Genomic DNA, 72,089 nt, shown 5'->3' on the forward strand with positions numbered 1-72,089 from the left:
CATAGGAGAGTCAGCTGGGAAAAACAATCCCTTAGAAGGCTTGGATTTGATGTACCTAAGAATATGTTGAATGGCCCGGTAGTGATAATCAGTAGGTGATTGAACAAATTGACTAAGTAAATTGACTGTAAAACATAAGTCAGGTCTTGTATTTGTAAGGTAAAGTAACTTCCCTATTAGCCTCCTGTAAGGACTTGGGTCATCCAGGTAGCTGTCCAATTTGTATAAGGTGCTTGTGTCACTCAGGAAGGGAGTGGACGAAGGCTTACACCCCAACATTCTCGTTTCTTCCAGTATATCTAAGGCATATTTTCTTTGACATAGGTGGATACCCTTTCTAGATCTGGCCACTTCCAGCCCTAGGAAGTATTTGAGTTCTCCTAGGTTCTTTATTCGAAACCTATTGTGGAGTAGTTCCTTTATGCAGTTGATCTCCATCATAGAGTCCCCTGTCAACACAATATCATCCACATACACAAGTAGAGCAGTAAAGCTTGTAGGTGTCCTCTTAATAAACAAAGAGTGATCAGATTTAGATTGGACAAAATTAGCAGTTATTAGAAAGGAAGAGAGCTTTTCAAACCACTGCCTACTAGCTTGTTTCAAGCCATACAAGGATTTTGTCAACTTGCAAACCTGTCCTTTATTACACGCATCTAGACTTGGGGGTGATTCCATGTAGACTTCTTCATTGAGGTCTCCGTGTAGAAAAGCATTGTCAACATCCAGTTGGTGTAAAAACCAGCTGTTAGAAGCAGCTAGGGCAATAAGTAATCTGATTGTGGTAAGTTTAGCCACAGGGGAAAAGGTGTCTAGATAGTTTATGCCCTCCTGCTATGTATAACCCTTTGCCACTAAACGGGCTTTGTACCTTTCAATGCTACCATCTGCCTTGTATTTGGTTTTATACACCCATTTACATCCTAGTGCAGTCTTCCCTAGAGGTAGTGGTGTCAAAACCCATGTGTTATTGTCTTGTAGAGCTTGGATTTCTCTCTGCATGGCCTCCACCCATTCAGTCATCCCTTTTGCCTCACTGTAAGATTTGGGTTCCTTGTTCCCAGTGACAGTCATAGTGTATTTTAAATGTCTTTCTGAAAGGTTATCATAGCATAACAAATCAGAAATGGGATAGGGAGTTTTCAGACCATTTTTAGTAGTTGAGGATTGATTCACCTGGTGGACATAATCTTTCAAGTATGTAGGAGTCCTTCTGGGTCTGTCAGACCTTCTGTGTCTCTGACTGTTTGGGCTATTGCTGGTGCCAGTGTTGTTCTCTTCATTATCTGAGGGCTGCTCTCCTGGCTGATCTACTGTTGTTTGCTCAGTATTGTCGAACTCATCATGGTTGTCATTACTAGGGTACTGATCTTGTAGGAGGTCAGTCAGGGTATCAGCTTTGTCCTTTTCAACATCACAGTTGGCTCTGCTATCCTGTGGTTCTTTGTAGGGGAAAATGTCCTCATGAAAAATGACATTTCTGCTGATAAACAGTTCCTTACTATTTATGTCAGGCACAATGTATCCTTTCACACCATATTTGTATCCTAGAAAAATTTCTTTCCTAGCTCTAGGGTCGAGCTTGCGTTTGTTATTCTCTAGAGTTGAGACAAAACATAAACAACCAAAGGTTTTGAGATCTAAAAAGGTGGGAGATAATTTGTAGAGAATTTCATGAGGTGTTTTGTGGTTAAGAATGGTAGTAGGCAATCTGTTTATCAGATAAACAGCATGGCCAACAGCATAAGACCAGTAGGCATTAGGAATACTGGCTTGACAGAGGAGGCCACGGGTCACATTTAAAATATGTTGGTGCTTCCTTTCAACAACAGAGTTTTGTTCCGGGGTTTCAACACAACTCCTTTGGTAGTTAATTCCATGCATATTATAAAAATCCGCACAATTAAATTCAGGGCCATTATCAGATCTTATAGTTTTAATTAGTTTGTTAAACTGGTTTTTGATTTTGGTAACAAAATTTTGCAACAATTCTCTAGTTTGACCCTTATTGTTCATAAGAAAAACCCATGTATGCCTACTGTAATCATCTACCATGGTTAGAAAGTACTTATGACCATGGATAGAAACAGTATTAAGAGGACCCCATATATCACAATGCACAATTTCAAAGCAATCAGTAGTAGCAGAAACACTTTTAGGGAAAGGTAACTTTTGTTGCTTAGCATAGTGGCAAGTGTCACAAACAGTATTAGTGTCAACCTTAACATAGGGAAAATTATCACATATATGTTTCATAACCTTGTCTCCTGGATGGCCCAATCTACAGTCCCACAGGTTTACATTAAGATTCTTAAAAGAAAAGACAGTCTTAGCAGTATATCTTTGATCAGATTTAGGAAAAGCTTGTAGGTAATAGAGGCCCTTCCAAGAATTAGCACATCCAATCATCTTCAATGTATGATTCTCCTTTATCTGACAAGTCTTAGAGGAAAAGGTTAGACTGCAGTCCAGGTCTTTAATGAGGCTTTGAACAGAGATTAAATTGAAACAAAATTCAGGGATATAGAGGACATTAAAAATGATAAAATCTTTGGAAAAATATACAGTTCCAGCATGTTCAGCAGTTAGAACAGTATTATTTGGCAGTTTCACAGAAATAGGTTTAATTTTATAAAAAATGACAAAATTTGTCCTATCATGTGTCACATGGTCTGTGGCACCAGTGTCTATTATCCATGAAAAATTACCTTGTTTATGTTCAGTGTCGCCTCTTTGGACTTTATTGACTTTGTGAGGGGGTTCATCAATCTTGTCCATCATCCTGAGGAGCTTTTACATCTGCTCGGCTGTGAAAGAGCTGAAAATGTTCCCATTATTAGTTTGTTGTGTGATCTGAACCCCTTCTGTCTCACTGCTGTTTTGGCAGGCGTTGGCAGTGCCCTAATCAGTCCTCTTGTCTTGATTGCTGTCACCTTTCTTATACCAATGAGGATATCTGTGCTTAGAGTAACACTCATCTACAGTGTGGTTCATCTTGTTGCAAAAGGAGCATTGCTATCCATAGTTAGGATTTCTACCCTTTCCTCTCCCTTGGGCACGAAAACCAGAGCCTCTTCCCTGGCCCTTCCATTGATTGTTCTTGTCACTAACATTTGCTAGAACCTTGACCTCAGGAGAGCTATGTTTCTCTTGTCTCTCTTGTTGCATAATGAGAGAAAAGACCCGATTGACATTAGGTAGGGGGTCCATCAAAAGAATTTGTGTCCTGACAGTGTTGTAGGAATCATTTAGCCCTTTCAAGAAGCATATCACATGCTCCATTTCCCTGTATTTTAAGGAGATTCTAGAGAGATCACAACTACATTGAATCTTACATTTGCAAGTAGGGATGGGTCTTAGAAATTCCAACTCCTCCCATAGAATTTTCAGATCAGTAAAGAACTGACTTACTCCTTTCTCTCTCTCCCTGTTTGATAGAGTGTATGTCCTGCAGCAAGTCTGAAATATTGAATAATCTCCTTTGGAGAATCGTTCTTTCAGTTCATCCCACAGTTCCTTGGCCTCTTTAATGTATATGACGCTTTCAGCAATCTGTGGGGAGAGAGTCTTGGTTATCCAAGAAAGTATCATCACATTACATCTTTCCCATGCATCAAACAGTGCATCTGTTTTATGGGGTTTCTTTATGGACCCATCAATGAACTTTGTTTTATTCTTGGAGAGCAAGGCTCTTCTCATACTTCTGCTCCATGAGGAGTAATTGTTCTCGTTTAGAGTTTGTGTAATGAGAGTGAGGCCCGGGTTCTCACCTGGATGTAGGTAATAGGGGCTGGATGGGTTATAAGATTGATCTGTTTGATCCATAGGACAGGAATCCAAGAAACTGTCCAAGAAGATACCAAGAAGTGAATTAGAGGCAACGGAAATAGAGCAAGCACTAGACCTGCTCTGATACCATTTTAAGACTGGCCCAGCACTGTACACATAAGTAAATGGCCCAGCCCATGATGGTTTATACGCAGTAAGCGTAAGGCTAATATTCTAGCCACGCCAGCACTGTGAGAAATGCGTGAGAGGAGAGAGGACAGAGCAAAAGAGAAGACTCTCCAGGCGATGAAGCTCCGGCGTCTTCAGTGCAGATCAGCAGCGGAGGAGACAGTGGTCGACGATGACGAAGAAGAGAAAAATGAAGAGCACAACTTGAGAGGTAAAAAAAACGTTCTCTTTTCTTATTTCATAATCTTGTAGAATATTGATACTGGAAAAATGTATTTTCATTCTTGCTTTAAACAAAGGAGAGCTCTATTTATAGAGCTCTGTTAACAAACTATTAAAAGCCTAAAAACTAATAACCGTAAATCATAATAGAAAGCATTAAATTACTGTCTTCTTTGACATTAAGGAATCAATCTTGATTCCTAATAGTTTGATTAATTTCAAGAGTAAACGAGTTAAGATTAAACGATCAAAGCAAGTAAAGTTTTCAAAGGACAAGATTTGCTTAAGTTAACTTTATCTTTTACGAGACAAAAATCTTAAGCAAGGAAGGTCACAAAAAAATTTTATACTTTTTACTCAAACAAGTAGAAACCATCTTTAACAAGGTAGGCTAATCATTTTGAATAATTTGAGTTTGGAATTATCGTTTTCCTCAAACTTTATCAAATTGATGTTGTTTAATTCTTTATTCAAAATTAATGAATTACACATTGGCTAAATATATATAAATCTCTTGGAAAATGATACTTCAACTTTCAAATTTTATTACATCTGTTGGCACTAGTACAATAAAGCATAAAGGCACCGGTTGTAATTGTGTATAGACCTCGGTTCTACAACCGAGGCATTCGAAGGCGAAGTAAAAAATTTAAGGTTTATGCTTCGGTTATTGACTGAGATAAATAGAAACAAAAATATGCCTCGGTTATGTAAGAACCGAGGCAATAGCGTATGTGGTTTTTTTTCCAGACTTTCCTCGTTCTCGTTCATTCATGCCAATCAAAGTCAATTTCCCATTCAGCTTCAGAATCTAACAAGAACAAGAAAATCATAGCAGAAATCATGAACTCCATCTAACTGAACCCAGTATTACAACAGATGCAGCAGAAAATCAATAACTCCATCTAACAGAAAATCATAACAGAAATCATCTAACTCAATTTCCCAGTATTACAACAACCAATAATCGTCAACAATCTGTCCAAATTACAACCCACAAATTACAATGAGAAAAAAATCAGATTCAGAAACTCAGATACAGAGATATGAAGCTTAAGCTGAAGAAACTCAGAAGCAGAGACGAAGAAACTCTGAAGATGACCTTCGCTGTGGCCTCCTTCCGCGAATCCTCCGTCCACCGCCACAGATCCGCCCTCCGCCCCTCCATGCGCGCAGATCTGCTCTCCGTCCACCGCCACAGATCGACGCGTCCTCGCCATCGCCGCGTCCTCGCCACCGCCGCGTCCTCGCCGCCGCTGCGTCCTCGCCATCGCCGCGTCCTCGCCACCGCCGCGTCCTCGCCGCCGCTGCGTCCTCGTCGCCGTTGCGTTCGCGATGTGACCTAGCCGCCACCTCGCCTCCACAAAAACCACCGCGATTCGTAGATCGATGAACCTCCCACCAAACACCTTAGATCGCGCATCCCCTCCGCTTTCGACGCCGGCCACCATCGCGACTCCCCTCCGATTTCGAAGTCGGCCACCATCGCGCCCCCTTCGCTTTCGACGCCGGCCACCATCGCGCCTCTCCTCCGCTTTCAACGCCCGCCACCGTCGCGTCTCGTCCTCGCACCGTGGCTGTCAAGTGGGAGAGGAGAAGAGAGATCAGAGTGGGAACGAGAGGGGAGATGAGAGTGGGAACGAGAGGGGAGACGAGAGTGAGATGAGAGTGAGACGAGAGTGGGAACGAGAGGGGAGATGAGAGTGAGATGAGAGTGGGAACGAGGAAGAACGAGAGTGAGACGAGGAAAGTGAGACGAGTGTCAGAGGAAAAAGTGAGAAAGTGGGTCAGGTGGTGATTTGACCGAGTAATAGGCCTCGGTTTTACCTTTAACCGAGTCAATAGAGAGGGATAGAAAGGGGTTTAGGCACCGGTTTCGTAGCAAACCGAGGCAGTAGTTACGTTATACGCACCGGTTTTGTGTTAAGCGAAGCAATATGACTTTTGGACTTCGGATTGGATGGAGACCGAGGTATATAACCTTATACGCTTCGGTTTTTCAATAACCGAAGCGTATGTAGAGCGTTAAAATCTGCTTTTTTTACTAGTGTGGTTGTAGTTTGATTGAACCATTTAATATGAATCAATATAATGACCAGTCTAATTTTTAAAACAATTAAATAGAAGATTCAAATAAATTTTCTATTTATTATATAATAAAATGATTTAACGTTTCATTAAGAATCTTACCTTGAGTGTGAGACGAACTAATTAAGAATAAGAAATCTCTCATTCATCACCATCAAGCTCCATTTTCCATTTCTTTTCCCCTTTTTGCGTTCGTTAGACCTGCGCAATGTAAAACTTCAAATTATATTTTGGTAACTTCATAATCTTTGTAAAAGCTACGACAGTTAAAAGATCCAAAAGTTGTACGCAATATCTTTCTTTGTATGAATCAAATTTCTTAAAATCTTAATAAAAAATGAGCCATATATTCATTGGTTGATTGAAATTTATATAAATACAAAACATACCTCTGTTATTGGAATTGGAAGAGAATATAGCGAGAACATATGAGAAAAATAGGGAAGTATGAACAAAAGTGTTAATACTCTTCTTTTATTATACGTCTGCCATTACAAAGAAAAAAACGGCGCATGTTAATTAATTATTAAATCAATACTTTAGATTATATGTTTTAAGATGAAAAAAGTATACAAAAAAAAATAGTTAATTATTTCAACTATATAACCACATGCTTTACCCAGATACTACGTTTTTCATGTTCCCTTCTTTACAATAAAAAATTAATAATTAGTGCAACTATTGTCACGTGCATGATTATAAAAAAATCGACGAACTAGTACTTCTTAACAATGTGTACAATAGAACTACTTTCTATTGTCACACAAGGCCACCTTCCATACTTAATAAAGTATAGGAAAATGTTTCTTGAACAACCATTTTTGACAACATTTAGACACGCGCACACGTGTCAAAATCTGAGTGGTCTAGTTGGAAAAATTAAATGAAAATGGACCACTCAGATTTTGACACGTGTGCGCGTGTCTAAATGTTGTCAAAAATGGTTGTTCAAGTATCATTTTCCTAAAGTATATTACTGATTAAACGTCTAATTCATTCCAAGATGGTTATTGTATCCATCTTCATTCATATACCTTATTTTACAGTGATCATGCTCAGTCAGACTGGAATCATTTGTGAATCGTCAATATATTATATTCAAATTCATCCATGGCTATAGGTCAACTCCTCTAGTTCATTTAAAATGATATACTATAGTACAAACAGTACACTGTTAAAATATTGACAAAATTCAAATATTATTTTTCAAAAGAGATTTGAGTTGATTGAGTGCAACTATTATTATTTACTAATTAAGATTGAAGAGTTTTGAAATAATGAAAATAAATAATTTTTAATAAGATAAATCTATATTCTAGAAAACAAACAAAAAAATATGAAACTAACAATGCGGTAATTTTTTTTTACTGAGGATGGATTTTATGATCCAGTTCAATATTAAAATACTAAAAAATATACTTTTAAGTTTATTCTTGCACTCACAACAAAAGCTAACTAGTCTTAATTTTTAAAGTAAGTTTAAACTTTAATAATAAAAACTCTAATATATTTCTAACAAAGATTCGCATTAAATTCATATGTTTTGAAAGATTAATCGATAAAACTTTATGTCTAGATGAAAAATTTATTAGTTGTTCTATCCTAGATTATGAATTATTTCCTAGCCAATAAATATTCAACCAATAATCATGAAATTAAGAATGAAATAAAATACTAAGAGTAATGGAAACGAAGTTGATTAGATGGTAAAAATCACAAAGAGTAAATGTATATTACACCTAACTTCAATCACTAAAAAAAAAATTATTTAGGGGACATTGTTTTTCTCCTTTGTAAAGGTTTTTACCCGCCACAAATTAATTTGGAGATGTTTTTCAAACCTCTACTATTAGAGTCGCCACAATTAATATGCATAAATTTTTTACAATTCTTGGTATTAGATTTATATTGGCAAGATTTTTTTTAAGAGTTTTAATCTCTTTTTTAGTAACTATTATTTTTTTTATTTATACCTACATTCATAATTTCTTAATTTAATAAAATCTCTTTTTTTATAATATAAAATTGTAAAATACATCAAATTAATTTTATTAACGATTTAAGATAAAATACATTAATTGACCGTTACATTCTTAATATAAAAAAAGTACATATGTTTAAGTAACATTATAAAATTGACTAACTATTAGTTTACCCAATAATTTTCTTCTTGTTCTCTCAATCCAATTCTTTTAGAGCTCTAGAAAGAGAGGACTTCGCATCTGAGAGATCTGGAGCTAATTTCCGGTGTATGCTCTATGACCGTTTGCTTAATTTCCTCTCATCCTCAAGTTCATACCAGCATGGAGTCGATTTTGTCCCTTACTCTTTCAAACCAATTTATCCTCTGCAATTTGCTTCATCAGGTCATTAACCTCATGTCGATCTGCGATCTCGAAGCACATCTTTGATCCTTATACGCGCATGATAGCTCTATTTTTAATGCTTTTATCAATGCAATGTTAGAAGCATGTTGTTCTTCCAAGTTATATATTATCTTTAGACCTTTCAGAAGCTCTGTAGATATTTTGAGAGTATAATGTGGCTCACCAATCCTTCCCTTGAATTCCAAGGACTAGAAGGAGTGGCTCCAGGATTATAGGGTCATATGCAACCCAAGAAAGGACAAGCAAATAGGTGAATTCGCTTTTGAATCTCCTTCCGGTTAAGCTGAATTCGCTTTTGAATCACCGAGCAGAATGTAGGAGTTCTATGAAAGCTCCCGCCACTTAGGTTTTAGGTGAGTTCGTTCTAGAATCACCGAATGTCACTTGAATTTTAAGTGAATTCGTTTTAGAATCATTGAGCGACATTCGTGACTAGAATTTTAAGTGAATTCATTTTAGAATCACTAAGCGGCATTCGTCACTAGAATTTTAAGTGAATTTGTTTTAGAATCATTGAGTGACATTTTTAGTTGGGCAAGTGGTTTGTGCGTAGTGTCTTGTCATCTTCATCTAAGAAAAAATAGCAATTCGAATTTGAATGGCCAAAACATGTAGCCAATCAAATTAATATCAAAATAGTTTAGGTTATGAAGTTGGATGGCTAAGCAGGCGAGTCGGTTTGATCTTCGGTCCAACATTTGAAGGCCAAAAATGAGGAGTCCGTATTAAGATGTGTTACAGATGAAGGTGCTTTACTTCCTTGAGACTTGCAAAATAGATGAGGACAAATGTGTCCAGTTGATGCTCGCACGAGAGCAAGGCCATTGGAACTTGACAAGATTGAATGTTGATGGTCTAACTGACCGAGCGGGAAACTGAACCTCCTCTGCAGGATATTTTTACTCACAAAAATATACGTTAAATAAAATAGAGTAAACGCTTCAATATTTTATAATTTATAAAAGCTAGTGGAACCTGATAAGGTTGAATGTTAGTGGTCCAACTGACTGAGCGATAAGGGGTTAAACCTTCTTGTGCAGGATATTTTTACTCACAAAAATATATATGGGTTAAATAAAATATTTAATATTTTATAATCTTCTTTTATAATGAAAAATCATTAGAACTTGACAAGGTTGAATGTTGGTGGTCCAACTGATCGAGCGGTAAGGGGTTGAACCTTCCTGTGCAGGTATTGATACGAAGTAGCAATGTCGAGGCCGAGTACATGTATGGTTCCTTATGGTTTCATGGGGATGTCACCCTATCCCACGGTCGGCGCCAAATGTTTCGATTGAATTTGTTCGAGGGTCGGCCGTCCCTCCTTACTCTGCTTTCTTTCGATCATCCAATCCTCTCCGAGAACGCAATCCACTCCGATGGGTTGTTGATCTACAGAAGACATTCTAACGCTCAAGTCAGTATGTTTCATAAAGAGATCTTTATTTTATTATGATAGATCAATGTTATTCTAACTGGACATCAATCTTATATTTATAGGACTTGTGACAACCAAACATATTGATTAACCATCAATGTTGTATATTTTTAGGCAATTAAACTCATTAATCAATTATTAATACCGTACATTTGTAAAGAGTAAGGCAATATGACTCATTAATGCATGCTCATAAATGACTATTAGTACAATTCTCAATTCAGCTAAACCAATTATCCAAGACAAAGATAAACTTGAAATTACAAATTAAATATTTTTATTTATAAATACTGTATTTTTCAATGTATGCTTCTTATTTCGGCTTTGCTGTTTTCAAAATGGGTTCAAAGTACTAAAAACAACCTGAAATTTGAAAGGAACCTGACAACCTTAGTTTTTATAGTTCACCAACTTCATAAAACTATTCGTTAAAAATGCATGTGGATGTTTTAAACATGAATTATAATCTATATTTAAATTGAAATTACTTTTTTAAGTAGTTTATTACTTCTGTCTTCCATCGACAAAAATCTTCATGCCTTCATCAACTTTCTTTTATAAACAAATACGCATGTACATTACCTATGTGACAACAGAAGACTCAAAAGTGAACCATGATAAAAAAAGTTGAGTACTAGCGAATCATTATGATCACATGAAGGTAAAATTAAGAGCAAATGAATACAAGCATACATTTTTTTTAATCAGCATAACCACATGCAAATACAGTCAATATTTAGTGACACAGTTCATCACTTCACCTTTAATGAATATTCATGACTGTTCATCATTTTTAATCTCACACATTACATAATACAAATAATAATGTATTTCATCTTCAACTGTTTTTTTTTTTTTTTTTTTTTTTCATTTTTGTAAACACAATCACACGTAATAAAATCGGGACACATTCATCTTCATCCATTCTTTATGTCTTCATCAATCTCCTCTTAATTTATGCAATATTGGAGACAGCAACAGGGGCTCAACCTATACGAATTATAAAAGCAATTATACTTTCATAAAAGCCATTTTAAAAAGTTATAAATTAAACTATAAAAGAAGTAAAAGTAGTATTGTAGCGAATATCATGCCGTACAATAGTCTCATAAATAAAAATTAACAAAGAAATATCCCCTTAAATAGATATCAATAAAACATAAAATGACACTGATACAAAATTACTTACCAAATCTTACGTAACCATATGTTATGCTGTGAAAAACTGCTTCTAATTAATCATCACCTGCACGTACATAGAGAAAATGATAGTATCACTCATCATAGAAAAAAAGTTACCAATTTTAGTAGCATTAGTTAATATTGACGTACCGTGGTCACTATCTCCATCGGCATCTGAATGAACTATTGAATAACTGAAATGATGGCACTAGAGGCATCGAGAGCCTATTTAAAACAAAAGAACGCATAGAAGTTAATCTTAAAAACGATGCAGGTCAAGAAAACATTACGCTAAAAATAATGCTATCAATTCAGAGCACGAATAACTAGCTTTGTTTATGACTTTGTTACTGAATTCCCCTTCGAGAATTAGTTGAATTAAACTTTTCCATTGAAAAAAGAGAATAGCCTAGCTACTTATAAATTGTAGGTAAGAAAATGTCGAGTATTTTTTAATGAAAATGATGAATCATACCACTTGATAAAAGGAAATTAAAAAGAATGTTACAAATTAGCATACACCTAATTCTATGGAACAAAGATTAAGACATAAAAGCATGCATACCTCTTCTTCAGAATTTCTGTGCAGGGCAGAATTAAGATCAGTTTCCTTTCGGGGTCTCGCATATTCTGAATAGTACCACCTTGTCGGATTATCTATTTTGGTGACTGCACTAAAAGTTTTCATGGAGCTGCACTCGATGACATGGACTTCCTCTAAAGATGGAAAACTTAAAGTGAAGTTGCCAGCGCAAAAGCACGTCAGTTCTTTTAATTTTCTAAGATCCAAAACCTGAAGCCGCTTAAATATGATTTCTTCATTCTCATCAGATTCCTCTGCAACAATTGCCATCAATCCCTCACAGTCTTTCACTACTAGATCTTCAAGATTCACAAGCTCTTTGCCTATTGATGCTGGAAACACGCTTTTAAGACTTTTGCATGTATCAACAAACACTTGTTCTAGATGGCGCATGCTTAGAATTCCACGAGTATCTTCATTCCAAACATTTTCCAGATTTGGCAGTTTCGATAAAACCAATTTTTTCAGAGGAAAAGTAATTAATCTCTCTTGTGTAGATTTTACATCAAATATGACTTTCACATTATCACAGTTTCGAACTTGCAATGTTTTCAATTTAGGTAATAAAGGAAGTAAACGGAAGGGTAGCACTTCATCTGATAAAAATTGGCAGTCCTCCACAATCAATGTGGCCAACTCACTGAAACAGAACTCATGCCATATCTCTGCTAGTTTTGGTCTGCTTTTGAGTTCAAGTTTTTCAAGTTCTGAAATCTGCACGTGCAAGAATTAAAAAAAAATGAAACTAATTATGTACAAGAGTCAACGATATCTTTTAAATTACTACTCTACAAATATGAAATACTCACTTTTGCAAGTTTCAAGACTTTCAAAAAGAAGTTAAGAACTGAGGTTTATAATTTTATTTAGTTGTCTTAACATGAAAACTTGGTCAATCGTTAGGTAGGTTTAAAAATGTAAATAAATAAATAAAATTTATTGTTACGAATATGGACATTTTTATAAATAAAATTAATTAGAAGTTATAGCAAAATTTTGTAATAATTAAAATTACATCTTTTTTTTTTCTGTCACCTGGACTTCCAGTAGGCTACTCTTATGTAGTAGTTAAAAAACATGAAAGGAATCCATTATGACTATGATTTTGAATAATTGTTTCATAAGATTACATTTATATATATATGTTCTGTAGCCTAGAATTGCAGTAGGCTCTGGTTAATATAGTTTAAGTATGATATTCATGACTGTTTATTTTGATGAATTGTTAAATAAATTATGATAATTTTTCAATGTTGTCCTAAGCCGTCTTGCATATTTAAACAAATTCTACAGATGTATGTCCATACATCACGAAATGTGTTCTAAGATGCTGTATTTATAACGACAAGAATCATAATAAAATTTAAACACATACCTCTGTCTTGAATTTCTTCAGCGTAGTAGAGTTGAGATTAGTTTCCAGTGGAATATTATCGTATCCAATTGTTACTTGTGACAATTTGTCTGCTTTTAGCGTACTTGGACATAAAGTTACCATCACATCGCAATCTATTACTGATAATTCTTCTAAGGATGGAAAACTTAAGCGGCCTCTGTAGAACCATCGGAGATTCAATAAACTATCAAGTTTTAAACAATTGAGCTGCGAAAATATTATCTCATTCTCATCTGTTTCCTCCCTTTCTCTAGATACGATTTCTACAATTGATTTACAGTTGTTTATCTCCATTCTTTGAACTTGACCCAAACTTTTGGCAGTTGAGGATGTGAACATATATGACAAATTATCACAACTTTCTACCTTTAAACATATCAGATTTGAGAAAGATACTGTACATGCTACCAAGTTTTCCAAACTGGAACAGCTAATGACCTCAAAAGTTTCTAGTTTTCTGACAAAGGCCTCGGTCCACGAGTTCTCTAACCCAATGGAAACTAGCTCTTCTAGGGACTCCAACCGTAATTCTTTCAGCTGTGATAGAAGTTCACAATTATTTGGTCTTCGATCGAAGAAAATCCCTTTGAATGAACTACTACACACCACAAGCTTCTTTACATTTGGCAACTGTTGTAGAAATCCATAATCCGGAAATTCATCGCACTCAATATCAAAACACAGACCGAGAACTTTTAACTTGTCTAAAAGATTTCTCTGAAATTCTCCGTCCACAATCATCTTTAATTCATTTTTACCCACTGTCAGATGCTCTAAGTTGGGTATAATTAGCTGCAACGAGAAACCAATAACCATGTAAAAGCAGGTTTGTACAGTCATAAATTCAACTCTGTAAAATTGAAAATTGTGAACTTTCATGCCAAAATATTAAAATGTAATGCAAATTCTAGACGAATGTAGAAACTCCTAGGATAGAAGAACTGAAATGTAATACAAGTTTTAGAATATTATAGAAAAGTCTAAGATAAGAAGAAAAATCAAGAATATTCTACATAGATAAAAATCTAGGACATTTCACAGATAAGTTGTGACTAGCATATTCTAGAATAATCTATGGATTTATAAATACTCATGTACTCTACCATTTGAATGAAGCCAACATCTACTACAACACTTCTTTCAACTACTATTTTCACATTCCATTATCTCCACATTTTCTCTATATTCAATTATTTTTACATTTTCTCTATCCCATGAACTATTCCTTTCACAACCTTAAAATACTAACACAAAATACCAAACAATTAGTGGAAAACTGAAACATTTCAAGATAAAATAAAAAATGTGTGAACAAGAGCATTTAAAAGAGAAAAAAGGATGAACTAGCCAGACCAAGTAGCTGCTCAAAAAGCGGCAACCATTTTGATATTTATAATTAATTTTCAGAAGAAAAGTTTGATAAATGAGATGAATAATGGTTTCTATAGGAAGAAAACAATGAGAAATATTTCGATGGTTGGTAGGAGATTGTTTACAAAGATTCAAACACTTTTAATGCATTATATATATTTGATACAAAGCATATGTGTGAGAATGTATATGTTATTGAAAAAAGAAGAAGCGCAAACCTCAAATGTTGGTGGTGCATCATCATGAATGCCATATATAGTATTATGCTTGAAGTTGGGCAAATCCAATAGTGTCAACCACGACACACAGGGGAACGTAATTATAGGATTTGTTCCTTCTGGATGAGCTGGATTAGCTTCTGTAACTTCACTACAAACGGTTTCCAGATTTGGCAGCTTCTGTAAAACCAATTTCTTCAGAGGAGTAATTGATGTGTCTTTTGTTGTACATTTTACATCAAATATGGTTTTGACAGAATCACAGTTTTTAATTTCCAATGTTTCCAATTTGGGTAATAAAGAAAGTAAAGAGAAAGGTAGCACAGAATATGATGAAATTTTGCATTTATTCACAATAAAGGTTTTCAAGTAAGTGAAACAAAAGTGGGGTATCTGAAGTGAGAGACACCACATCTCTTGTAGGTCTGTCCTATCTCTGAATTCAAGACTCCAGGACGATGATGCAATCTGTGGAAATCAGAACATGTAAATGAAATATGAAATTAATGTTGTACAAGGATTATCAAGAATTCAGACTTTACAATGAAAATTGTTTCTACGGTCAACTTTCACATTTTATATATAGTTTTTATTTTATAATTTCTAGGTTATCCTTAAAAGCCACATTGATTATAGTATATTTATTTTATTTTTATCCTTTTTATTTATTTATTTGGATTACGGATGATTCATTTTATCTCTATTATTACTTTAATTTAAATATCATACATATGTTTAAAAATGTGTTATTTTTACATTATCCTAAATTTGTGTATAAATATTTTAAAATATAGAGTTTAATAAGAAATATTCTTTATGACAAATGTATAGCAATTAAAAATAAAATAAATATAAGCAAAACAATTTATTAATAAATAAAAATTTAAAATTAATTGAAAACATCCTTTATTAGTAAAGATACTAAATTAATGTTGAAATGGCATATACAAAATATCTGATTCTGTTCTACTTATTTATATTTATAAGTTATTTTAATTAATAAACTTACCATTTACTATGAGTACGTTAATTAAGTTAAATTTAATTTAATTTGTATGGGTGATTGGGACAATGTTTCAAACCATCAGTTTATCATAGTTTTTGTTAAATATGATTTTTAAAGTAATTTATTTTGAAATTTATTTGAAAATAATTATGATTGAATAATAGATAACTTACATTTTGCATATAAATGATTTTCTTTTTCAATGTATTTTTGGTGCATTTTATAGAAAACTATTGGGAAATTTGTAAGATACAATATATTTTGTTTAACATGATTTAGAATAAATAAATAACTTTCCTATAATTAAAAATTATTTAATTTTTTTATTTTTATGTTGTATAGCTGTCTTTATAACTCTTGTTAGAGTTCTAATAAAGTAAAGTATATTTCTAAATAAAATAAAGGTGACAAATTACAAAAATATAAAAGTATCATTTATTAATATATATGTCTGTAAATATCTGATTGGATTGTCGGTGTTAATATTTTTAAAACCATAATAATCCCTCTTTAAAACAATTTAATAACATGACAATTATGAAAGCCTTATTTAGTAATTTTTTACCTTATTTGTGAAAACAAAAATCATTTAACATACTACATAGTTTGAATTTGGGAGTTAGCAGAGTTTATTTGGAAAAACTTCTCAGTAAAAATTTTAACTGGAAAAAATATTGTATTTTATTTTTGTTTTCATTACTAATAAGTTTGACAAAGAAAAAAGCCATAAAGTCAAACTCTTAAAATATCAATATTGACCAATAATCAGACATGTATTTTAAATGTTAAATTAAAAATATTAAACACGTACCTTTCTCAGATATTTCTTCCTCATAGTAGAGTTGATATCAATTTTCACTTGAATAACCTCTTCAAAAAGTTTAACTTGGAACAACTTGCCTGCTATTATAGTACCCACACACAAAGTTATCATCTCAGGGCAATATGTTACTGACAGTTCCTCCAAGGATGGAAAACCTAAATTCCCTCTGTAGAACCTTGTGAGCTTTGATAAACTATCAAGATTCAAAGATATGAGCTGCGGAAATATTATCTCATCCTCATCTGATTCCTCCCCATCTTCCTTACACACTATCTCTTCAATTGAATTACACCATTTTATCTCCATTCTTTTGAGTTTACCCAAACACTTCGCTGTTGAGGATGTCAACAAATATGATAAGCTAGGGCAATTTTTTACTTTCAAACACCTCAGATTGGAGAAAGACACTGTGGATGATACCAAGTTTTTTAAACTCGGACAATTAATGACTTCGAAGATTTCTAAGTTTCTGACAAAAGAATCAGTCCAAGAGTTCTCTAGTCCAATGAAAACCAGCTCAAGAAGAAACTCCAACCGTAATACTTTCAGCTGCTGTAACACATTATCAGGACTTTCACGACAGAACATCTTCTTGAAGGAACCATAACACACCACAAGTTTTTCTATATTGGGAACCTTTTCTAGAATTTTATATCGAAATACATCTGAACCCAAACAGAGAGTAAGTGCTTTTATGTTGTGTAGGATGTTTCTCTTAAATTCTCTTTGCAAAATCATATCTACTCCATTTTCCCCCAATGACAAACACTTGAATAACTGAGAAAAACACAAGAAAAAGAGTGTAATTATTTTGATAACTAGAGATCCATCTCTTTTGTATATATTGACATAAATAGCCTTTCATGATGAGAGATTCGTAATAAGTTATAGTTGGTGACAATTAACCACGATATGGCATTGTACGTGAAAGTTTAAGATTTTAGTTTTCACAGTAATTCGTACAACGAACAATGACAAACAATTAAAGAAACTGATGATTCCATATTTAATTTTTAGTTGAAGGGGAAGTGATAAAATAGTCGTACATACCTTTTCAGTTCCGACTTGATTCATGGTATGTGATTCTAGATATGTAAAAATTTCACAATACAGTGAGTTGTAGTAAAAATACTTGAAGCTGGACAAACCCTGAAGTTCCAATGATCTCACAAAGGGACATGTAAGCTCTAGCTTTGTTCTTGGATCTATATTATCCTCTGCAAAAATAGTCATCAATCTTTTACAGCCTTTCACTTCTAGATGTTTAAGTTTCACAAGATATTTGTCTTTTGATGGTGGAAACACACTTGTAAGGCCTTCACATTCCTTAACACAAACTTTTTGTAAATGGTGCATGCTTAGAATTACTTGAGGATCTTCATTCCAAACATTCTTCAGTTTTGGCAGGTTGATTAAAGTCAATTTCTTCAAAGAAAAAGGAAGGGTTGGTCCCACATATGCCACTTCTCTGTCTTGTGTTGTACATTTCACATCAAAGATGATTTTGACAGAATCACAGTTTCGAACGTCCAACTTTTCCAAATTAGTTAAGAAAGAAAGTAAATTGAACGGTAGGAGTACATCGGATAAAAACTGGCATTTATCCAGAGTTAGAGATTCTAGGAGACCGAAGTCGGAGTTTGGAATGCACCTTGAGCCAAGACATAACTCTTGTATATCTCTCACACTCAAATTTGATATACTCTCCTACAAAAGAAATTAGATTTAGATTTTCATTTTCATCACATCCAAATCTGTTGGAACTGTAAACTTTTGGAAATATATCTTTCATGATTATGAAAATGATGATGAAACACATGAAAATAGGAAAAAAAACTAGAAAATCATAATAATAAAATAAAAATGAGGACTTACAAAATTAAGATTATAGAAACTAACATAGAATAGAAAGAAAAAGCAATTTTTTATTAATTAACAAGTAACCTTATAATGAAAAGAAATTGAAGGAATAATTTCATTTATAGGTTTGATGATAAGATTTGCATTAGAGAACTAAAGATGTTTAAAATGGACGATGTAGGAGAATTATCGGACGTTTCAAATATTCAAATAAGTTTGTCAATTAGATTCTGAAATTATCTAAAAATCTTCGAACTTATTCTTAGTAAGTTTCCAAGCTTAACTTAAAGTTTTAGGATACAAAACTCATAAAATATAAGGGTTATGGAAACTCTTGTTTTAGTAATGAAGTATAAAGATCTTTAGGTGGAGTATTCCATGTGTAAGTCCTCTCCATGATGGATGGAGAGGCAATTATTTATATTCATTTAAATATAACTACGGGTCTTCCTCCTATTTTTCCACTCCTAATTACATCGTGATTGTTTCTTTCCCAAAGTGATGGTGTGAATGAGGTATAGTTAATGGTCTAGGTTAATATATTGCTTATATTTATTAATTATCATGATTTGTTATTAAAGAGGGTATAATTATCTAGACAATATTATCCGTGATGTTAGTATTTGGATAACAATTCAAATTCATCCTTGTCTTGCACGTATGATAGTGGACTAAAGTGATAAAAAACTGACCTAACATAATTCCCTAACCTTAGGCTCAAGATTTATTTTAGCTTATTTCACATTGTTACTCCCTTTCTTACTTTCTTCTCCATAGATTACCGCACTCTATATCCTTGGGTGAAACTAGATGTAGTTAGAGAAACTTGTATTTGTACATCCACCAAAAACCTCTAAACCCTTTTGTCATGCCTAGACATTAAGCTATTATGGGTTTGAAAACTATATTATTGTTGACCCTTGTCTTATTGAAGAATCAATCTCTATGGACTATAAAGATGACTCTCCCTTCGACTACATTTATGATACAATTTTTTCAAGCTCGGGTTGTGTCTTCCATTAGAAACTTTTAAGAAATAAATGATGAATGTTGTCCCTGTAACGTGTGAGAAGAACGTTGAGACTGAAGGGGCAGAATGGGCAGAAGAAATAAGGGGAAAGGATGAGTTAGTTGGAGACTCAGGACACCTGGCACCTACTGCAGGAAATAATGGCAGACCACAGCACGTGAGGGAGAGAAAAGTGAGCAAACGGTTGAAGGATTTTCAATGGGGAAATAAGGGATACAAAAGGGGAATGTAGTGGGCCTCTGGGAGGGGAGGCAAATGATTGAATTCTCTTTTTCTTTCTCTGGATGTAATTTCTTCTTTTGCTGAATACTTGACAAAGAGCACGTTGTACTCTGTATTTCCTTTCAATTAAAAGGCAAGACCGACCCTTAGTCGGTGGGTTTTGATTCTTTCGGTTTCGGTGCTCATTTTCTGTGCGTTACTGTTGCATTGATTTCCTTTATCTTACATTGGTACTTTCATTCCACATGGCCAACACATCCTCTCAAATGATCTCAAGCAAATATTGGACCTCATGCAGAAACGTGAAAGGGAGCATGTTGTAGAGATGGCAGACCTTCGTAACGCCATTGAAGATTTGAAGGAGAACATGTCCCATGGTGGTACGAACTCTCGACATACCCACGGCCCATTTCAGGTGAGAAATGTCAAGATTGATTTTCCCTGTTTCGATGGCTCGGACGTTTTACAATGGATTTTCAAAGCGGAGCAGTTCTTCGAGTATTATGCTACTCCTGATGACTGTCGTTTAACCATAGCATCCATTCATTTTGAAAAAGAGGTTGTTCCTTGGTACCAAATGATGTAACACAATAACCCCATTCTGTCCTGGAATACCTTAGTTCGATCTTTAGAGCTTGAGTTTGGTCCTCCCCCTTTGAATCACCTAGATCCACCTTATTTAAACTCACACAAACTGCATCTGTAAATGACTATGTGCAGTTTACAGCTCTAGCTAACCGTATTTATGGTGTAAGCAATGAGACCCTTCTTGATTGTTTCATCAGTGGGTTGAAACCAGACATCCGTAGAGAAGTCATAGCTCAAGCCCCAAACACAATCCTCAAAGCCATTTCATTAGCCCGATTTGAAGAGAAATACACCTTCAAACCTAAACAATACCCCATCAACACTTCCAGACACTCCAACCAAACCACACCACCTTCCAATAACCAATCCTACACCAATCCACCACAACAACCACTTCTCCCTACCCTAAACCAACGCCCGTCTTCCCAAACCATTAGAACCCATAATGTCAAAAGACTTTCACCTGCTGAAATGCAGTCCCGTAGAGAAAAAGGCTTATGTTACACATGTGATGAACGGTTCACAGCCACTCACCGCTTTCCTAATCGTCAATATTCTTTTATCCAAGGTACATATGAAGAGGAGGACAATACAGCTGCAAAGATTCCTGATTTAGAACAGAATCTAGAACATCATCTTTCCCTTAACGCTTTGAAGGGTGCTGCTGGTGTGGGAACGATGCGATTCACGGGTTCATTGCAAGGAATGACAATCCAGATACTCCTGGATAGTGGTAGTTCAGATAACTTCTTACAACCACGGATTGCTCATTGCCTAAAGCTTCCTGTGGAGGCTATGTCATCACTTCAAGTTATGGTAGGGAATGGAAATGCTATGTCTATCGAAGGGGTTATAAAGGAGATCCAAGTTAAACTACAAGGACATACACTCAAGCTTCCAGTATATTTGTTAATAGTTTCTGGTGCTAATCTGAATTTAGGTGTTGCATGGCTAGCCACTATTGGACCACACATTGTTGATTACAACACCCTATCCTTATTATTGACTACAAGAGAGAAGGTGAAAAGAATGGGGTATTACCTAAGGTAGGTGGAAAAATAAGAAAAATAGATAATATTATTTAATGAGAAAATTAAAAGTAATTAATAATATGTAATATCTGCATAGTCTCTCACATTCCAATTTTTTTTTTTCAACTTTCCAACAACATTTGTTCTCTAATTTCCTAATAAGAGTGTTCGTACACATTTTGAAATCGAAATGCATCCAATCCTTTGTTGTAGTTGCGTAAAAAATCATATCATGTTTTAGGATTCTTTCTCTTATCCTTTCCATCCTTCTTTTTAAGGGATTATATCTAATTTAACGTGTTATTTTTCTGATTTTGGGATCTCGTTTCAACAACAAATCCTAAGGATTTATTCCTCCGCTTAACCATTCCTTAATCACTACCACCACGACTGACGAAAAATAAAAGGGATACGAAGGGGGAGCAGAAGCAAGAGACAAGTTTCTAACAAGAGCAACAATGTTGTTGGTTCTCCAAGCTTCTGGATCCTGCTCAAATTAATCATTCATAGCACTCACTCTCTCCTCTCCTCCCATTTTCATGTATGCCTTCCTCCTCCTCCAAGTTCCCACCATTTATTAATTTATTGATTGTTAAAGTCAATTGGAATATTGACATTATGTTAATTACCTGTGATTTTTTTTCATTTTCGTGGTGGTGATCCATTTCGTGATTGAATTATGATATTTTTGTAGTGCTTTTCATTTCGGTTGTTGAGAGATGATGTTTGTGCAATTGGAGTTGGAGTCAATGTTGTAGTCGAATTGTCTAACAAATAAAATATAATTTTAGTTACTACTTTCATTTAAATATAAATATTTGAAATTGTTCATTCCTTGAAAAGCAAGAAAATACTAGAATGGGATTCAACAGTGTTTTAAATCTTTTGTAAAACAATGTTTAATAATTGTTTTATGGGTTAGACGATTTGATATAGTTGTTAGACAGATAAAGCATTTTAGAAACACATTTTAAACAATGGAAGCAATACATATTTTTATACTAGTTCACTCAACATGAACTAAAATACAGTCTCCTTTATGACCTTTTAAGGAGTTTCACTGATCTTTTTCAAATATTACAAACGAATACAATCCACTCTTGATATATACCTAGTATTAGGAAAGAAAATGAAAAACTCATTTTAAAAAATGAAAATACTAAACGCTTAGAAAAACTTAAGGAAGAAAATAATACTTTGCTCAAAGTGTTGAACAGAACTTAAGGCAATAAGCGTTTAGGTCTTTTAATAACAATGCAAATGGTCAACACCTATTGCTAGAGTTGCCAACTGTGATAACCTTAACTTCACATCTTGCAATTAGAGATGTGGTGTCATTTGAGGATGCTCTAAGCCAAGTCACTATGCAACTATTTGTATCTACAATAATAGCTAACTTACATGCTATAGTAGCTCAAAACATCTATCCTGACTATTCAAGGCTTGTAGTCAATATTGAAGAACTATCTGAAGAAGAACAAGATGTCTAAGATATAATTGAGATACCATTCAATCCTCCATCAACCACTACCTCTCCATCTCAACAAACACCAAGCCAAATTGTAGAAGACCATGGCCCTACCTACCAAACCCTGACCTAGCTTCTACAGCCCTATTGTAACATGTGTATGAACTCGTGTCATAACACTTTGCAAACACTATTGCAAAACTTAGTGCAATCAAGGTGAAAAGAAAGGTGAACATATATTTTTTCATGGAAGTGACCAACAACTTAAACACCCTATCCCATAGACTTTTTCATCTACCTGGTCTAACTACAAAACCATCACCACAACCACCTTCAACCCAACAACTTCTACCTCCTTTATCTTCCTTTGAGCACTAATCAATATCATCTAAAGGGAGATTAAAGCATTTAAAAGCTCAAGGAGTCTAGAATTTGTAGAATATGCTTTTCTCTTATACATTTTTGTTAATTGCTCTGATACATTATCTTTGTAAGATGCTTTAATTCATTCATCACTCTATCATATATGCTCTTATCATTAAATTAATGCTTGCAATGATATGCTTAAACGTTTGTTCTGATTGTATGATGCATTGCATATGTCTAAATGATTCTGACTTATAGAAGTCATATATCATTCATAGCATACTTGGTAATATTCCTCTAATCAACATCTTTGGTCTAATAATTATGTTATGCCTTTACTAAGTTAATTTGATAACCACCTTGATAATTTTTGTTCTGAACCCTTTCTGATCATTATCCAATAAGAGGGAGAATTTTAATATGCTAAATGCCGTAAAAAATCGTATGATAAAGGGAAGAATATGCTAAGGGGGAGAAAACTATTAAAGAGGAGAATATGCTAAACATTGGAGAAAGATAAAACGCCATAAAAATCGTATAAGGGGAAGGATATGCTAAAGGGTAGAAAACTGTTAAAGGGGATAATATGCTAAACACTAGAGAAATATAAAATCTAAACAGAGAAAGTCATATATTAAACAAAGTTCTTTGTATGCATCAAATAAAGGGAGAGAATGCATTAAATGATATCGAATTTTAATATACTAAACACTAAACATTGTTTAGGTACCAAAGTCAGGGGGAGTATACCCTTGTTATTGATTCTAACACTCTGATGCTATCAAACTTTGATGCCATTAAAATCTTGACGATTGTCAAACTTTAGTACAAAGCTCTAATCCCATAAAATTTTGATGTTTGTCAAAATATAAAATAACTCTGATGCCATATATTTTTTACGTTTGTCAAACAAATTTTAATACTATGATTGCATAAACCCTTGATGTTTATCAAACAAATTTTATGATTTATACTCTGAAACCGTTGACATTTCCCTAATATTCAACATTCTAGAATATATCTTGTAGACTATAAAATGATTAAACGTTCTTAACTATATAGTCTAACATAAAATCTTCATAGATATATTTTGTTTAGCATATTTATTTGTTAACCATCAAAAAAGGGAACTTTGTTAAGACAATATTGTTTAGAGAGACTAGATTGTTTAGCAACTAATGTTTTAAAGTTAAACAAACAATACTCAATGAAATATTTCTTATAGAATGTAATGTCTAACAATTCTATGTGCTAAAGAATAATACTAAATTATCCAAAGTATTGAACCAGATAAACACTTATAATAAATGAAGTATTTTAAAGTAAATTCTATCCAAACAAAGGCAACGTCTGATCTAATGTAAACATTCAAGTAAACGTTGAGCTAAACACTATAGCTCAAGATTCAATATTTAAAACTTTTGAGCCACTAAGCGTCTGACAAAATGAATCATGTAAAATATCATTTGTAAAACACTTAACGCTATCAAATGATATATGATTATCTGACATCTCAAACACGTCTAAAGCATTGACACAAAAAGATGCTAAATGCCTATAGAACTATTAACAGAATGTCTAAATACTGTAATCTCTAAATGTTTGAACGTTAGCTTTGTTAATCGATGCATTGAAGCTTAGACAGCTTTATAAAACAAGCGTTTAAAGATTATATCATCTAAATGTAACACGTCAAACAATTTACCTTCAAACGATGCTTTTATCAAAGGATGCTGACATGAGCCAAAGTGTTTTAAACATGTAACGTGCGTAAAAATCATCAATGTTTAAAACATTTCATGTTGTATGAAAAAGTGATTCTTTACCTACATGCTTTGCTCTCTTTGTTTGTGTAGGTAATGAAAAAACCAAATTTTATTAAGAAACTCTACACAAAGAACAAAATGTTTTATCTTTGAAAGACCATACAAATTCATGGAATGTTTTATCTCTGAAAGACCATACAAGCTACTTGTGAAAGAAAGAGTTGATAAAACATTGACCCTCTACAACATAGACTTGACTCTGACTAACTACTTAAAAAGGCTATGAAGTCTATCTGGAAGTCAACTCTATGTCCATTGGTTATTTCTCAAAGAAGACTATATAAAGAAGACTTGTACATATAAGAAAGAGACAATATAAGAAAGATCATTGAATACTTACTTTGTTACTCTATCTCAAAGCTCACATCGTCTAAAGCTCTTCATTTTAAAAGAAAGAGTTTTACAAGTTCTCAAATTTATTGTGTTGTATTTATCATCTCACTAAGAGTTATTTGAATATGTAATCGTATTCAAAACACTTATTGTGTTTGTAAATTTAGAAGTGAATTAAAAAACTTTTATTGTTTAACTCAGTTGAGTTAAACGATCTAGACATTTGTCTAGGGTTGATACCAGAAGTTATTAAGGTCGAACTAGTCAAGTTGACTAAGGGAACCAAGAGTGATTTGTACTCATTTGTAATTTTTGAAAAAGATTAGTGGAACACTCAAGAGGTCTTAAAGAAGACTAGACAGGTAACTTAGGTTGAGTGAACCAGTATAAAAATACTTATGTTATTGTTTCTCTTGTTTAAAATGTTTTCCTAAATCCTTTATTGAAAACACACACATCTAACAACTATTGCAGACCGTCTAACCCCTACAATAGTTATTAAGCGTTGATTTGCGAAAGAATTTAAAACACTATTCACACACCCTCTGCCTCCCCCCCTCCCCCCGCCTCTCCCCTTCCTATGGTTTTCCTACATTTCAGAGTTCTACATGAGCAGTTGATCGAAGTGTCAAACAAAGGAAGTTTGGTATTGCTCTATTTTAGGAAATATATTTCTTTGGTTGTATGTAGAGCGTAGAGGACATGTAACTTTTGGTGACTGTTTGTTGCTTTTTTATCTAAATGGTAGGCTTAAAACTCTAATTGAGGTTTTTGGTGTTGGTTTAGGTGATCTCTTGTGTTTAGGTGCCTTAGGGGTTAAAGGATAACATCTTGTCTAGAAAGCTAATTTTAACTTTAAAATCCTTGAATACTTTAACATTTTAACTTTTCATTAATGTTAGTTATTATTGTAAAATCATGAAGCTCAATCTGTCATGAATATGTTGGTTATGTGTGAATGACAATTTTGGTGCCTAGATTGGTGTAGCAAGGGTCACGGTCATATGGTTTGAAGTTAGACCAAAATTTGTTTTACTATGTCCTTAACAAGAGATTGCATATGTCCAATGGTGCTTACCTAGGTATTCCCATTAAATGCCTCTCTTTATTTTAAAACAGGCCTTTTTAAAACTCTATATTTTAAATATGTGATTTGCTTGAAAGGGAACTCTTTTTTTATCTTTCCTTTGTTTTCTTCTTATCATTTAATAAGTTTCTTGTTTTTGTGATAAGCTCCCAGTCAGTACAAAATTTGACATGAGAAGTGATTTGGGTGTAGTGAGGAATTATATGCATGTATGATGGATGTTTCTACATGATAATAAGGTTTATATCATGTTTGTGTTAGGTTTTTCCTATGAAAGTATGTATGGTTTTATAAGGTTTTCCTATGATAATATGTATTAATGCTAAGAGGGGACAAATGTATCTTGTTTGGGGGTTTTACTGTGCAAATATCGATTGTAAAGAGTGGTATGATGATCATATGTAGTATGATAGGTTTGTTTGGGTGGTAATCTGCATAAAGATGAGTTTTGGATGATTCAAATGATGTAATGTATATATTTGGGTTTGTTTACAAGGGTATGTGAAGCTTGAATGCATGTATAATGTGTTAAGTATGATTGTTCGTGGTTTGGGGATGATGTTTATGTACATGTGTTTTTAATACTTGATGTTTGTCCAAAATGTGTTTAGGTTCGACAGTAATCGATTATCTTAAGTGATAATCAATTATTTGCACGCTGTTTTTTAGTTTCGTCAGTAGAATAATTAGTTATTTGGGTTAATAATCGATTATCCTTTCAAATATTGTAGTGCTAAAAATTTGGTACTGTAGTTGTCTAGAATAATCGATTATCATTAGTGACAATCAATTATCCCAGTGTATTTTTGTTAGAAAAGAGCGTTTTGGGGAAGAATGGATGTGGGACAAGCATATGAACTACAAAACATGATGATGTGTAGGGAATGAGAATAGTTGATGTGTTTAGGGTCGTGTTTTTTATTGGTGATGGAGCATGAATTTGTGATGGAATGCACAAGGGTGTGTGTGACTAATTAATGAGCATGAGCGTTGGAGATTAGTCTACTTGTTGTAGCTAGTAAATCCTAAGACTCTTTACGGCTCTCTTTAGCATTGGTTGTTGAAAAGGGAGTACTCTCTTTGGCATTGGTTGTTGAAAAGGAGGTGATAATGATATTCTCTTTGGCAAATAGTTGTAGAAAAGATAATGGTGTTTGAGTGTTGAATCTTCTTTGGTGGGACGATAGATGTTTCACCATGTGTGATAGGGGAACAGGTCGAAAGCCAACAAAGAGATGAATGCAGGCCTGTAAGGGAGACTACAAGTGGGTAAGGTAGGGTACAAGAGTGTGATAGAGTGTTGCCATGATGGAGTTCGTGGTTTGGTGATGCTTATGGTGTGGTTCATGATTGGGATAGTCATGATTGGGATAGTCATGATGGTGATATATCTATGATATTGATTATGTTATGGAAGATGCTCCTAGTTATGATATGAGTTATAGTGGTGTTACGATAATGGTGATAGTAAGGTAGTTAGCATAGGTGCTAGTGAGTGGATAAATCAAGGGTCTATGTGTGATATGTTAGTGATGACATCAAAGGTCAAGGATTGAGGGTCAATGATCGAGGATCAGGGATCGGGGATCGATGATAGAGTAATTCGACATGTTTGAAATGTTAGAGGATTAGGAATCCTATTGTTATTATTACTATGTATGGGGTGGTTGTTTATGGCTGATATAATCAATGTGTTATATCTTGTTATTATGATAGTTTTAATGGCAGTTTACCCAATATGTGATTGTGTTTGTGAATGAAATTATGGACGATGATCATATATTATGTTATATGTGAGCAGATAATGTTACAGATGTTCCAGAAGCATGATAGATGCGAGAGATGACGGGTGACAAAATTGGAATTTTCTCTTTATTTCCATCATTTTTAATAATGTAATTGAACACGACTTTTGGAACCATTATGTTTTGAATTAGTTATGCACGTTGAATAAAGAGTTCTTTTTAACACGTTTCCATGCTATAAGAAATTTTAAAGTATACGATTTGTAATAACTCATGACACCTTGAAATTTAGGGTGTTACATTGTGCGTCTAAGAAAGAGGTAAAACCCATAATAATTTTAGTATTATGCATTTGATTGGGGACACTCATGGGAAGTTATATTTATACTTTACTTGACTCAAGAAATCAAGTAAAGGAATGAGTCTAGATGGTCAAAAGCGAAGGAGGTTCTTATAGTTGGTTTAAGGATAATGAATTCCATTTCTTTAAGCTATAAGTGACTTATTTTGCCCTGAAAGGGAGAACCAAGTAGCTTACTAGAATCGTAACACTGAGGATATAATTTCACATGAAAATATAATCCGAATGAATTCATAAATTGATTGGTCATTATAGTAACTAATTTAGATATTAATTTATAAACTAAAAGTTAGGTATTATAATGAATAAAAGATTATAATTACTTTCTGAATTTGATTCTAAATTTATTATTAACATTAGCAACACAAGGTTTAACGACTAAAGAAATTAATGTATAAATTAGTCATAAAATAATTAGTGACAAATTTACAAAATAATTATAATTTTTTATTCATAAAAGACTATTTTAAAAAGTAATAATTTTTAATTTATAAATTAGTATTTAAATTACTCATGTGATTAATTATTTTTAGTTTCTAAAATTGGTTGATATTTAATTTTATTTTTGTAATATGCTTAAGTAGTAGGAATGTAAGATTGTAAATGTCTTCTATTTTCTTATGTTGTTACACTAATTTTGTATAAGAGATAATTGTGAATGGTCACATAAAGGCAAAGTTGTGAGAATTACCTGTTGTTTGGAGCAGTGGATAGAGTATTTGAGGCTTGGCAATTGTTGTAGCCTCAATGTGGTGAGACGATGAAACACAGACTCTTGTGTTGATCCTTCTTCTTCTCCACTCCTTTCATCCTTCCTAAATATCTCTTCCAATTCCTTACACTCTGTTACATTAAGCACTTGAAGTCTGGTAAGATCTTTGGCTACCGATGCTGGAAACAAACTTTTAAGACGCTCACAATTATAAACACTTATTTCCTTTAGGAATTGAAGGCCAATAATTCCCTCTGGATCCTTGTCCCATATATGCGTCAGTTTTGCTAGATTATCTAAAGACAATATTTTCAGACGGAATATTCCGGAAGGTTTTCTCATCACCCTGTTCTCATCATTCATATTAAATATCACCTCTGCCTTACTGCAATTCCATACATGTAACTCTTCCAAATTGTGAAAGCAAGAAAGCAAATGAGATGGAATTATATGCACTAGAGTTTTACATCGCCATACAGACAATTTTTTCAAATACCCAAAGCTCTTTTGGCGCACCCAATCACTGCTATGCCATGGTTGCTCTATAATAAATTCATCAAGCCGCATATGCTCACTATATGCGAAACTCACCTGTAAATCAGACAAATTATTGAATTAATTCTCTACCTTTAAAATATATAATGATACTTCTTTTATCCTCACAGAGTTAAAGAAAACACAAATTTACATATTTCAAGTTAAAAACTTTTACTATAACCATCACTTTAATAATTTAGTATTTTTTATTTTAAAATTACAACTTTAAATAACTAAAAATATTATTTTTTCATTTATAATATATTCATTATTACTAATAACAGTAATAAATGGTGTGTAAATTCAAATAATCAAATTACTATGTAAATATGTTTTTGATATTAATTAAATTTAATATACTCACTATACTCTAACAAAACTATTAATATAAAATAAAATAAATAGTAATACTATTTTTTAGGCAAGCATAATGTAATACTATAAACTTATTAAAATAGTTATATATTAATTTTTTTTTATTAATTTAAAAGTACTCATACTGATAACAATAAAAATATATATAAGTAATAAAATTAAAAGTGTTATATTACAATTAATTTTTTTAAAAATTTAATTATTTTAAATTTTAAATAACTAATTAATTACTGTGCAGATTGTGTTATTTTTATTTTAAAAACATAAATTATAATATATAAAATCCATTTATTAATTATACTGAAAATTTTGTAACCGTCTTGTGTGAAAATCACCTAGTATGTGTCAAAATAGGACACGTTGTTCAGGGCGTATTTTTGTTTAATGGATTTATAGCATTGAATGCTTTTTCAGAAAAATAATATTAAATTAAATTCTTTAAAAATAGAAGAATGAAATCTAATTTAATAAATAGATAAAAGGACTTAAAAAATTAATCTTTAAAAAAAAGTCAACATTCTTGCTATTTAAAGCTTGTATGGCAAAAAAATGTATTTATAATTACCAATCATGATTTTTTATATTTTTCCCATATAAGAAAAGTTCATAAAATTAGGAGAAATAGCATTAGATAAAGGAAACAGTAAGTACCTTATCATCGAAAACCTTTTGTATGGTGGCATTCAAGTCACCTTTCCACTGCCATTTGGCTTTTTGATCTCCTTCCACACCAAATACATCTTTCAACTTTGGTGCTATTGCTCTTTTTTCACTGAATTTTTCCATCTTTAGGCACTCTCTTACAATCAATATTTCCAGTGATGGAAATTCAAATTCATAGTCCTTGTAACTGCAAAAACTTGCGAGGTTTTTTAACCTCACAAGTTCTATAGAGATCAATTTGCTGAATACAATTTTCTTCACTTTGCCTTCTTCGTTTTTCTCATTGCTTACTATTTCCTTTAAATTATTACAGTTGATTACCTTCATAGTCTTAAGTTGAACCATGCTTTGGGCCGTGGAGGATGCCATTAAGTTTCTTAATCCGTTACATGCCTTTAGTTCCAAATATGTCAAGTAACTCAACGATACAGATGAAGGAGCTAAAGTTTCCAATTCGTAGCAAAATTCTAAGCTCAAAACCTCTAGTCTCTGGAGAACTTTGTATCGTTCAAATCCTAGATCCTTTATATCTGATGAACGAATAAACAATTGCTTCAACCGTACTACAACTCCCAATCTGTCTTGTTGCCCAATGTTTGTACTTTGCAGTGACTCTAGCGATTCATAATCATAGGAAGTCAATGTTAACTTTTCTAGATTTGGCATTTTGTACAGAATCGGGTAGGAAAGATCTGAGGGCTGGATTGCATTCAAGATAATAAGCTCTTTTAAATTGTGCATTTGGATCTTGGATAACAAAATTTGGGGTTCCTCGAAGTGAATTTCCATATACTCCAAGTTGGGAAATACCTAAACATTAAAAGTAAATAGTTAGAAGAATGAATTAAATGCCTCCAGTACACCCCCTTCAAATTTGTTTGATTTTAGGCATTTTTGTTTGCTTTTTGTAGTTTGCATTGAATAATAACTGTTTATGATTAGTATTATGTATGGTTTTTGTTCTTGTTTGGTTGTTTGTCATTTTAGAAAACTTAAATCATGAACTAAAATAGGAACATCATGTTTTTCACAATTTCATTTAATTATATTAATGTCATGAATGTATTGATCTAAGATTTTTTAAAGAAAAATGTGAGAATAGAAATCCCAAAGATCCTGTATGTGGAAAATAAAAGACTATTAGTTAAAACTCGTTTTTAATTATGTTATAGTTTTATTTGAAGATATGTTAGTACTTAAAAAAATTATAACCATTAGTTTCAACTAATATTAATTAAAAACTAATGCTGGAAAATCAAATCAAATATATATATATATATGTATAATAATTATTGTTTTAAAATGTAATAAGCTTCAATTAAAAAAAGACTTAATACCCAATTTTGTCTCCAGTTTCGCTCGCAAATGTCAAATTAGTCTATCTTTTAAAAAATGCGTCAATTACGTCCTCACTTGATAAAATTTGCATCAATGAAATCCCTCCCGTTAAATCCGTACAAACGGCGTTAATTATTTTGCATCAAGATAATTAACGCCGTTTGTACGAATTTAACGGAAGAAATTTAATTGATGCAAATTTTATTAAGTGAGGACGTAATTGACGCATTTTTTAAAGGATGGACTAATTTGACATTTTCGAGCGAAACTGGGGACAAAAAAAGATATTAAACCTTAAAAAAAATGTTATATATATATAGATTTGACCATAAAGCCTTCACTACAAATTACTTATCATTTTTATACAAAGTACAAACTTTTTATTACTACAATAATAGCAAACCAAATATTTTTAATAACACTAAAAATGAAAATAATAATATGAATAAAATTTAACAGTGAAAATAAATTAGCATTCCTGTAATTTAATTTATATTTTATTTTTCTTAACCATACACAATCAATAATTTTATTTTGGTTTTCGTCTATTTTCTTTTCTTTCCAATTTTCGTTACATATTTTTAATTATACTTCTTTTATTCTCTATCTATCAGACATATCATAAAAGTTTGATTAAAATTTACTGTAATAAAGTTGTAATAATGCTTACCGCTTCAGCTGAGAAAACAAACTTTTCCTCACTTGTTTTTTGTTGAAATGTTTTAAGCATCATACACTTGTCCATACTCAATTCCTTCAACTTTGGACACTTTATTGGATGTCTCCCCTTGTAGAATTGTTTGATGTTTTCAAGCTCATGTAATCTCACATAGGTTAGTTCAGGAAACTCTAATGGATCATTGTTAGCTTCTGATGCATCTTTACTTGAAACAATTTCCTCCATCTTCTTACAATGCAATATTGATATACGTTCAAGCTTTGATACATCTTTTGCCATAGAAGCTGGAAACAAATTCTTCAATTCATCACAATTACTTACATCTATAGTCCGAAGTTTTTTAAAATTGAGAATTCCATGTGGATCTTTGCTCCACAATTCCTTCAACTTTGGGAGGTCTTTAAGAAGAATAACCTGCAGATTTGTATCTATACCACCAGATACATCAATTTCTTCAGAATCACTAACTTCAAAAATCACTTTCACATGCTTGCAGTTAGAAACTTTCAAGTTAATCAAACTTTCAAACCATCCTTCCATGTGACTCGGAAAAATCTTGTCCAATTGATTGCATTCTTCAATGTTCACCGAAATGAGACTAGAAAAAGAATCAATGTTCACTTTAGTATGCCATATATCTTTTAATCTCTTCATGTCGCTAAGGTGGATTTCCTCCAGCTTAGGGAAGACACAAACCTTCATTTTAATGAAAACAAACAATTATTACATGTAAATAAAAGATAAACAAAAAAGTATTTATACTAATATATACCTTGTGTGCATTAATTCCTTCGATCTCAAAAATATTTTCCATAATAGGACACCCACTTATGATGAGGCTTTTCAACTTCTTCAAACTGCTAGCCATAGGTAATGAACATAGATATGTCAATTTATCACAATCTTTCACAACTAACCTTATCAAGTTTTGAAAACTTGACAAGTGTTGATTGCTCCATATCTTATGAATGTTGAGTGAGGATAAATTCAAGTTCTCTATGTTTGGAACTTCAACCTGTAAACATATACACAATTAACATGTTTACAACAAATGAGATAATTATTTAAATAAATATGAAAAATATGTAATGTCATACTAGTTCACCAAAAAGAGGAGACGCATTGTCACTGTGGTCATCTTCTTCAGTAGAAATTTCCGTGTGAGCCCTATTTGTAGTTTGAGCCTCCATCGCATGTGGCCAGCAAGATCTCTTGACTTTGGTATTAAAACAAGTAAATGATGGCAATGATTGGAGTGTCAAAGTGCGTAGTTTGAGAAACTCAACCTTATCATAATCTATTGGTATTTGAAGGATCTCCTTCAAAGATTTACATTCACAAACCTCAATCATTTCTAAACTAGCAAGAAAATTCTTCGTGTAAGAATTACATTCAAAAATCTCACTTGTTCTTGAGCTAGTAGAAGTTTTAATAGCATAGAAGGAGAAGAGAGTTTCCAATTGGTAACACATCTCAACCTTGATGGTTTTTAATTTGGCAAATGATTCCAGTGTCATTGGACCGTCACATATCATCTTTAAGTTCATCATATTGTAGAGGCATAGAGATTCCAAATTGGGAAAAATGTTCACACAATTAGACAAATCTGTTGAGTTGACATATTTGATGTCATTGTTATTTATGATGGATAAGTGTTTCAAATCTTGAAATCCATCTATATTCAACTCGTTAACAACATTTTGAACACCTACATTCCCCAACAGCAAACTTTGTGTTGTTTTAAACAACAACTTTATGCCTTCATAGGAGTGAATATCAGTGTCGTCCTTCACCTGTAATGCCAATACTTTGAGTTCTTCATACTTATTGGGCATCTTAAATTCTCCAACAGAAAAGATTTCAAAGTCCCCAATTTCGATCTTGTAATCTTTTAACCTGTCAAAGAATAAATGATCGGGCAAAATTGAAACACATGGGATGCTTAAGTCCACCACTTTCAACTGATGCAAATTCGCTAGCTCAGAAAGGAATGCATTATGACCTTTGCTTTCCTCTCTTTCCTTCAACATTTCGATCAAGCTTTTTCTTATATATAACTCTTCCAAACATGTCAAATTAGATATAAGATTAGGTGGAATAATCTCAAGTTCAAAACAATCACTGATGTCTAGCAATCGCAACTTATCCAAGTATCGTAACTCAATTGGCAAATTTTTAAGTTGAGATCCAGAAAAGCTGAGAATTCTTAATTTTTTAAATTTTCTCACTACCGATAAATTGCAATCCAAAGTGCACCGCTCCAGAGAAAGCATTCTGAGGTTCAATAAGTCTTCAATTGAATTTGGTAAGCTTGATAGATGAAAACCAGTCAATATTAAAACTAACAAGTTTTTCATGCTGCTAAAAAAACTCTTAGGTATTTCCAAAGACGGATCCTTAGTTTCTATTTTCAAAAATTTAAGTTGAGGACAATTTATGACTTTAGGAAACCCATCTGTAATGTCACTGTTGCATATAGAAATAGAAATGCATTTTTCAAGATTGGGCCAATAATCTAGTTTTCCATCTCTGAAATCAAAAACGTTCTGATCCATGGGTGCATTACTTAAAGCATAATCTCGAACCATATGAGACATATTGAAATGAACATTAGGATTTTTGTACGACACCAAACTCATGTTTTTCAGCTCTTGGATCGATTCATTTATTTTTTCACGAGCTGCACTAAGGGAAGAGACCCCTTCAAGTATACCTAATCCAAAGCAATATTTCACCAAGTCATTAACTAAGGGTAGGTGGCCCATTTGAGCACAAAGGAAGAAAATGAACTTGAGTTCCTCATTTTTTGGAAGGTCATATTTTATGTTATTAGGAATCTCCAAAGACTTGTTCCACTCAACCAAACCTTGATTTTTAAATTTGTCCATTGTGGGTTTGTTTTCTAATTCACTCCATTTTTTAAATGCCTCTGCAAAGTTAACTATTCTCATGGGCAACCCTGTACAATAGTTTTGGATTTCTTCTTTAGGCATAGATATTTTGTTATCTCCTCCAGTCACCTTCTCAAACAGAATCAAGGCATCATTGTCATCTAATTCCTGTAAAGAAAATTTTGACTCAACATCAACCTCATCAAGAAATACTTCCTTATAACGTGAAGAAAGCAAAACTTTGTATCCCTTATAATCACCAAGAAAATTTGCTTTTTCTAGATATTTGCCTACATCTTGTTTGACTGTTGCAGCTTCCTCTGTGTGGTCAGAATTTTTCTTAGAACCCTGTGTACTTGACCTTATGCTTAACTGATTCTTCTTTCTTAAGTCATAATCATCATCAACCGGAATTCCTAACCTATTCAAGTCCAATTTTTCATGAAGGTTATCCAAGATTATAAGGATGCTAGGATTTTCTATCTTTAACCATCTTCTTAGATAATAAGCTCTTACATTTTCACCTTCTCCTGCTAACGACAATCCTAGCACATGTGCAATGTCTTCCTGAATTTTGAGTGGATTGGGGTTGACAGTTACATCTATTTCAGCCACCCTATCAAACAACCCTTCATCTTTAGCTTTCTTAGCAATTTTTCTTATTAAAGTGCTCTTACCCATCCCTTGTGATCCATGGAGTCCAATAATTTTCATATTGGGATCTTTAAGTTTTGTCATTATGTCTTCCACAATGGATTTTCTACTATCAAATTCAATGTAGCCAGAATTAGACGAAGTGAGATCAAAAGATGTTACTTTCTCTGCATGAGAAACTTCGTCAACCTTGGACTCTTCTGTTAGCCTCAAAGCCTCCATTTCCATCTTCTTTGCTTGTCTGCCCAGTGTGTGCCTATAGTAAGGAAGCAAATAATAGAGGCCCCTTGTCTTCTTGTGACCTGCATTTTTCCTGTAATTCTCAACACTAGTCTCAAATTCATCCACTTCCCCAAACCATTCCTCAACCCTAGCTTCAACTATGTGACCTTTTTTTCTAGCTTCAATGCATTGACGATCTAACCTCTCTTTTTCTTCTCCAAGACGTTTAACTTTCTTATTTAGTTCCTCAAGATTTTTCGTGTAACCAAAAATGTAGGTTACCTGCTTAATACCATGACCCCATAGAAAAACAATTACTGGATCAATTATTTTGAACACAGTCTCCATACTTCCAACTTCTTTTTCTTGTACCCTCCTCGACTACATCTCTTTACCAATGAAACACAAAACACAGCAAAAATAAATCAATCTAGTGACTAATAATGACAAGTAAAAAATGTTTTATTAAATAAAAAATCACAAGTAAATTTGCATATGCTCAATCAAACAACCGCGATTTACAAAACAGAAAGACATGTGAAATTTAAAAGCAATAAGTAAGGTATTAACCTATTTATTTATTTATTTATCTCTATAAACGAAAGCCAAATACTAACTAAAAGACAATTGTTAGTATTTGCTTTAAGAAACACGGTGTACCCTCTTTTTAATAAAATTGATAGTTTTGATAGTTATCATTGCAACCTTCCAAGATAATCGTAATTTGCAGAGCACATATTTATACCACCCAGGGCTGCATTTATCACCATGTCATTGGAGAGTAAATGGTAAAATTCATCTTTGAAAATGCACGAGACTAGTAAGTTAACTCTCATGAACAAACGTTCATGTTTCACAAATGGTAATTAGTATACCAAACTCTACACCAACGCTATCAAAATTAACACTTACTCTTAACCTTAAAATACTCCTTTCTATTTTATTTAAGACAAAATCAGTTTGACAAATTTAAATACATAGTTGAAAATTAATAATTAATAGGTCAAAGAATTAATTAAAATTTGAAAAATAATTAATAATTAATAGATCATTAATCCTTAATAAAATTAAATTGATGATTTTCTTTTTATTTTGTTCGTAAATTGTGATTTTAGTTTTAGATATGTAGAATGAGTCTTAAATTGTTTTCCTATGGCAAACAGTTAGAATAAACCACATTATAAACCATGTAATTAAGTAAAGCTAATCATATACAATAGTAGAGAAGATAAAAATTTACTTGTATAGTAAAGTGTGCATCTGTACCTATTTTCTAGTGCTTAGCAGCTACCAAATATATCTGTTCTGTGTATTCATTTCAGCAAATGGATCCATAAAAATAGCGCAAGCAACTGGGAAGGGTATTAAGTATGTCATACCTTGAGTCTACCACAAACTGAGAATGAGGAAATCTGTTCTTAGTCTTCACCAGAGCATGTTCTCCATTTTTTACTTGTTGGAAGCTGCTGCAGTGTTAAGCTTTATTATTGCAGGAAACATATTTCGTCCAACAAAATTTCTTACAATCTCAAGTAAGTAAGAAAGTAAGAAAGAGGGTATATGGGTAGAAAATTATATAAGGTATAGAGAAAGGAACACAACATATACCTGTGTTATTGGAATTGGCTGATCCAGAATTGTGATGTGTCTTTACTTGTAACTATTCCAAATCGTAAGCAATAAACTGAAAGGGAAGGAAAAACTGAGAAGAAAGCAGAGTGTTGCTAAACTTAGTGTACCTGAAGAAAACCAAGCAAAATGGCACGAACAAGGAAATGGGAAAGCATAAGAAAAGCTATTTTCAGTTCTCTCTGAATTAGGCCTTAAGCTTTCAATATGCTTTAGATGTGGGTCCCAACCTACTTTGGATTAGGCCTTAAGCTTAGGCTGTAGGACACGGGTTCCTCTATGGTGATGATGCCCTATCTCAAAAAGTTCCTCTTCTTCAACATTGGCGGTGTTCTTCTCGACTACTTCACGTTGTCCCAGAAGTTGAGGTTCCAGGGGAGAAGCTGAAACTTGTTATTCCATTGAATAAGCTTAAAACCATTACCTGAAATAAACATGCCGAAATACATTAGCATATTTCATAAATAGTAAAATACATTAGCATATTTAATAAAATTCAACCACCACAATATAAGAAATAAAACATAAAAGTACATTACCAAAATATAAAAACCAATATAAAAGGTACTAATTAAATTTCATACATACAAAAATACAAAAACTTTTCACTCTGTACTTAAAAGTATAAAACACATTAGAAATTAACTTAAAACAGAAATGAAAAAATATATTCAAAGATAATGTATGACATATGGGATGACAACAAAATGAACTTCAACTTAATACATTGTAAATAAACAAAGATAACATTCATAGATAACAATTTAATAAATGGAACAGCGAAATAATGTCTCTTCAACCACGAAACACAATAACAAAATAACAAAGTAAATCCTAAATACCAACCTTTTAACCAATATTTAAACAATTTCTTTAGGCATAAAAGAAATGTACAGTTAATACAATATATTTGGATGTTACATTTAGTATAAAAGTTTTATTTTAGTTAAACTTTTTCTAGATTCGATTCATGGTTAACGCAATTAAAAACATATTTAATTTTTATTATTTACAAAAATTTTAGATACGAATTCAATTGTAATGTTTTAATTACTTAAATGCATATACAGAATTTTACAATTTTTACATTTTACTATTTACAATATTTTATAATTTTATTTTCAGACATAAATATTATTTTCTTTTAATTCATAACATGCATAAATATATTTTTTTCAAATAAAATTATTAATAAAAATAATTATTAAAGTTTTTCATATTTTAGTTGTTATATTTATCAAATTTAAATAAACATGTATTTCAATTTTTAAAATTTTCTTGAACTCAATTAAATTTTAATTGTAATATTTCTCATATTTAAATACATACACTTCAATTGTTATTTAAATATTATTTATTTATTATATGATATGTTTAAAAAAGTAAATATTGTGTCTGAATGAATTCAAACTTTGCAGCCTCAGAAATACCTATCAATAAACCGAAGGCTCAGTGTGCCATAAGAAGAAAAAATCTTAACTATGCTATTTTGGTGAAAATCAATGCATTGGGTATCGGAAGCACGTTTTCAATGCCTCCTGTATTCATTATTATTATTGTGATGAAGAAATTGGAAAAGTTGTTGAAAAGATGACAACAAATTTGTAAGTTGTCTAGCATGAGAAAATTAGTGAACTTGAGTATAAATTTGAAAAAGGTGTTGAAAAAAATATAACGAATTTGAACAAGTTGTCAGGCATGAGGGAATTGAATTGTAAAGCTATGTAATTATATGGTACAATTAGGATACTTTTTATATTAATTATTTTTTATTTCTTCAATTATTATAATAGTTTTATCAATAGCAATTCCTTTTTATTCACTAAAAAATTTGAAGATTAATATTGGTGTTTGTGATATAAAGGGGCTATTTTAAATTTAATGTAGAATATAATTTTGTGAAAAAAAAAATTAATACTCTTATAGTATTCGAAGTCATACAAAAGATCATTATCCAAAATAGACTAGACATTTTGAAGACTCAACTTATCATTAAGATTACTTATATTTTTTTAATATGTCATGATAATGAATAAAATTCAATAAATCATTTTAACTATTCCCTTCTTTATATTAAGCTGAATTTATTAGTTTTATTTATAAAAAGTAATCCTATTATTCATTGAACTTAAATATAGTATTATTATAATTATATTGTTATTTTTTGGAATAAAATAATCAATTTAATATAATAAATTTATGACATATTCATTTGTTTTACATATAATAAAAAATAATATAAAAACTTTATTTTTACTAATTTTATTTCAATGTGGTAAGTTGGAACAATTTAATCTATATTTAGTCTTTATTAATTCTTTCTACTATTTACAAAATTTTAAAATGTGAATTAATTTTTAATATTTTAATTACTTAAATGTATATACCAAATTTTACAGTTTTAGAATTTTACTATTTACAAAATTTTGTAATTTTATTTTTCATTTTCTGATTTGCTTGCTATAAATGTTTTGATGTAAATATTAATTTTTTTTATTTCATCACATATTTAAATATTATTTTTTCAAAACAATTAATTTTAAAATTGATCATTGAAGTTTTTATAAATTTATTAGATTTAATTAAGAATGTGTTTCAATTTTTTAAAATTTTGTAAACTTAATTATATTTTAACTGTAATATTTCTTATATTGAAATTAAGACGCGTCAATTATTATTTAATTGAACAGTGTGTCATCATAAAAAAAAACTAATAATGTTGTTTGGGTGAAAACCAATGAATGGGTCTCTGAAGCAAGTCATGTCACCGTCCAGTGCCTCATGTATTCATTGTCGTGAGAGAAAAATTGAAAAAGTTACTGAAAAGAATAGTAGAAATTTGAGCCAGTTGTCAAGCATGAGGAAATTGAAATTGCGAAGGTACATTATTAGCTCACGCGAGTACAAATTTAAAAAAGATGTTGAAAAAACTGACGACAAATTGATTTCTGCAACTACATTATTGGTGAACGTAAGGACAAATATGACAACAAATTTAATTGCATATTTGGGTGAGACGAGTATTAAATTCAATGCTAAGGTTGTCATTTTGAGCACTTTTCAAATCTAATTATATACTTCGCAGAGGGTTCCTAATGAATAATAGTGACTTCTCAGGAACTGGTGTAGTAGTCTTGAATCTCTGTAAAAGACAATTCATATTAATTAGTGTATATGAATTCAACATTTGGGAAAAAATTAAAATTTGTTAAAGTTAAATATTACCGTTTCCCAGCGACTTGTGATGTGAGAACGAACAATATGGGCCATCCAATACATTACATAGTATCCGCACTCATATGACCCATTTTGTCTGTTACACTACAATATATCATCACAGTTGATAATAGTTAGTCAATAACATTAAAATAAAACAATTCTAACAAAGTATGGCTTTAGCATATGTCAAACCTTGAGAGAAATCCAAGCAATCTTTCTATTATTAACAATTGATCTCCCACCCATCATTATACTTGCTGGAATAGAACTGTATATAAAAAAAGGTTTTAGCATTCATTTATATAACAAAGAAAGTCCAAACATTGAGGTTCTTACCAATCAATTGCTTGTCTGAGTTGTGTGGGAGGAGGCCTGTGCAATGAACAGAACCACAAAGCATAGTTGTCTTGCATAGACATAACAAGAAGTTGCCAATGGCGCCTGAAATTCATAATAACGTAACTATTAAATATTAAAATCACATATGGAACATTATTATGTTAACAAAGTTCACTTACCCGGATATATAAGGCAAAAAGTATATTTTCTTACCCCTTCCAAAACTTCTTATCAGATTCATGTTGATCTGATCAAAATCATTTGATTCATGAATTGATTGGGGATCAATGAATCCATAATCATCAGAACGCCCCAACTTGTTACTGACCCCAGACATATACCTGAAATCAAAAATTAACTTTGATATAAGGATACTTGATATATAAATCAATTTTATATATAAATAATTGGTCATAGACTTACATCGTCCAAAGTTGAATAATTGAAATATTCAACTCTTGTGTTCCCGACGCAAGCTCACGGACATCTTGGCTATTAAGGTATATTGGGACCTCAGAGCCTGTCCCAAATACATTAGCATCATACTCAACCTCCAAAGACTTATCATCAAGGATGTCAGCAAGTACATGCAATGAAGAAAGAGGGTCATCCTCAGATAGAGGAATCTTCTGTTGTGCCTGCGTCTGTTGTTACATGAAAAGATAAGATAAGTTTTGACATCAAAAACCTTTAAAATTGAGAAGTGTAAAGAAGAATTTCATACCGAGGGGTCAGAAACTGGTTTAACCAAAAATTTAGGACAAGTGATAAACGACTTATATGCTTGTTCCACAGTGAAAATCTCTTCCGTGGACAGAGGAACCGAGACATCTGGTATGATCATTTCATCCACTGAGACCTTCACCTCATCCTCTAATAGTTGCATACCATGACATACAGTCGCTGACCTAAACTCTGTTCCACGAGCTACCAGCACCATCTCAGTATCCTCTAAAATGTATAGCAGACATGGACTACCATCGTCCATGTCATCCTCTGGGATGGCTGATGCGGAACAACTTCCTTTCGCGCTTCTCCCTGTCAGAGTAAATGTTAGATTATACAAAAGATAGAAATAATTGCACATAAATGTTTATTAAGTTTACCTGTGGGAGGGGGAGGGATAACATGTTCCTCTATATGAGACGGCACCGGGCGCATGCTCTGAAATTGCTGCTGGTATAGCATCTGGAATTCAGCCCTCACCTCGGCCCTGATCTCCTCTCTAAGGTCTTGTCGGACCTTTTTTGTGATCTCTTCTGTCATCCTTTGTGTATCGCTGTATGAATATGAAGGCTGACGAATAGAGCTCCCAAAATAATCTGTAATTCCTACTCCAGGACCTGCAGCACGTACACGTCCAGGGTGCTCAGGTCCTCCAATAGTAGTAGCAAGAATATCCTGGCGACCCTCTGGAGTGAATTGGCCTTGGGAGCTCTGCTCAACCAAGGCGTCCTGTAACATTACAAAACACCATTATTCTTTAAATAGTTAATGTAGTATGTATAATGACAATATTTATTATTTTAGGAACAGTGATAACTTACAATTCTTTCAGAAATCTCTCGTGCAGTGTCGGAAGAGTAGGTGCCCGATGGTCGCACACGGGCCAACTTCCATTTCTCATGTCTAGACGGTGGAGAAGGAGGCTGAGGAGGGCTACCACCCTGAGATGGTGGTATAGCATATGCCTTTTGCTTGAGGATTTTCTCCTCAAGCTTCCTATACCCACCACGAGATAATAGGTGGGGGTTTTTGTTGTGAGCACTTGTTCCTTGTGCTTTGCTTCTAATTGCCTGTCACATACACATTAATTAATTAGTTCATATGATATATATTTGTTAATAAGGAATTGAATAATATGAACTACACTAACCTGCCATTCCTCTGACATCCGACTCTCTTTAAAAAGCCGCCAAGTCTCCTCATCAATGGACTTATATGAACTACATGGACTTTTATGTTTAAGGTGTCCAAAGATGTATCTTGATGTCAACTTGCTTTTAAAGTTTCTGAAATTTTCTGCAACAGTTGACAAACACTTATTTCTAAGTGTTGTCATCTGAAAAAAACATAATAAAGTTGTATTAGTACAAAATTATCAATATATGACTGACGGAGAAGTTCAGAAGTTACTGCGGTATATGCCGCGGTTCGTCAGAGCAACCGCGACATATACCCTTGTAACTTCTGAAATTCTCTGACTCAGGCAGCCCCTGCAATAAATTGGCATGGGTATATGCCGCGGTTATCCAGAAACCCGCGGCATATACTCTGTTATTTAATTTTTTATTCAGACGTGGCGTCAAAGGGGATGGTTGACTGGAGTATATGCCGCGGTTCAGAGTAGAACCGTGGCATATTTGTTCGATTTATTTACAAAACTGCCACCGCGCACCATTATGCTGCGGTTTCCAGTGAACCGTGGCATAATGTGCGCTGTAAAAACCCAATTTTTTACTAGTGATATTATGTATCAGCTTACAATTATTTTTTTTATATAAAATACTTTAAACTTAATTTAATCTTATTATAAAATTAATTCAATGTGATGATCATATCTTTTTGTAATTTTTTATCTCTTAAATCAATTGTTGTGTATTATTTAATATACCTACACTTTTTTTTTTATTATAAAATAAATTTTAAATTTAATTCAATTTTATAAAATTATCTTTTAAAAGGACATACATCATATATTATTATGAATTGATCAAATATTTAGTTTACGTAAAATTTTCAAAATACTATTTTAATCCAAAACATATACAATTTGAACTAAAACTAAATATATACTGATAAATAATCCGATTAAAATTAACTTAATCATATCAAATGCGCTTTATACAAAACTCAGTCATATACACGGCTTTAATGTAAAACTACATATATTAATAAGTAGTTTACTTTTGTAATGCCCCAATCAGGATGTCATAAGTTATAAGATAAGCGGTAATTAAAAAAAAAAATCTTATGCCGAAACGTATTTTCAAACACTTCAACATTTAAACTTGTGTAGCATAACACTTTTAAAATATTTGTTTATTTGTGTTATTTAAAATAATGAACATATCAAAGTAAATAAAATAACTTCAATAACATTATCTTAAAAATTCAATTGCAATAACTTTTAAAAAAAACCCAAAGTCTCTCTCCCGTCATCTCTTGCATCTATCATGCTTCAATACCAACTGCAACATCATCTGGTCACTATAATACATTCACTAGTGTAGAAAAGACCTATAACGTCACTCTTTAGCCTTCTGATCTTGAAATATCCATCGTAAAAATGATCGGTGACATTTTTTGTAAATAAAACAACTATTTAGACGTCGGCTAGGGGGCCCGACTTCTAAATACTCATGTACTTCGACTTCCCAGAATGGACGTCAAAACTAAACGAAAATGTTAAGAAAAATTAATTTTGTATTCTATTTAGATTTCTGTTATGGGGGCAACCGACTTCTAAATACTCAGCCCATAAATTTAAGGCTTAATACCTCTTTTGGTCCCTCTTTATGGGGGCAATGTTCAAGTCTGTCCTACCTTTTTTAAAAAGTTCAATGTCATCCCAACTTGTGAAAAAAGTGTACAATTAAATCCTTTTTTGTCACGGCGTTAAAAATTTAACGATCCAGCTGACAACATGGAGTGATCTGTGCAACGTGCCTGTTTAGGTTCATAACGTGACAGTTTAGGTTCATAACGTGACAGTTTAGGTTCATAACGTGACAGTGACAGTGATTTTCATTAAAGTTCATGTGGCAGTGACAATGATTTTCATTAAGAGGGGTTAGGGTTTGGTTTCCTCCCAATGGTCTTTGAGGTTTGGGAAGTGTTTGGGGAGACATAGGGATGGCTTTCCAAGGGTGTTCATTGTAGAGGAAACCAAAGGGTTTGGTTTCCTCCCATGATTTTTACCACTGGATGGAATCAATGTTTAAGCTATGTTTGGATGATTTTGTGTCGAGTTGGAGAAGAAAGTAGAGGAAAATGTAAAGGAAGGTTGGTGATCGGATGGAGGGAGAGTATTTCCCCCCTGTTCTAGGATACTTAAGGAAAGAAAGGAAGCAAACCTTTTTCCCTTTCTTGAGATTTAAAGTTAAACCTTTTACTCCCCCTTGTTTAATTTTAAAAACCTTTTACTTACCCTTTTACCTGCTATATCCCACTAAATTATAACATTTGAATGTTTGGATTAGAACAGCTGAAACACTTCTGCATCTTCCATATCTTGTTAATCCTTGCTTTGTTCTTTATGCAACTTAGGAAAGCCCAATTGCAACCTGCTCCTTCTTTCTGGTGTTCATTATTTGAGTTTCAAGCAAGTTCTATATTTAGTTATGAAACGCCATTTCGTAATGGCTACAATTCATTCTAGTTTAATAATCCTCTACAATTTGTTTCGAATCCTCAATTTCAAGCATTGGAAGCTCATTTCCCCTTCAATATTAAATTGGGAGGAAACCAAACCCTAACCCCTCTTAATGAAAACCACTACCACGTGAACTTTAATGAAAATCACTATCACTGTCACGTTATGAACCTAAACAGCCACGTTGCACAGATCGTTAAATATTTAACGCCGTGACCAAAAAGGATTTAATTGTACACTTTTTTTACAAGTTGGGATGACATTGAACTTTTTAAAAAAGGTAGGACGGACTTGAACATTGCCCCCCTAAAGAAGGACCAAAAGAGGTATTAAGCCTAAATTTAAAAAGTCACTTTTTGACTATTTAGACATCTGATCTCGCCACTCCGACTTCTAAAGCCCTTTAGACGTCTGTTATGGGGGGAATTGACTTCTAAAGCCATTTAGACATCTGTTATGGGGGAACCGACTTCTAAATACTCAACCCAGAAATTTAAAAAGAAACTTTTTGACTCCATTTAGACGTCTGATCCCGCCACTCCAACTTCTAAAGTCCTTTAGTCATCTGTTATGGGGGGAACCGACTTCTAAATACTCAGCACAGAAATTTAAAAAGTCACTTTTTGACTCCATTTAAATGTCTAATCCCGCCACTCCGACTTCTAAAGCCCTTTAGTTGTCTGTTATGGGGGGAACTGACTTCTAAATACTCAGCCCAGAAATTTAAAAAGTCACTTTTTGACTCCCTTTAGGCGTATGATCCCACCACTCTGAATTCTAAAGCCCTTTAGACGTCTGTTATGGGGGGAACCAACTTCTAAATGTTTGCATTAAAACACCGCGAACGCGAGGCAGTTGTTACGTGCACTCAATGTTCATTATCTTCCTCGCGTTTTCTCTTCACGAGCTATGTTTTTTAGGTTCTTTTTCTCATTTGTGCACCGTTTTAAATTAATTTTACTGCGATTACATTACTCTTTGATGAATTATCTTTCATTTTGACCGATTAAAATGCGTTTTCGTTGGATTTTGGTGTAGTTTTGCTCGTGTCCTTGGGCAACGATTTCTTACGTTTTGCACTCCTCTAATTCTTTCCAATATGTTTTTAAAACCATCCAAAACAAAAAAAAATGTACAATCCATTCTCTTTAACTAAAATGTAAAGTTGGAAACTCGAATCACCATGAGTCAGGAACAACCCGAGAGGCCTCAAGCGGAAAAAGATCCAATCAAATAAGGCGACATATAAAATGTCTCATCTGTAGTGTCAGACGTCTATATAGACGTCTGGCCTAAAGGGTCCGACGTCTCATTAACGTCACCCATAAAGACGTCAGACTAAGATCAGACGTTAAAGGCCCAAAATAACAGACTTCTAAAGTCCTTTTTGCACTAGTGATTATATGATCATCGCCGATAATATCATTCACAAGCACAAACACAAATACATATGAGGTAAGCTATCGTTAAAACAATCATAATAACAATATTAAATACAATGAATATATCAACCATAACAATCATTTCATGCTCAATAGTAATAATAATAGGATTCATAATCTTTTAACATAACAATCAGTCATATCCAATTACTAGATCCCCGACTCTCGATCCTTGACCCTTGGTCTATAAATTCAATAACACCTATGCTATAACTACTCACTATAACTATTATAATAACACTACTATGAACATCGCATCACCTGGAGTATTCCATACCAAGATCATCATCATATATATACCACCTCCATGACTATCCTAGTCATATACAATCCATCAACATCACCAAATCATAAACACCATAGTGGAAAGGGTCAGTCTCACTCATGTACCCTACCTTACCAATTATAGTCGCACCTACAGTCCAATCTATAGATTCCCCACACAAATACATTCGAGTAGTTCCGCAATCCAACTAAGGAACATGTAGTCCTGCCACACAAGGCAAAGGGAGACACCTTCACCCCCACACAAGGAAGGTTCAATACCTGAATAACCCTTCCAATCCACACAAGGAAAAAGGAAGCAACTATTCGTAGATAGTACCAGGATTTAGTAGGTACAACAAGTAGACTTTATCCTTCACTCTCCATGCTCATTCACCTATTCAAGTACACCCCAACACTCAATCATGCTCAAAATCTCAACCACAAGTCAATCTTGACCCTAACCGCAACAACTATTCTCATTCCCCTCCTAACTTTATTCATACATCAACTTATACAATATCATCTATATTCTAATGGGAGTCCAATAAGAACCTCTCGTAGGTTCAACTCTAATAATAGAGTGCAACTATAATATAACTCAATGTGCAGCCAAATAACAATTGAACTAATTCATTATGTAATATATATATATATAAGGTCTCATTCAAAAATGCAATGTAATCAAGGTTTTATACCAAAATATTTGGATGTTACATTTAGTATAAAAGTTTTATTTTAGTTAAACTTTTTCTAGATTCGATTCATGGTTAACGCAATTAAAAACATATTTAATTTTTATTATTTACAAAAATTTTAGATACGAATTCAATTGTAATGTTTTAATTACTTAAATGCATATACAGAATTTTACAATTTTTACATTTTACTATTTACAATATTTTATAATTTTATTTTCAGACATAAATATTATTTTCTTTTAATTCATAACATGCATAAATATATTTTTTTCAAATAAAATTATTAATAAAAATAATTATTAAAGTTTTTCATATTTTAGTTGTTATATTTATCAAATTTAAATAAACATGTATTTCAATTTTTAAAATTTTCTTGAACTCAATTAAATTTTAATTGTAATATTTCTCATATTTAAATACATACACTTCAATTGTTATTTAAATATTATTTATTTATTATATGATATGTTTAAAAAAGTAAATATTGTGTCTGAATGAATTCAAACTTTGCAGCCTCAGAAATACCTATCAATAAACCGAAGGCTCAGTGTGCCATAAGAAGAAAAAATCTTAACTATGCTATTTTGGTGAAAATCAATGCATTGGGTATCGGAAGCACGTTTTCAATGCCTCCTGTATTCATTATTATTATTGTGATGAAGAAATTGGAAAAGTTGTTGAAAAGATGACAACAAATTTGTAAGTTGTCTAGCATGAGAAAATTAGTGAACTTGAGTATAAATTTGAAAAAGGTGTTGAAAAAAATATAACGAATTTGAACAAGTTGTCAGGCATGAGGGAATTGAATTGTAAAGCTATGTAATTATATGGTACAATTAGGATACTTTTTATATTAATTATTTTTTATTTCTTCAATTATTATAATAGTTTTATCAATAGCAATTCCTTTTTATTCACTAAAAAATTTGAAGATTAATATTGGTGTTTGTGATATAAAGGGGCTATTTTAAATTTAATGTAGAATATAATTTTGTGAAAAAAAAAATTAATACTCTTATAGTATTCGAAGTCATACAAAAGATCATTATCCAAAATAGACTAGACATTTTGAAGACTCAACTTATCATTAAGATTACTTATATTTTTTTAATATGTCATGATAATGAATAAAATTCAATAAATCATTTTAACTATTCCCTTCTTTATATTAAGCTGAATTTATTAGTTTTATTTATAAAAAGTAATCCTATTATTCATTGAACTTAAATATAGTATTATTATAATTATATTGTTATTTTTTGGAATAAAATAATCAATTTAATATAATAAATTTATGACATATTCATTTGTTTTACATATAATAAAAAATAATATAAAAACTTTATTTTTACTAATTTTATTTCAATGTGGTAAGTTGGAACAATTTAATCTATATTTAGTCTTTATTAATTCTTTCTACTATTTACAAAATTTTAAAATGTGAATTAATTTTTAATATTTTAATTACTTAAATGTATATACCAAATTTTACAGTTTTAGAATTTTACTATTTACAAAATTTTGTAATTTTATTTTTCATTTTCTGATTTGCTTGCTATAAATGTTTTGATGTAAATATTAATTTTTTTTATTTCATCACATATTTAAATATTATTTTTTCAAAACAATTAATTTTAAAATTGATCATTGAAGTTTTTATAAATTTATTAGATTTAATTAAGAATGTGTTTCAATTTTTTAAAATTTTGTAAACTTAATTATATTTTAACTGTAATATTTCTTATATTGAAATTAAGACGCGTCAATTATTATTTAATTGAACAGTGTGTCATCATAAAAAAAAACTAATAATGTTGTTTGGGTGAAAACCAATGAATGGGTCTCTGAAGCAAGTCATGTCACCGTCCAGTGCCTCATGTATTCATTGTCGTGAGAGAAAAATTGAAAAAGTTACTGAAAAGAATAGTAGAAATTTGAGCCAGTTGTCAAGCATGAGGAAATTGAAATTGCGAAGGTACATTATTAGCTCACGCGAGTACAAATTTAAAAAAGATGTTGAAAAAACTGACAACAAATTGATTTCTGCAACTACATTATTGGTGAACGTAAGGACAAATATGACAACAAATTTAATTGCGTATTTGGGTGAGACGAGTATTAAATTCAATGCTAAGGTTGTCATTTTGAGCACTTTTCATCCTCTCAAATCAAATACATATTATGTATCAGCTTACAATTATTTTTTTTATATAAAATACTTTAAACTTAATTTAATCTTATTATAAAATTAATTCAATGTGATGATCATATCTTTTTGTAATTTTTTATCTCTTAAATCAATTGTTGTGTATTATTTAATATATTTACACTTTTTTTCTCTTATAAAATAAATTTTAAATTTAATTTAATTTTATAAAATTATCTTTTAAAAGGACATACATCATATATTATTATGAATTGATCAAATATTTAGTTTACGTAGAATTTTCAAAATACTATTTTAATCCAAAACATATACAATTTGAACTAAAACTAATTATATACTGATAAATAATCCGATTAAAATTAACTTAATCATATCAAACGCGCTTTCTACAAAACTCAGTCATATACACGGCTTTAATGTAAAACTAGATATATTAATAAGTAGTTTACTTTTGTAATGCCCCAATCAGAATGTCATAAGTTATAAGATAAGCGGTAATTTAAAAAAAAATTAATGCAGAAACGTATTTTCAAACACCTCGACATTTAAACTTGTGTAGCATAACACTTTTAAAATATTTGTTTATTTGTATTATTTAAAATAATGAACATATCAAAGTAAATAAAATAATTCCAATAACATTATCTTAAAAATTCAATTACAATAACTTTAAAAAAGAACCCAAAGTCTCTCCCCCGTCATCTCTTGCATCTATCATGCTTCAACACCAACTGCAACATCATCTGGTCACTATAATACATTCACTAGTGTAGAAAAGACTTATAATGTCATTCTTTAGCCTTCCGACCCTCGAATATCCAATGTAAAAATGACCGGTGACATTTTTTGTAAATAAAACAACTATTTAGATATCGGCTATGGGGGGCTCGATGTGACATCCCAAAAATATAGTACACAACTATATACAGGTGTTCACATTTAATAATATGATAGAACAATTACCATAATACGAACATCAAACTTATAGTTATTACACAATACCTAATAAATTTTTCGTTTAACTATGCAAGAGCTTCCTATACCACTACCGAACGTTCAACATATAACCGAACGGTTATATTTACAGAACAAAAAAATGGTGAACGTTCGGTTCACCAAAACTATAATTACTATACGACCGAACGGTCATCAACTATTCAGCAGGAATCTTACCATCCAGCTCCTGCTCCAGCGTAAGCTCTTCCCCTTCTGCTCACATCTAACAAGGATGATCATTGCAATAGAAAACCGAACAGTAACATGGATAAAACAGAATACAAGGGTAAGCTACTATAATTCAATTAAGCATGTATTCACACATGTAATAAACTACAAGCCCTTACAGAACGAACGTTATAACATACAGGAGCCAAAATAGATATCACACATAACTTAAATATACTAATACTATACAACCGACACTTGACTTGACCATCCGGATTGTATGAATACGTAGCTTGAGGCCGTTCGTGCACTCGGGTGGTGTAGTAACTGGAAAACCATCAGCTGTCACCCGAGGTTAGTCCCTTATAACTCACCCGATTACCTATGGGCTAGGACCTCCTGCCATTCTCACACAATGACTTACCCATCTCTACTTGAGAACTGGTAATCATCAGAATATCAGGATGAACTCCATGAATTTCACTATCCGTATTCATACTTTACCACCACAATAACCTTTCACTAAGACCTTCCTCCCCGGAATTCTCTTCCACATTACTTAAAAACATACACACATACTTGATTACCCATAATGCTTCTCATTCATAATGACTCTTTATTATAATAAACAACCAGGTCCAATCCATAACATCAGCATAACAAGACCATACAACATTTCATATAAAAAGACCGAACACTAATATAATACTACTCTTAAATACAACCGGACAGGAAAGATCAATACAACAGACAAAATAACCGATCGTTCATGTAATCGTGAGGACTTTGACATGAACCACACCCATTTTTAAGAATACACACTCTAATTAAATCAAATTCGTAACTTAAGGTTGAACTATATTTAACTCTTCTCGCCACTAGACTGAACGGTATTACACGATCCGACAAAACCGAACGCTTAAAGCTTATACTGAGCACTTATAACTACTGACACTTGGTGTAAGATCGAACGTTAATTCCTTATTTGACGAAGCCGAACGCCTAGAGCTGCTACCGAACACTTATAATTACTCCTAAAAACTATTCATCAAACCTAGTACTTTTAAGGAAACCGAACGTTAATACATTTTAGCTGACATACCCATACACTTGTATGTGATCATAAACGAACATAATTTAAGCCTAGTTTAAGTACGAAGTCTACTAATACTAATATATGAGCTATCACAAACTAAAATACCTAATCCAACAAGACTGATTATAAAGGTATATAACCATCAACACTTGATATATTAATCACTTCCTATAAAACAAACGACTACAAACTGGTAAGGCCAAAATGCTAACTCTATTGGTAGTTTATTCACTAACCATAATCGAACGGTTGAAACCGAACACCCCACTATTCTACGTAATTTTGCAGAATCCTTATTAACTTATACAGAACCACAAAAATTCAGAAATCATACAAGTCATACGTTCATATACAAATCATCAATCCATTCCTTCCATACATATACAAAATCAACACATGCATAATTAAATTTAATAGCTTCCCTTACCTCTTAACAGACTGATCGCTCACAATACGAACTTTGCACCACGACCAACACTCAACCTCCCAGATTCACTGTTTGAGTAAAATAAACCACCCAAAAGACCAGAAACGTGATTAGAACCTTAGAAGAAGAAGAAGATAAACACATGCAACAAAAACTTGGTTTGCATGTGCCCCAAACTAGACTTTATTAGAATCAGGAATACCTACCAGTTCAAACCACTAAACGATCGGTTGAAAGGAGGATCCTTGCCACCAGCAACCTTACGTGCACTTTGATGAATGATCAGATGGAAGAAAACGTGAAATTCAATGGAGGAAAAGCTGATAATTTTAGAGAGAAGTTAGAGAGAAGGAGGAGAAACTATTTCAGAAGATTTGGAGGAGAAGATCGCATGCAGAGAATGGAACCAACTTTTGAAATTTTAGCTTATATACTCCCTTAGAAAAATCGATCGTCCACTCTTCTGCCGCCACCTGTCTTCCACTTCCTAAGGCTCGTTCTCCTCTTGCAGACACCTGTTTCCCATTACGATGGGAAATTTAATGGTTCTGACATTCTCCCCAACATAAATAAATTTTTGTCCCCGAAAATTAAGACATACCAGAGAACAGGTGAGGATATAACTCCTTCATGACTTCTTCACGCTCCCAAGTAGAGTCACCCGTCCTCTTGTCCCATATCACCTTCACTAATCTGATAGATTTTCCTCAAAGCATCTTTGTTATGCCCTCGACAATGTTGACTAGCTACATCTCCACCGAACGGTCTTCTCTAACTTGAATATCTTCTATCTCCAATACGTGAGAGGGATCCGGCACATATTTTCTTAGTTGTGAAACATGAAATACTGAGTGAAGATTGGCTAGTTGAGGAGGTAGAGCTATCTCATAAGCAATTGGCCCAATACGTCTCAAAACTTGATAAGGACCAATAAACTTAGGAGACAACTTCTTAGGCCGAACGACTCTTCCCACACCAGTAGTATGATTTAGTCTAAGAAAGACGTGATCTCCAATAGCAAACTCCAATGGTCTCCTTCGACGATCGGCATATGACTTTTGTCTGCTCTGAGCTGCTTTTAGTCTTTCTTGAATCAATCTCACCTTCTCAGTTGTTTGCTGCACCAATTCTGGACCAGTCAACACCAATTCTCCATCTTTAAACCAACAAAGAGGAGCCCTACACTTCCTTCCATATAATGCTTCAAATGGAACCATACCAATGCTGGATTGAAAACTATTATTGTAAGTAAATTCTACTAAAGGTAATACGTCATCCCAAACTCCTAGGTGATCCAAAACGCACGTTCTCAACAAATCTTCTAATGTTTGGATCAGTCTTACTGATTAACCGTCCGTCTGAGGGTGATAAGCCGAACTCATATTCAAACTGCTACCCAACTCACTTTGCAAAGACTGCCAAAACCGAGAAGTAAATCGAGGATCCCGATCGGATACAATACTGGAGGGCACACCATGTAATCGAACTACTTCATTGATATATAGTTGAGCCAACTTGGCCATTGACATCTTCAGATTCACAGCAAGGAAGTGAGCACTTTTAGTTAATCTATCAACTATTATCCAAATTGCATCATGATGCTTAACCGTTCGAGGTAAGTGGGTAACAAAATCCATTGCAATATTATCCCATTTCCACTCAGGAATATCTAATGGCTGAAGTAAACCGTTCGGTCTTTGATGTTCTGCTTTTGCCCTTTGACAAGTTAGACAAGAAGATACAAACCGAGCCACGTCACTCTTCATTCCTGTCCACCAAAAAGACTTCCTTAGATCTTGATACATCTTAGTCATGCTTGGATGCGTGCTAAGACGACTTTGATGTCCTTCCTCAAGAATGATCCTCTTCAACTCGTTATCATTCGGAACGCACGTTGAACGGGTCGCACCGCACACAAAAATTGATTGCAAATATGAATGCAGTATTTTTACTAGGAAGTGACTCCTAGGTCGTCTCTCAAGGACCAAATTTTAGTTCAGTCTCAGATTAAACACGAAGGGGGGGTTGTGATTTTGTTTTGATGCGAAAAAAATTAAATTAAACACGATTGAATTAAAAATGGTGAAGTAAAACACAGTACAGTAAAACGAAATTAAAATAGTAAAACGAAATTAAAATAGTGAAAACGAAATTGGTACAATCAAAACGAAAATACATGAGATATTAAAAACAGTTCTTGAACGGAAAGCTAAAATACAGAAAATAAAAATACAGAAAACGAAAATACAGTAAAAAGTAAAAATAGAAAACAGTAAAGTTCAAATATGAAAACGGAATCAACATTACAGCGGCAAAATATTTAGAACAAAACTGCAGCTAATAATTTAACGTGCAATAATCAACAACGTAGTGTAGATAACAGTAAAATTAAACGATAGGCAAACCACGATAGAAATTACATTGCAGCAGAAATTAAATTACAACAACAAAATAAAAGCAGTAAACAGTTCTGGAATTTTAACAACAGAAATTGAAACCAAACTTTGCATTGAATTTAAATTGTGCAAGAAATTATTACAACAAAGAAATTAAAATTGGAACGTGCACACTGTTTTTGCTTCAACTGTAAAGCTGTTTCTTCTCTGTTCCAGCCGTCCACCGGTCCACACCACTGACTGAGCTTCTTTCTCCACGAACGTCACTCTCCTACAGTACACCACTTACACTACAATTTTTTAGAAATCTATACTACTGGGAGTTCTACGGGAATGAAGAAATGGGAGTTACTGGAAGAGAACCTCTCCCAGGCTGAACACCCTCTACGGAACTCCCCTTCTCCAAAATTCTCTAATTCCCATATGCCCTTTTATTTTGGCAGGGTCGTATGCTCTGTGTGCTTGAACGGTCCAAAATGAAAGGTAAGGGACCCTCCACTTTCTACTTCCACTTTCTTCTTCAGAGTTGAATGCACGTCCACTTCTCTGCTTCCATTAAGTTTTGTCCTCTTTTCCTCTTTTGACTTTCTCATCAACAACTCCTGGACAACTGCAACGCTCCTCCATTCTCATCACCACTTCTTCCTATGGTCCACGTAATTTTCTTCCATCTAGGTGCCTTGTGACAGCATACCACTTCTTCTAAAATAAAAGAAACTTCTCCAATTTCTCCCATATCACCTTGTGCTTCCTTCCAAACTTCTCTAAAATAAAAGAAACTTCCTCCATTACACCAATATCACCTTGTGCTTCCTTCCATACTTTGCTTTCCATTTTCACGTGCAGTGGCTGGACCGTTTTCTTCAAAAAGTGCACTCACTCTTCATCTTCGTATGCACATGGCTCTTACTGGTGCAGCTGGCCGGAGTTGGACGTTGGAGTGCTTCTTCTGGACGTTCAAAGGCGTTCGTATGGCTGCTAGAGCTGCTGCTCCTGGACGTCAAAGAGCTGGAGTGTGAAGTGCTGGACTGTGAAGGGCAACTGAATGCTGACTACGACAAGTACTAGAACGACCGTTCAGATAGTATGGCCGAACGTTACTTATATGAACGCTATAGAACACTTAGATCGATCACTATTAATCCTTACACCACTAGGACGAACGTTTTCAATGCATGACCGAACGGTACTAAATAAACTTCTGACCGATCGGTACTAATTTAACGCTTAAACGAACGGTATTAAATTCGCACCCAACCGTAGGGTATCAATTGAAATCTCGAACGAACGTTACCAAATTAACACCTACCGAACGGTAAAGATACTGGTCAATAACGAACGGTTGATCATAGAGGATGAACGGTCGTATGCTGGAACACTGAGGCCAGGATGACCGAGCGGTGAGATCGAATCACCAAAAACATGTGAGGTCGAACGGTTGAGGACGAACGCTAGTGGTCAGTGATGGCCGAACAGTAAATGCTCTACACGTTTTTCTGATCATTCGGTGCAACACAGACCGTTCGGTGGTGACTTTGGCAGACCATTCGTTGACGCTCGGTTTGTAGTGGTCGGCCTAAATGCAAACTTCAACAGACCGCTCGGTACTCATTCATCGCCCGTTCTGCCAAGTCATCAGAAGACCGTTCGGTCATGACTCAGCTTCGGTGACCGTTCGGTATTGAACAGACCGTTCGGTATTAAGCTGACCGTTCGGTCAAGCATATGTATGCACTAAGTTTTTAAACAGTGAGTGCCCTGCAAAATAGTCATTTGAAATAATTAAGCCCAAATAATTCAAATTAATTAAAATAAGAATTAGTCTTGAAATTAAGCCCAAATAGTGAAAGTGAGACAAAAATGGAGAATTAAACATACTTCACTAACAAAATATGGTGCGTAAAGCTAAGTGTATAGTGTAAAATGGTGACTCATCAAAATAGACCACACTTAACCTTTTGCACTCCTGGGCAAAATTAAAACGTAGATCAGGGAATATTTTCAAAGGAACTAGGGAAAGTGAAACAACTCAGCACACAGGAAACAAAGACTCGCAAGGAGACAAACTGAATTTTACATAATCCTTAAGAAATCTGGACAGTGAAAAGCTGTAGACAATATCTAACACAGAATCAAAGAAAACAGACACTTACAGAAATCATCCAAGCAATTCAAAGTATGGCAAAATAATCAATCAGCTTAAGAGGGGAATTAAAAATAACAAAACCTCACAGATGCACTATAGTGTTTCTCTCAAGTGTCTAGGGTAAATAATAATATCAGCTCGATGTACTCAAGAAAACAAACACAAAAAGACTTGGCAAACCTCTAAAATCAACAATCAGAAACATATGCATGTTCGAATCAAAACGTCTTTTATGGCTGTAATGGGGCCAAGGACACGAGAGGATAAAATATGGATAAGTAGCTGCAACCCAGAAGAAATAAAGGAGCAATGGGGAACAAGTGTAAATACAGTCAAATCAATCTCAAAACCTCAACATATTTACAAAAATGAAACACGAAGAGGAACCAACTAGCCAATTCATTAGAATCCCCAGGGAGACCACACTTATTCCCAAAACACTTCCAAAGCTCCCAAAATTCCCTAAGGTTAAGGTAATCATGGTTTTTTACTTAGGGCTGATGTATGAGTTTCAAAACAAAGAAATAGGGAAAGTATAGGCTCAAAGGGGTTATCAAAGGATTATAAGAGGGTAAGCTTATTTGGCTAGAGAGGCTCAAAAACAAAAATGCCTTTATCATTTCCAAACATGCATATCAATCACGAATTATCAACAAGAGTCAAGCCAAGGCATATGTGAAAGCAATCAAGAGACATATCACGCACAAGAAAGAAATAAAGTGGCTCAAATCTCGCACAGGGTATTTGTCACAATCAAATCAACCTCTTAAACATCATAATAATCTTCCAAGCAGAGAAAAGCAAGGATTTCAAACCATAAGTATTAAGTAAGTGAAGGAAAAATCTACAACTTAGACAAAGTCTAGACATCAAGAGAAAAATGTAAAATTGCACACAAGACACACTAAAAACAACTTAAAACAGAAAAAAAAAATATTTAACACACAAAATACAAACTAACAGAAACTAACAGAAAAATCAGAATTTCCCCCCAGTAGACCACACTTAAATTACACAATGTCCTCAGTGTGTTACAATCATCAAATTATCAATTTTAGAGCAGTCAAATAATATAGACAAGTGCAATAAAAGGTAGGAAATGGGCAGAAATTTTTCAGTAACATCCATCAGTAGATGTTGTCAATGACATCCATGAGCAGATGTCTAATCACCTAGCACCCATCAGTAGATGCTAATATATTTTTATTGGCATCCATCAGTAGATGCCCAATCACCCAACATCCATCAGTAGATGTTGTAGAAGCATCCATCAGTAGATGCTACGGTTACGATTTTATTTTTTTATATTTTTTTATTATTATTTTTTGTTTATTATTATTATTATTATTTTTTTATTTTTTTATTATTTTTTATTTTTTTTTTGAAAAAGGATGACCGGTACTGTGACATCAGACGTGGCAACGACCGGAACTATTGCTACAGTGGAAAAAATTTGGCTATAAATGGGCTACTCTTCGGCGTCCGAGCGACATTTCTGATCTGCCCACTCTCTCTCTATCTTTCTCTTACTCTGTCTTGAGCGTATGAAATCTGCGAGGAGCCTCTGTCCGTGTGCCTTCTGAAGCGTCTGAGTCCTGTGAGGAGCTTCTCTTGCGTGCTTTCCACTTCCGGGTAAGTCCTCAGAACTTTGGATATTCCTTTCCTTTTTTCTCTTTAAGCTTTTCGTTCCTTCTTCTAGCTTTTCTCTATTTTTCTTTCCCTCTCCCTTTTCCTGCTTTCCAATTGTTTCATTTTGCGTTTATTTTCTTTTATGCTTTCATGTTTTTTTTTCTTTTTCTTTTTTTTTTAGCTTTTCTATATTGATGTTCGTTTCAGTTCTTGTTATATTTGTTTTTTTTTACACTAACGAACTAAAATATGATGGGTAAAACAAAATATGGACAAAAAAACGGGTTGGACCTAGATCTAATAGGATCCTTTGCGAGGACCGTATGACATACTAAACTGGACCTAAAGATGGACTATGGATAAAAAACTAGACAATGGACAAACCTGATCTAATCATATTAGCACTCATAACAATCCTTAACTTCCTTTTTTTTTTATAGAAAAGATGGACCAAAATTTAACAAATCTGCAAGTTCAGGACAAGATAGGGTATAAACGATGGTCACCCACTAGAGAACAGGTCGCCTTATTAGAGGCACTTTTCGCGTTCGGGATAAGAAACCCGAACAGAGAACAAGTACATGAAATCGCGACAAGACTTAAGGTTTACGGGGAAATCGGGGAGTATAGTGTCTACTGTTGGTTCCAAAACTATGGATACCGTGAGAAACAGAGATGTCTGAAACGAAGCACCGCCACTACGTCTTACTCTCCAATTCCCCTCCTGCCCCATTTTATGGATGGTATGAAAAATGTATATTTTTTAGTTTTTTGGTTTTTTTTTTTTAACATTTATATTTTTTTTCCTTTTGTTTTTGGAGATCTTTCCCGCACACCGTCGTCGATGCCAGATCGGGTGACACTCGACCTTTTTTCGATTCCTCCGGTTCTTGTCAAAGTTGAGGTCCCTACCCCCTTTCGGTTCCAGGTGAAGGCCCCTTCCGTCGAACTCTCCCTGCGACTTCCTTCTACTGACGAGTAGTCTCCTCAAGGAGACTGTAATTTCCATTATGTTATTTTTTTTATTTGGACTGTAATATTAACGATCACTAATGATCGACCCCCGAACATCTTTTATTTTCATTATGTTTTTTTTTACATATGTATCTATTTGCATCTTTATTGTCAGATCTTGTTCAATCTTCTTTCCTCCATTACTGCAAATTTTGCTCTTATGTCTATTTTTTTATTTATATGAAAAATAAATATATATACATCTCAGAACAATTAAATTTTAATTGAAGGGAAAGATTTTGCACGCTTAAAACAAAATATTTTATCAAAAAGATTTTTTTTAAAGGATAACAATTCGAAAACTAACAAAGAAAAAAAAAAATCAGAATCTCCCCCAATAGACCACACTTAATCTACACAGTGTCCTAAATGTGTTCTAAGCATAAGAACATCAATTAAAACAGTAAACAGATAAAGGACAAGTGTAATAAAAGTAGGAAAACGAGGAAGAAGGAAAAAGAAAACTCCCTTGGTCATGGTGGCAGTTGCCAATTTTGGATTATCAGGGAGATGTCTTCCTCTTCAGGATCCAACCATGAAGTTTTGAGGACGAACTGCTTCATCCTCCAGATCTGATCTAGCAGTGAAATGTTTTCAACCGCTGGATCGAAGTAGTGATTGTTGACGAGCAGGTTCAGCAGGTGCCTATTGATCTTCAAACTGTTGTGTAGACTGGCACCTTTGTCTTTCACTGTGGGTTTCTGCTGATCAAGTTTATACGTACCTCCTGCAATAGAGTTAGTGCAATGTGGTTCCAAAGTATGTAGAGGTATAACACCCAATTCTAATGTAACAGGCTGAACCTTAGATACATCCTCATAACATGAATCATTTTCAAAATTACATGCAATATCAATATCAGACACAGATTCATGTTCAGAGGGAGAATTAAAAGCATGCTCATCAATATCATAATTATCAACATATCTCTCAACAACATAATCATTAAAAGCACAATCATCAACAGAATAATCAAATTGAGGTATGCTTACCTCCACTTCCTTAAAGATCAGAAAAGTAATGGAGGATGAAAGTGGTCTACCTGGTTCGAAATTGATGCTTGTACCTGCCTGGTCCTCAAAATCACGATCTATCTCCTCGAGCGCAAGAGTTGGGTCATACGAAGGTGGGAAAGCGGGTGTAGTAGTAAACTCATAACTCTGCTCCCCATCTTCTATGTTGATGCCATTGTAATCTTGAAACTGTTCCTGATTAAGTTTTGTGGTCATCTGCCCTATTTGGTCATTCAAGCTTTGAATGGACGCTTGAGTTTCCTGCTGAAATTTTATGCTTTCTTGCTTGAACTGCAGGTTCTGCATGGTCATCTGCTCCATTAACGCCTTCAATGTAGGCTTAGAAGTCGAAGGCTGAGGAGTTATTTGAGCAGGAACATCATAGAATTTCATCTATTGTTGTTGCTGCTGTTTTTGTTGCCTGTTGTAGATGTTTGTAGAATAATCCTGAGGCGCATCAGAGGCAACAGGGTGCTGCAAAGAAGGACATGCATCTGTATAGTGGTCATTGGAAGGACAGATAGCACATAGTCGTGCAACAGATGCAGATGGAGATGCAGATCTCCGGTTGATAGTCAACTGTGTCACCAACTTCGCAAGAGAGTCGATCTTGCCGTCCAACTTGCTTTCAAAATTTGATGAAGACTGGATAACATCATCATGTACGCCCCTCACCAGAGGATGCGCAATATTGTTCTCATTACAAAAATCAGCAGAATAATTAAAGTACCATGCAGAAGGAGAATCATAATTGGAGGCATTTGCAGAATAAGAAGTATTTTCATAACCAGAATAGGTAGACATGAAAATAAAAAATAAAACAAATAAAAACTAAATACTAAAAATTACAAAACATATAAATCATAACACATTTATACATCTTACACGCACACACAAGACAGAACATAATTTTTTTTTAATTTTAATTTTTTTAATTTTTAATTTTTTTTTAATTAACAGATAAAACACATGCGACACGCATATAGAATATCACATCACAACACAAGACAAAACACAACTAACACAACAAAAATCTAACACACAATAAAAACCCAAGACTGAACCTTTGGCCCCCGGCAACGACGCCATTTTGTTGAACGGGTCGCACCGCACACAAAAATTGATTGCAGATATGAATGCAGTATATTTACTAGGAAGTCACTCCTAGGTCGTCTCTCAAGGACCAAATTGTGGTTCAGTCTCAGATTAAACACGAAGGGGGGGTTTGATTTTGTTTTGATGCGAAAAAAATTAAATTAAACACGACTGAATTAAAAATGGCGAAGTAAAATGCAGTACAGTAAAACGAAATTAAAACAGTGAAAATGAAATTGGTACAATCAAAACGAAAATACAACAACATGAGATATTAAAAACAGTTCTTGAACGAAAAACTAAAATACAGAAAATAAAAATACAGAAAACGAAAATACAGTAAAAAGTAAAAACAGAAAACAGTAAAATTCAAATATGAAAACGAAATCAACATTACAGCGGCAAAATATTTAGAACAAAACTGCAGCTAATAATTTAACGTGCAATAATCAACAACGCAGTGTAGACAACAGTAAAATTAAACAATAGGCAAACAACAATAGAAATTACATTGCAGCAGAAATTAAATTACAACAACAAAATAAAAGCAGTAAACAGTTCTGGAATTTTAACAACAGAAATTGAAACCAAACTTTGCATTGAATTTAAATTGTGCAAGAAATTATTACAACAAAGAAATTAAAATTGGAACGTGCACACCGTTTTTGCTTCAATTGTAAAGCTGCTTCTTCTCTGTTCCAGCCGTCCACTGGTCCACACCACTGATTGAGCTTCTTTCTCCACAAACGTCACTCTCCTACAGCACACTACTTACACTACAATTTTTTAGAAATCTATACTACTGGGAGTTCTACGGGAATGAAGAAATGGGAGTTACTGGAAGAGGCTGAACACCCTCTGCGGAACTCCCGTTCTCCAAAATTCTCTGATTCCCATATGCCCTTTTATTTTGGCAGGGCCGTATGCTGTGTGTGCTTGAACGGTCCAAAATGAAAGGTAAGGGACTCTCCACTTTCTACTTCCACTTTCTTCTTCAGAGTTGAATGCACGTCCACTTCTCTGCTTCCATTAAGTTTTGTCCTTTTTTCCTCTTTTGACTTTCTCATCAACAACTCCTGGACAGTAGCAAGGCTCCTCCATTCTCATCACCACTTCTTCCTATGGTCCACGTAATTTTCTTCCATCTAGGTGCCTTGTGACAGCATACCACTTCTTCTAAAATAAAAGAAACTTCTCCAATTTCTCCCATACACCGTGTGGACATAAGGGCCCTCCATTAAACCAACATCATCTTGTGCTTCCTTCCATACTTTGCTTTCCATTTTCACGTGCAGTGGCTGGACCATTTTCTTCAAAATGTGCACTCACTCTTCATCTTCATATGCACATGGCTCTTACTGGTGCAACTGCTGGAATGTCCAACCGAGAGTGAGTGTAGGCTGGGCTGCTGGCCAGAGTTGGACGTTGGAGTGCTTCTTCTGGACGTTCAAAGACGTTCGTATGGCTGCTGGAGCTGCTGCTCGTGGACGTCAAAGAGCTGGAGCGTGAAGTGCTGGACTGTGAAGGGTGTCGCAACCAGAATCGCGACGGGACGACGATCCAAAAAAATCAAAAGACATTTTTAAAATAAAAAGAGATTTGGAGTCGCCACCATAGTTTATTCTGGAAAACTACGAAAAAACCATAAAATAAAGACATGGTCTACGAAACAAAAGATTATGGATTCGGGAGTCGGTTACACGTAGGGAAGGTATTAGCACCCTACAGTGTCTGCCCAAAAGCAGTAGCTTTAATTAAATGCGTGAATATGGATGTGGTTTTCAAAGTGTTTAACTATCCCCTAAAATGAAACTCTAAAGAAACAAAATATATTTTTTAGCTTTTTTTGTGAGAAAATTTTGTTTGAGAAATTGTTTGAGAAATTAATTATGGATAAATTTGGATTTTTGGGAAGATGAACCTGACAAGGTCTGGCCTTGCTCCTACGTATCTCCACTTTTGATGGAGAATCAAGGATCACGTAGTTCTGGCTGAGAGATTGTTTGTTTGTTTGAAGGTGTTGACATTTTTAGTTTTTTTGAAGTTTTTTATATTTTTTTTGGTATTTTTTTTAAGAAAAAGAAGGTGAGTTGAAATATCTATGACATAAAGATGTGAAAAAGCATAGGATAAAATTGTGGTAGAAAACAGGATAAATTTATAAACTAAAAAAAATGATCAAAATGCATATAAATAGAATGAAAAGAAAATGTGTACCTTGTTGAAGATTTGAATGATGAAGCAAGACTTTGCTTGTAATAAGTTGTGAGAAGAGATAGATTGATGGTGAAGAAGATGAATTTATAGTAGAAATGTGGTATGGGATTTATATGTATAGAGGGATTAGGAAATAGTAAAATGTGAGAGAAAAATGAAGTAGAGTTTTGGGATGGAATGAAGAGATTTTGTAAGAGAAGAGATGGATATTATGTAATTGTGTGTGTGTGTGTAAAAAAATGGAGTGAAGATAATGTGGGTATTTATAGAGTTAAGGATGAAGAAAGTTGATGAATAAAAATAATATAATAAGTTGGTGGAAAATTTAGATGAAATAAAATATAATAAAAAAAAGATGAATAGAAAAAGTTAATGTGGAAAATAAGTGAAAGAAATAATATAAAAAGTTGGTGGAGAAATTATGTGAAATAAAATATAGTGAATAGTAAAAGTTAATGTGGAAAATAAGTGAAAGAAATAATATAAAAAGTTGGTGGAGAAATTAGGTGAAATAAAATATAGTGAATAGTAAAAGTTAATGTGGAAATTAAGTGAAAGAAATAATATAAAAAGTTGGTGGGGAAATTAGGTGAAATAAAATATAGTGAATAGTAAAAGTTAATGTGGAAAATAAGTGAAAGAAATAATATAAAAAGTTGGAGAAATTAGGTGAAATAAAATATAGTGAATAGTAAAAGTTAATGTGGAAATTAAATGAAAGAAATAATATAAAAAGTTGGTGGAGAAATTAGGTGAAATAAAATATAGTGAATAGTAAAAGTTAATGTAGAAAATAAGTGAAAGAAATAATATAAAAATTGGGTGGAAAAATAAGGTGGAGAAGATATAATTAAAAAATGTAAGTGGAATAATTAGAAAAGTTGGTATATAAAAATTAATATGGAAATGAGGAGGAAAAAGTGAATGAAAAAGGTAGATGATGTGGAATGTGATATGGAGGGTGATGTGGATGATGATGTGGAGAGTGGGGTGTGGTAAGAGAAAAGGGGTGGTGAGGAAGTAAAGATGTTTGGGATTATTTTGGGCCATTGGATTAAGTGTTTAAAAGAAAATTTGGGGGCACAAAAAGTAAAATAAATAGTATTTTTTCATTTTGGTGTTTTTATGTTTTTTTATTTTTATTTTTGTGAAATCTTATTTACCCGGACGAAATTGGGTATTGAGAGCTGCCCCTCTTTACTTAGATTTTACTAGACAATATGACAAACAATGTTTTCATATTATTAGAGTAAAAGATAAGTAAAGATAGAAATACTAATTTCGTCCGAATTTCAAAATGAACGAGGAATAACAGGAAAATCTAAACAAAATGAACAAGACCGAGAGAATTGAGGTGTACAAACCTCGTGGAGGGTGTACCAACCCTATGGATGAAGTGATGAGGTGTATAAACCTCGTGGAGGGTGTACCAACCCTATGGATGAAGTGATGAGGTGTACAAACCTCGTGGAGGGTGTACCAACCCTATGGATGAAGTGAATGAGGTGTACAAACCTCGTGGAGGGTGTACCAACCCTATGGATTAAGTGAATGAGGTGTACAAACCTCGTGGAGGGTGTACCAACCCTATGGATGAAGTGAATGCGGTGTACAAACCTCGTGGAGGGTGTACCAACCCTATGGATGAAGTGAATGAGGTGTACAAACCTCGTGGAGGGTGTACCAATCCTATGGATGAAGTGATGAGGTGTACAAACCTCGTGGAGGGTGTACCAACCCTATGGATGAAGTGAATGAGGTGTACAAACCTCGTGGAGGGTGTACCAACCCTATGGATCAGTGAATGAGGTGTATAAACCTCGTGGAGGGTGTACCAACCCTATGGATGAGTGAATGAGGTGTACAAACCTCGTGGAGGGTGTACCAACCCTATGGATAAGTGAATGAGGTGTACAAACCTCTTGGAGGGTGTACCAACCCTATGGATAAGTGAATGAGGTGTACAAACCTCGTGGAGGGTGTACCAACCCTATGGATAAGTGAATGAGGTGTACAAACCTCGTGGAGGGTGTACCAACCCTATGGATAAGCGAATGATTTGAGTTTGAATTATTTGGTTCGACCATTGTCTTACAGAGGGCCGAGATATCAATAGCAGAAAGTAAAAATTGGGCTCGACCATTGCCTTGCAGAGGGCCGAGATACCAATAGCAGAAAGTATAAATGTTTGATTGTTTTGAATTGGAAACTTTTGATTTTTTTTATGAGCCTTTTTGTTTTTTTTAAGTTTTGAAAATTTGAGACGTTGAAATTTTTTTTGGATTTTTTTCTTGAGATAGAAATAAGTGTCCATTTTTATTTTTGTTTTTCTAATGAGAAACATGGTTGATGTGAATTTTGAAATTGGAGGAGAAAGCTTTGATGCATGTTGATTTTTTTTGTCTTTTTGAAGGTAGAAGATTTGATAAACATTCATGAAAACAAATTCAAAGTTTATGAAAATATGTACATGATATTGACTTGTGATTTTATTTTTGTCCATAATGGAAGATTATGAAACTATGATACTTTTTTTTTTAGTCAATTTGTTTTCTTTGAAATCATCAAATTTATGCAAATTTAGACCTTCATTTTCTTTTTTATCATGGATGTCAAATTCTAAAGTCAAATGTTCAAAATGAAGCTTGTGTGTTAGACATTTTCTGATGAAATACTAGTGTATACATGCTTGATATCAGAGGTTGGTTAAAATGATAAGAAAGATTTTTTGAAGGGTTTAGAGGAGACTGAGATGGCTTCTTGGGCACATCATTCCTCATACAATCATCAATGAAGATGTAATATGTGAATGTCAATGTGAAATATGATATACCCAAAGGTTACCCCATTTGGTGTTTGGGAAAAGGAATGTGAGGGAATAAGTTATGAATCAAGAAGTGAGAATGTCATGTGAGATTCAAAAATTGCCCCAATTTTGGTGGTAATAGATTTATGAAATTCAGGGCTAACCAAAATCATGCGAGGCCCAACAAGGGACGCCCCGGTCTTTGTATGAGCTTTGAATATTCAGATGAAAGATTAACAAAGTCGCCCAATATTTTGAATGGGCCAAAACACATGAAACTCACAAAGTTGCCCCTAGTTTTGGAGAACGGGGAAGAGTTCGAATGGGATATGAATTTGTGATGGATATGAAAATGATTGGCTTGAAAGGATTGCCCCAATTGGCTTGATTTTCTTTTAATCATTAGGGAGTTTCCTTCTTCCGAGGACATTTATTTTTTCATCATTTTTTTATGACTGCATTGTTAGTCATTTTGTCTTGTCTCAAAATTAAGCTTCATGAAAATTTAGGCAACCATTATTCAATCTGTGTGGACTTTTATTAGGCTTGTAATGTGGCTTGGGCTAAAGGGTATTGAAATAAAAGATATAAAGGCCCAAATAAATGTTTGGTGATTTTTTTTTGAAACCAGAGTTACCATCTACACCTTGTATCAGCTATTCGTCAAATCTGTTTTGACTTTCTTTGCTATTTCTCAAATTTCATTCTTTGTTTGTCATCACTTTGTGATTCTTTCTATTTTTTTCTTTATTTTTGATGAATTCTCTTCATTTGATCACTAAGTGTGTTTTTCATTGTTTGCAATTTGAGTTGACTTCAATGCTGACGGTAACCCTTGTTTAGGTAAATTTGAAAAGAAATTTCTTATTGACTCAAATTTGGTATCAATGGATATTTTTTTTTGGATGAAGAAAGATGGCCACACATCATTTCAAATTTTGGTTGTTTTATTTTCACAAGATTAATTAGAAGACAAAACTAAATGATCCCAACAAGAGTCACTCATTTTTTTTTGTTTTGTCCTAACGGATTCAAGGATCTCCCAAATGAAAGCTAATGAAGGTAATCTTAACATGGAAAATCTGCCCCAGTGTAAAACTTTGTGTTCATTATTTGGGCTCAAGAACATGATTGGGTCAATCTCTTGGTATAGAGAGCTGAAGGATGATGTTTTCAAGCAATGCACACAGATATCTCTTAAGAATATGTGATTTAATCATTTGACTACAGGAGATTATGACATCCATTACATTTTTTTTTTGAAATCTCATAAGATGAATGATTTGCATCGAAAATAATTGACTCAACTTTTGCGTATTTTTGTTTGTTTTATGCATGAAGAAAAGTAATATGAAATGAAAATGATGATACTAGTTGAAAAACAAATTTTTTTTATATACCTTTTTTTTTTTAAATTAGGCTTTGCGGACTATTGTGGAAACTGGGCTTTGCGGGCTAGTGTGGAAACTGGGCTTTGCAGGCCAGTATGAAAAATGGGATTTCTCGGCCAATGCGGAAACTGGGCTTTGCGGGCCAGCATGGAAACTGGGCTTTGCAGGCCAGTATGGAAAATGGGCTTTCTTGGCCAATGCGGAAATTGGGATTTCTAGGCCAATGCAGAAACTGGGCTTTGCGGGCCAGCATGGAAACTGGGCTTTGTAGGCCAGTGTGGAAAATGGGATTTCTGGGCCAATATGGAAAATGGGCTTTGTAAGTCAGGCGGGCTGGACTTTGTGGGCCAACATGGAAAATGGGCTTTGTGGGCCAATGTAGAAAATGAGCTTTGCAGGTCAGGCGGGCTGGACTTTGTAGGCTAGTATGGAAAATGGGCTTTGTGAGCCATTGTGGAAATTGGGATTTCTAGGCCAATGTAGAAACTGGGCTTTACGGGCCAGCATGGAAACTGGGCTTTGCAGGCCAGTGTGAAAAATGGGATTTTTGGGCCAATATGGAAAATGGGCTTTGCAGGTCAGGCGGGCTGGACTTTGTGGGTCAACATGGAAAATGGGCTTTATGGGCCAATGTAGAAAATGGGCTTTGCAGGTCAGGCGGGCTGGACTTTGTAGGCCAGTATGGAAAATGGGCTTTGTGAGCCATTGTGGAAATTGGGATTTCTCGGCCAATGCGGAAACTGGGCTTTGTGGGCAGTATGCAAACTGGGCTTTGGAGGCCAAAAAACTGATATTAGAAAGTTTGATTTTTTTTGTTTAAAATATTTGAAAAACAAAATGTGTTTTTTTTTATTTCATCATTTTAAATTTATTTGCAAAATGTGAAAAAAATATTTAAAAGAAAAACTCTTTTTTTTTTTTATTTTTTAGAAATAGAATTTGATGAAAATTATGTACGTAGCTGGGCCCAAATGGGCTTAAAAATTGTTTGAACATTTTTTCATTCATTTTTTTTTCATTTTGAAAATTTGATTTTTTTTGTTTTTATTTCTTTATTATTTTTTTTGACGTTTTTATTAATTAAATTTTTTTTTTTAAGAAAGGATGACCGGCACTGTGACATCAGACGGTGGCAACGACCGGAACTGTTGCTACAATGGATTTGTTTTGGCTACAAAATGGGTATCCCTTCAGCGTCGAGCGACATTTCCCGAGCTTACGCTTTCTCTCTCTATCTTTCTCTCTCTTGATTGTCCGAGTTCCGCGAGGCTCCTCCGTTCCCGTGCCTCCGAAAGCGTCTGAGTCTTGCGAGGAACTTCTCCCTGTGTGCCTTCCACCTCCGGGTAAGTCTTCTGAGCTCTTAATCTCTCTTTCTTTCCTTTAAGTTTTTTCGTTCTTCCTTTCATTTAAACTTTCCGCTCTTCCTTTCTTTCTTTCTTCCCTTTTACCCTTTCTCTGCTTTTCTTTCCTGCACTCAGTTCGCTTTTCTTTATGCTCTTATTTTTTTCTTCTTTCCCTTAAGTTTTTCCTGCTTTTTCTTTTATATGCCTTCCATTTTATTTCGCTCCCTTATGCTTTCCTGATTTTTTTGGCTCGTTTTTTGCTATTGCTATACCACTCTTCACCTTTTTTTTATACTAAACAAAATAATAATGAACTGGAAAACTTGTTAACTTCATTCCAAGGTAACCTAAAAGCAAATTATGGACAAAACTGGTTGGACCTAGACCTAGTAGGATCCTTTGCAAGGACCTAGATGACATATCTAAACTAGACATATGGACAAATTAACTAATAACATTGCTTCACTCTTTTTTTTTAGAAAAATGAACCAAAACTTAAGAAATCTTGAAGTTCAGGACAGAATTGGGTACAAACGATGGGCTCCCATTAGGGAACAGGTCGCCTTGTTAGAGGCACTTTTCGCATTTGGGATAAGAAACCCAAACCGAGAACAAGTTCATGAAATCGCGACCAGGCTTAAGGTTTACGGGGAAATCGGGGAATACAGTGTCTACTGTTGGTTCCAAAACTATGGATATCGTGAAAAACAGCGATGTCTGAAACGAAACACCGTCACCACCTCTTACTCTCTGATTCCCCTCCTGCCCCCTTTTATGGATGGTAAGCCCCCCTTTTGTATATTTTTTGTTATTGTTTTCTTTTTTTCTTTTTTTTTCTTCTTTTTCTTGACATTTCTAATTTTTTTTTTGTTTTTTTATTTTTGAGATCTTTCACGCACAACGCCATCGGTTCCAGATGGGGTGACGCTGGACCTTTTCCCGATTCCTCCCGTTCCTGAAAGAAAAGAGATCCCTCCCATCTTTCGGTTCCAGTTGAAGGCTCCTTCAGTTGAGCTTTCCCTACGACCGCCTTCTGATGATGATGATGATGAATAGTCTCTTTGAGGGGACCGCAAATTGTAATTTGATTTTATTTTTTATGTTGTTGTTTTTTATTTAGACTGTAATCCTAACGATCACCAGTGATCGACCTCTGCACATCTTTTATTTTTATGTTTGTTATGTTGTTTTTTTTTTGTTTTTTCTTTGTTTTTGTTTTTTTTTGGAGGACTGTAACCTTAACGATCATTATTGATCGATCTTTGCACATCTTTTATTTTTATGTTCGTTTTTTGATTTTTTTTTGGTTATGTTTTTTTTTCTTTTTATGTCTTTTCTGTTGATGAATGGTCTTCTCAGGGAGACTGCAATTGTAATTTTTTTTTTATTTATCACAATTATAAGACCGTTTTAGTGTATTTGTTTTTTTCAATAAACGTATTCATATTGGTATCTCTGTCCAATTTTCCTTCCTCTGTAAATTTTACTCTGATGATGAAATGAATTAGATCTTATTATGTCTCTTTTTGATTTGGTCTAAACGTGATAAACAAAATT

At 33.6% G+C, this 72,089-nt stretch overlaps 5 protein-coding genes across 6 annotated transcripts in view; 3 read left to right on the top strand and 2 right to left on the bottom strand.

Annotated features, from left to right (window-relative positions):
- LOC128193911 (uncharacterized mitochondrial protein AtMg00810-like) overlaps positions 1-678 on the bottom strand; it is a 1,086-nt gene extending 408 nt beyond the window's left edge. The window contains exon 1 of the mRNA XM_052868104.1: positions 1-678. This exon is cut by the window's left edge and continues 408 nt beyond it. Within this exon, the coding sequence (XP_052724064.1) occupies positions 1-678 (678 nt within the window).
- A 10,092-nt stretch (positions 679-10,770) lies between these two features.
- Positions 10,771-38,701, bottom strand: LOC108347139 (uncharacterized). Of its 2 annotated transcripts, XM_052868694.1 has the most exons (16): positions 38,523-38,701; positions 38,268-38,343; positions 38,039-38,125; positions 33,990-37,048; positions 33,665-33,907; positions 32,884-33,588; positions 30,864-31,685; positions 29,280-29,891; positions 17,722-18,378; positions 16,660-17,448; positions 14,843-15,310; positions 13,233-14,045; positions 11,840-12,571; positions 11,425-11,499; positions 11,282-11,338; positions 10,771-11,082 (listed from the first exon to the last, which is right to left on the bottom strand). In XM_052868694.1, the coding sequence occupies exons 4-14, from the start codon at positions 37,005-37,007 to the stop codon at positions 11,458-11,460; spliced, it is 8,901 nt and encodes a 2,966-aa protein (XP_052724654.1). In that variant the 5' UTR covers positions 37,008-37,048; positions 38,039-38,125; positions 38,268-38,343; positions 38,523-38,701; the 3' UTR covers positions 10,771-11,082; positions 11,282-11,338; positions 11,425-11,457. The 2 variants fall into 2 exon arrangements, with proteins under 2 accessions (XP_052724654.1, XP_052724653.1); XM_052868693.1 differs by having other exon boundaries at positions 38,039-38,122; positions 38,268-38,701.
- LOC128194064 (uncharacterized) lies at positions 19,884-21,455 on the top strand. The gene is made up of 2 exons (XM_052868695.1): positions 19,884-19,961; positions 20,082-21,455. Exon 2 carries the CDS (start codon positions 20,843-20,845, stop codon positions 21,419-21,421), a length of 579 nt encoding a protein of 192 aa, XP_052724655.1. The 5' UTR covers positions 19,884-19,961; positions 20,082-20,842; the 3' UTR covers positions 21,422-21,455.
- A 21,397-nt stretch (positions 38,702-60,098) lies between the features above and the next one.
- On the top strand, positions 60,099-60,635 carry LOC128193912 (WUSCHEL-related homeobox 5-like). The gene is made up of 2 exons (XM_052868105.1): positions 60,099-60,396; positions 60,475-60,635. Exons 1-2 carry the CDS (start codon positions 60,099-60,101, stop codon positions 60,633-60,635), a joined length of 459 nt encoding a protein of 152 aa, XP_052724065.1.
- Positions 60,636-70,431: 9,796 nt separating this feature from the next.
- On the top strand, positions 70,432-71,750 carry LOC128194099 (WUSCHEL-related homeobox 4-like). The gene is made up of 2 exons (XM_052868843.1): positions 70,432-71,313; positions 71,419-71,750. The coding sequence occupies exons 1-2, from the start codon at positions 70,968-70,970 to the stop codon at positions 71,586-71,588; spliced, it is 516 nt and encodes a 171-aa protein (XP_052724803.1). The 5' UTR covers positions 70,432-70,967; the 3' UTR covers positions 71,589-71,750.
- Positions 71,751-72,089: the final 339 nt, after the last annotated feature.

This window comes from Vigna angularis, chromosome 9, assembly GCF_016808095.1.
Source record: "Vigna angularis cultivar LongXiaoDou No.4 chromosome 9, ASM1680809v1, whole genome shotgun sequence".
Lineage (NCBI taxonomy): Eukaryota > Viridiplantae > Streptophyta > Magnoliopsida > Fabales > Fabaceae > Vigna > Vigna angularis.

Coding starts and splice junctions, on each gene's coding strand:
- LOC128194064 (XM_052868695.1), top strand. CDS start 20,843: ATGCAGTCCCGTAGAGAAAAAGGCTTATGTTACACATGTGATGAACGG.
- LOC108347139 (XM_052868694.1), bottom strand. CDS start 37,007: ATGGAGACTGTGTTCAAAATAATTGATCCAGTAATTGTTTTTCTATGG. Junction 18,379..29,279: donor TCCACTGCTCCAAACAACAG/GTAATTCTCACA, acceptor TTTCTTTTGTAG/GAGAGTATATCAAATTTGAG. Junction 14,046..14,842: donor ATGCACCACCAACATTTGAG/GTTTGCGCTTCT, acceptor TTCTCGTTGCAG/CTAATTATACCCAACTTAGA.
- LOC128193912 (XM_052868105.1), top strand. CDS start 60,099: ATGGACCAAAATTTAACAAATCTGCAAGTTCAGGACAAGATAGGGTAT. Junction 60,397..60,474: donor CCTGCCCCATTTTATGGATG/GTATGAAAAATG, acceptor TTGTTTTTGGAG/ATCTTTCCCGCACACCGTCG.
- LOC128194099 (XM_052868843.1), top strand. CDS start 70,968: ATGGACAAATTAACTAATAACATTGCTTCACTCTTTTTTTTTAGAAAA. Junction 71,314..71,418: donor CCTGCCCCCTTTTATGGATG/GTAAGCCCCCCT, acceptor TTTATTTTTGAG/ATCTTTCACGCACAACGCCA.